The sequence below is a fragment of the Urocitellus parryii genome, unplaced genomic scaffold, assembly GCF_045843805.1.
Source record: "Urocitellus parryii isolate mUroPar1 unplaced genomic scaffold, mUroPar1.hap1 Scaffold_145, whole genome shotgun sequence".
In the NCBI taxonomy this organism is placed as follows: domain Eukaryota; kingdom Metazoa; phylum Chordata; class Mammalia; order Rodentia; family Sciuridae; genus Urocitellus; species Urocitellus parryii.
In genome coordinates, this window is record NW_027552032.1 from 214,094 (window position 1) to 286,182 (window position 72,089).

The 72,089-nt window shown below is 46.1% G+C and overlaps 1 protein-coding gene across 1 annotated transcript; it reads right to left on the bottom strand.

Annotated features, from left to right (window-relative positions):
* Positions 1–26,337: 26,337 nt before the first annotated feature.
* Positions 26,338–59,361, bottom strand: LOC144251651 (Fanconi anemia group A protein-like). The gene is made up of 11 exons (XM_077794461.1): positions 59,280–59,361; positions 58,963–59,072; positions 58,671–58,764; positions 56,660–56,793; positions 56,445–56,540; positions 55,111–55,184; positions 54,043–54,155; positions 53,318–53,400; positions 39,885–40,067; positions 28,030–28,177; positions 26,338–26,462 (listed from the first exon to the last, which is right to left on the bottom strand). The coding sequence occupies exons 1-11, from the start codon at positions 59,359–59,361 to the stop codon at positions 26,338–26,340; spliced, it is 1,242 nt and encodes a 413-aa protein (XP_077650587.1).
* Positions 59,362–72,089: the final 12,728 nt, after the last annotated feature.

Below are 72,089 nucleotides of genomic sequence, written 5' to 3' on the forward strand. Positions count from 1 at the left end.
GCCCAGACTGCCTGGGCAATGCTCAACTGAGCTGGTCATGCCAGCCTACCTGGTTGCTGGGAATGTCAACCAGGGAGGGGACAAGTACAGGTGCTTGCTCTTTGAAAGGAAAAAATTGAGTCGGAGAACATGTTTCCTCTTTGATACCTAAATCAGCCTTGACCGCGTTGTTCTGCACGCGTTTTTTTATTGTACAGAAGAAATGCTGAGGTGAGAGGAGGGGGAAAGATTCACTCCCCTCCTTATCACTCTTGCCAAGTTGAGACTTGAGGGAGGGCATATTCGAAGGAAGCTGTGTCCTCCTTGCTGTTAAGCCAGTCATCCAGGATCTACTGAGTATCTACTGAATGCACATCCTATGCTAAATCTCTGGAAGTTTACCTTGTTTACCAACAGGGAAAAGACAACATAGCCCACTCAGGCACATGGGAACTGAATCCTGCCTCAAATAATATTTACTAACAATATTATTTGAGACACTAACTTCAATGAGGATAATATTCCTACCTTGCAAATTTAATATGAGCACTAAAATAAAAACATATCTGTTTAGAACATAATAGGAGATGAATAAATGATGGTAGTAGTTGCAATTATTACTGTTATTATGTGATACAATTAGAGACTAGCTACAGGCTAAACTGTATAGGTAACTTCAGGTGGAGAAGTGATTAAGAGATACAAGATATAGGCATGGCATGTAGTAACTGGTGGGCAAATTCTTGGAACAACACATGATTTGCCCAGAGCCTTGAGATCTAGAGTGGATTTTTGGATTGGCAAAAGGGAGAAGGAAGCATTTTGCAAGAGTTAGAGGAACATGGAAGCAGAGATTCACAGAGCATGTGCAGAAAGCAGGAAGGATCCTGGAGCAGGGCCAGGGCAGAGACACTCTGGTGCTGACTCTGAATAGGGAAGAGGGACAAGAAGACAGGGAAAGGTTTGTGATCATGGCATTCTGGGTCAAAGCCACAAGCAACATCTGACAGCAGCGTGCAGGTGGATTGGGGTAAGAAAACATGGTGTATGGAGACCCATGAAGAGTCTGGTAATGCACTAGGCCAATGATGATAGAGTCACAGGCTACAGGAAGATGGCATAGCATGGGTCTATGTGACACCTGTAGCACAGCTTCTTCTCCCCATCACCTCTGCCAGACTGGGAGTCCATGCCACACCTTCTTTCTCTTCAGCTGCTAGTACTTGGACTAAGAAGGAATCACTATTACAATTTACATTTGAGGAAATGCACTGAGAAGTTGTATGACACAGCTAGGGAGGGATACAGAGGGACAGCAGGTAAGTGACAAAAGGAAGATCTGATTCCAAAGCCTGTGCCCTGACCCTTATCCTACACAACCTCAGGTTTTGCTTTGCCATCTGAGTATGAAATCACCTGAAGTCTTAGAAACCAACACTCGAATGGTCCCTGAAGAGTTCTCTGATAGAAGACGTTTAATCATTAGCTAGGATTTTATTCAAAATGCTTTGAGATGTTTGTTAATGAGTAGGCAAAGAGGTGCTGACTCGGGTAAACTGTAGATCTGAGTCATCCAGGGGGTTGACGATTGAGCCTGGCCTGGAGGCTAGATCTCTGCATCCTTCAGCCATCCTGTCACCAAAAGAGCAGTAGAGCATTTGCCTGTGAGTGCAGGCTGCCTGTGTGACTCCTGGCACCCAGAAATGGGTCCGTGTTCTTCCTTGGGCAGAGGGATAGTTATTATCATTAGACAAATCAGAAAAACAGTCAACATCAAGGTGAAAGCCCTTTAAATATACCTGGAAAACAAGAAGTTCTTTAGGTTGAAGTAATTTTGTTTTAATTATTTACAGGAACAGATTGGTGTTGGACATGTGGCCACCAGTCCCATGGCAGAAACTAGTTATTAGAGTAGAATTATGTCTTTCAAGGCACTTAATAGGTTTAGTTGTAGACTTTTGGCAGAAAGAAAGAAGGGAGGGAGGGAAGGAAGGAAGAAAGGAAGGAAGGAAGGAAGGAAGGAAGGAAGGAAGGGAGGGAGGGAGGGAGGGAGAAAGAGAGAGAGGGTGGAGGGGGAGAGAGAGAGACAGAAAGAAAGGGAAGAAAAGAAAGGGAGAGAGAGAGAAGGTGAAAGAGTACAGAGAATCCTTTGAAAAGTTTCTCCTTTGGAGGCCAGTGTGCTCTACCCAATAAATCCAGCACAGTTCCTTTAATCTCCAGTTTTGGAGTCAATGTGTAGATAATGCAACTGAACTATTTAAATACCTACAAGTTTGTAAACATGAGCATTTCCAAAGAAACAGAGCTACCTGGGCATGTATGGGCTGAGGTGATGCTTATCGAGTTTAAGAGGTACATAATTTAATTGCTTCTATTTCTCCTTCTCCATTTCTCTTCCATCCTGAATGGGAAACCTGGGTTCCCAGTTTTGGCAGGCCGCTGCCCATCACTGGAACCATTCTCTGTTTTATAACTTAAGGGCAGCATTTTGCCCTCTCTTCGTAGGAGTTCAAGACTTCACAAGTCTTCCTGTTCTGCTTCAATACTGTTTCCTCCTCTCCTGCCCGACTCTGGTGACCCTCAGCTCATTCCTCCTCTTAGTGACTCATCTTCATCCACCAGATGATGTTCAAGATCCTTTCAAGTCCTTCCAGTCCTTCAACCCATTTTCTTAGGTTACCATTAAAATGTGTCAAGAGAAAAATCAAAACTCCCCATGTCACACACATTTTATGAGAGGGGGATAAAAACCACGGCTGCTGTTCCTTTCCAATGTAAATGTTTACATGTTTAAATCCACGGAGTTTATATGAATAACTGAATTATGAGCCACATGTCCTTTTCTGTAAAGAAATGACACTTTCTTCCCCGAGAAGCTTTTCCTGTCTTCTTTCCTTCCCATGAGAATTAAGTGAAAAGAGAAAGACTGCTTCAAAATCAGGGTGGGATATCTTCTCAACCCTCTCCTCCAGACAGGAATGAGGTTTAAAATAAATATTACCAGACTGGAATGCAGGAATCCAACCATCAATTTGTCCATTCTTCTCCCTTCGAGTAGCACCACATTTATATTCCCTCGGACAGATGTGTCTGATGGCCTCCAGAGAAGGGCATGTCACCCGACTCACAGAGCACTTGGTCAATGGTTCCAGTGTCCTAGGAACTTGTCAGTTGTGAAATTCATTGTGTGCCTTGATCTCCTCTGCCATGTTATTAACCGACATCCCCTCGCTCGTTCCCCAGTGGACTTGAAGAACAGATGGCTATTATCTTCTCTAGGGTGGAGTTCTCAGAAGCATATGAATCTTAAGCAAAGCCAGTCAGTTATTTCCTTCCATCTGTCACCACTCCTCATAGTGCCCTCCCCCATCCCATCCCACATCCACACCACATAAATTCCCACTGAAATACTCAATAAAATACAGAATGGAAATGAAAAAGAGCCTGTTAAATCTCTTTAAATCCTGCTGCTGCCTCACATTTTGCCTGTGGTAAATGGTCCTTGATGATCATTGTTCCTAATCTAATAAATCTGATTGTCCTCAGAGGCAACAGGTAATGTGGAGAAGGAGCCAGCAATGTTCCAGATAAATAGCAGCAATTATGTGTGAGAAATCATAATTAAACTTGACATGGGAACCAAAAGTGACCCTGTGGAATAAGGCAGCTTCCCAAACCATGCACAGTGGATTCACCAACAGTTTCCTCTTGAGGTCACATGATCCTAAGAGCCTTGAGTCCTGAAATTTCAGGACACAAAAGACACACAGTGACATCACTCAGGGTAATCATTATGGTTGGAATATGAGGTGTCCTCCCAAAGCTCCTGTATTACTACAGGTGAAATGACTAGATTGGGAGAGCTGTGACCTAATCTGTAGGTTGGATAGGTTACAAACTGGTCTCCTGACCTCTCCTTGGTGAAGAATTGAAGGTCCCTCTTGACAGTAGCCTGTCCTCTATACCAGGAATGCATGAGGCAAGCCTGAGATCGATGTTCCTCTCTTAAAGTCCGAAGTGCCTGTGCAATGGTGCAAATGTGTAGGTTCCTCCTCTTGGCCTGGGTGTTCAGAGGTGGGACTGTATTACACTGTGGCTGCTGTTCTCCTCCATTATGTGGATTGCATTTGGAGACTCCAGATGAGAGGTGATGCAAGAAACAATGCCCAGAAAGTGGTAACTTGTGGAAAGAAAAGCATTATGAGCTTAGGTATATAACTCTATTTTCTTACCCCCGGTTGACTTTCATTCATTTTCTATGTAACACAGAGTCATTAAACACAAATGTGCTGGTACCAGACTGTGCTAGAAATTCCAAGGTGAGCACATAAGATCCCAGCCTTCAAAGGCCTCAGATTCTAGTCTTCCTTTTTGACCTTGGCCTTCCTCTCTAGCTCCTAGTCGTATCACAAATGCTTCAATGAACGTTGAAGAAAGAGAGAGAGTGCACCCTTTCCAGGGATTAAATGCTGTATTATGAGAGAATGCCCCCATAATGACAGTTCTTTATTATCCAGCTTTATATTCTGACCCATCAACCCAGAACTCTCAGGAGCCACTCTTGAACATACCCTCCACTGATACAGAGGATCGAGGTCCTTTAACAGTCCCAATAATTCCCCAGTTGGGTCTTGCTGAGATAGATCCCTGGTAATTGCTCCAGCAACCAGGAGAAAAGTTGGGAAAAGTCCTGAGAAAAACAGCATAGTTTTATAAAACATTTATTTTATTTGAGGCTTCTCCATATCTTTGAGTAAAGGGATTGAGGGATCCTATCGTCCAATAAAGGGGAAGACCCAGAAGTTTCAAGAAAATCTGTCAGTTCAAGGTTCTCATCATAAACCCTGGGGTATACTCTTCCTCTCAGGCCCTGACTTTGATTCAGTTTTTTAAAAGCTATACACTATAGAATGCATTCAAACACTATCAGAACTAATTATCATACTTACTGTCAGAAGATCAGCCAGCCGGCAGCTCAGTCTACATAGCTCCATGTGCAAAATTAACTTCTTCATTTGTTACACAGCCGTTGAGGTCTCCTGTTTCAGAGCTGGGTGGCTAACACCCCTATCCTTACAATTACCCAAGCTCAAGGCTCACATTTTTCTTCTGACTCCTCTTTCTCAATCACTAAACTCTCAGTGTTGCACTTCTATTTGTAATTCCTCACAGCTTCTTTGGCAATTTCTCATTGTCATTGTCACTTCTGTCACTCCAAGTTATGTTCTCTGTTATTGATTATAATCTCCTTAACTGGTCTTGCTACCCTCTATGCAAGTGTCATATCCATCTCGCGTGTGACTGTCAGATTAGTCTTTCTACCACCTATGTCATAAGATGAGATCTTTCAAAACCCGCCAAGTATAATAAGTCAAGACTCACCCTTTAGAAAGTGACTTGATTCCCTTTATGACCTGATTCTAGCCTAGTTTTATGTTAAAATTTTTCTTATTTACAATGTCTTCTCTTTGTATATCTCTCTTTCTAAATTGTGTGATCTGACACCCCATGTTCCCTTCATCTTTTCCTGCTACTATTTCTCTACTTGCTCTGCTAGTACTCATGTGCAAAATCCACTCCACTCATCCTCCAGGACACAGCCACTGAGGGTTACTACTGTGTGTTAAATGGCCAGACTCTAGAGCTGAACTGCAAACTATTTACTGGCAAGTTATTTAACTTCTCTATGCAGTGGTTTTTCTTAATGGTCAAATAGGAGGAGGGAAAGGGAGAGAATGATAGAAGCTATCTCACAGAGTTTTGCAAGAATCAATTTAGGCTTATGACAACACAAGCTTGGAATATGGTTAGCAATTAATGGAGATTGGCTATTCCTACTAACTATCCCTTTCTTCTTATAGTTTTCCCTGATGCTTCTAGGAGGAAATAGCCTCTTCCTTCTCTTATATTGTATAATAAAATCCTTTCTATCCCTTTCTATCACTTCCTGCCATAGAATATTTATGTTGATAGACAGCCTATTTCTCCATAGTGTGTGTGTATATATATTTCAGTTCATCATTGTATATCCCAACTCCATAATTTAATGTATTCACCATTACATTGAGTGAATGGATTTTCGGTTGTCAGATTAAATTTAACCAGGGTAAGATCGATCTCTCTCTGTCTCTCCCTCCCTCCCTCCCTCCCTCCCTCTCCCTCTCCACTATCACTACAAGGAGAAAGTATTAGCAAACTACAATAACTATCTGCATGCCCCATCCCTGCCTATATCCTCTTTTGCAATCTTGTTTCTCACCAAAACTTAGGCTAATTATTTAAAAAAATAGCAGTGAGAGTGAACCAATAAAATGTGGTCATCACCTTTCCTCTGCTCCCCATCCCTGTAAACACTATGGCAAACAAAACAAATATCAATGTCATGTGCATTTCTTAATAAATAAGTAATAAACAAAGGGTCCAGACATCACGGGTTATCTCCCTCCATCTCTCCATCTAGTCACCAGCCCATCTAACTTTACCTCTCCAGCTCTCCTGCTTCAACTTTAAACTGCAGCTAGACCCTCCCTATGCCCCAAGTCAGGGCTATTCTTGTTTTCAATCCTTTTTTACTTTCTTCACTAAAAGCCCTCACAACATTTTAGATCCAACTCAATTCTCTTTTGCTCCTGAAAAGTTTCCAAACTGGTCTTGAAAGAACATTCTTTTCTTCTTGTTCCATTACATGCAGTTGCTCAGCATTTAAGAACCCACAGCCTCTTCTTACCACCTGTTTTATGCTTATAATTAGCATAAAACCTACTCTTGAGCTCTCTGGAGGGAAGGGATAAAGCTTGTATGCACATCTAAATATACAGCACCTAGTGTCACCCCAAGCCCTTGAAAATGAGCAATTAATCCACTTTAAGTAGCTTATTATTTTCTTGCTCAGAAGATGGCTCAACAGGCTCATGGAGGTTGAAGTCAGTTTAGACCAACTAAGTTGAATCACAGGTGGGAGGCCATGAATTTTTCCTGTCTCAATGATGGCTTTCTGAAATTGATAGAAGGAGTGGGTCCTTCCTAAGGACACACACCCACACCCCCTTGCTCCTGCTATCCAGATGACCATATCAGACACTTGACAGCCACATGAGAGGAGTCATGGTGAGTGGTCCTTGCTAGATCAGAATGTGGGGGAAATGGAGCATCAGAAAACAACTGATAGGTGTGGGGATTGGATACCTTCTTCATAGGAGAGCGAGTTCTCACCACTGATATAGCATCTGCAATAACATTAGCAATATCTACAAAAATGTAAAGTATGGATAGTCTTTTATCCTTTATTTTATGTGTCCATCTCTGTTGTGAGATATATTCATACGAGTACAGAGGAAGCACCTGTCAATGTATTTATTACACCCCCTTTTACAAGAGTCAAAATTAGAAATTAACTAAAATGCATCAATAAAGTCAATGTGAAATAAAGTAATATCCATGTGATAGAGTACAATGAGCTTTTTTTTTTTAAATGAGACCGAGTTTTATAAAAACATAGAGGAACCTCAAAGACAAATTAAATAGAAACCAAACAACTTTCAGAGAAATACATATGTTATGGCATAATTAATTTAAAAATACAAATCCAGCTCCCTTACATGTTCTCTGTATACATTTTCATAAATGTAATATACAAAAATGTCTCTAGAAGAAATACACCTGTGGCTATGTCTAGAAAGAGTTATAGAAGGAGATGAGCTATGGAGAACTTTAGTTTTACCAGTTGACTTTTCATTTCTTGGAGGGAAATTCTCATGTTATCAGTGTGGATTAAAATTAAGTTATAAGAAATAACTTGAGCTGATACATGAGACTGGAGAGTGGGGACAAATGAAGTGATTTATGCCTGTGGCTTTCTGAGTCATACTCACCCTTCTTGATGGAGTCCATGACCAAAGTGCAGGGAGGTGGGGGTTAGGGGTAATAAAACCTAGTGGATCCAAGGTAATTTGTGACCCTTTCTCTGGGGAAAGACTCATGTTTTCCTGATTCAGGCTCAGCACCTGGAATAGAAGTGGGATCGTAGTGAGAGAGGAGAGGTGTTGGTCAGAATAGAAGACATCCCTATCAACCCCAGCCAGCTCCATATCACGTTGGAGGCAGTGGCCAAGGTCAAGACCAGAGGTCAGTGGCTCTGGAACGCAATGCACACAGAATCCCTTGGAGTTTTTATTGAAGCTTCAAGATCCTGGGCTCCACCTGTAGAGCCAGTTCTGGCAACAAAGACTAAAGGGTTCCTGACCTGGGAATTGTGTCTGTTGCTCTAAGAGCTCCTGAGACAAAGTGAGGGTGGCCATCTGTCCTCTGTGGTCTCTGCCCTTTACATTCACTCAGGAGGAGCCTTGCAGTGTGTCCCCTTCTACCTACTGATCCCTTCCCCACTCCCAGCTTTCCCATCTCTAAATATTCAAACAGCCATGAGAAAAACGCAGAGTGCTGGGGAGGAACTGAAGAGGTAGAAAGCGCAGGGAGAAAATGGTGTGGAGAAGGTGGCAGGGGAGAGGGATGGGGGGCATGGGTCTTTGGAAAAAAACCAGTTGATCTGGATCATTGGTTTGAAATGAGGAATTCGGATAAAAGGTGGCTATAGTCCAAGCTGTTGGATGAAAGTTGTTGAGTTAAATAGAAGAAACCTAACCCATTCCAAGGTTTTAGGCAGAAACTTGTGTTGCAAATTCAATAGTCCAGTTCCTGTCCACAAGAGGAACTGGTCTGGTCCTGAGGCAAATGAACAAAGAAGCAATGGAAGGAAGAGTGACTGAAATTCATTGAGCACTTACTGTATGCCAGACAGTGTTCTGAGCACTTACTCACTTCATTATCACAATAATTCCTGAGGCAGATATGAATTTTTTTCAATCCCTATTTTACAGGTCAATAAAGCAAAAAAACAGAGAAGTGGGTTATTCTCCCAAAATCTCATAGCTGAGGCAGGATTGAAACCCAGGCAGACTGAGCCAGAGCTCATGACCTATGCTTGATTAATAGGTCAAATCCAGGAGCTATTAACAGAGGTCAATACAAGGAACAGATAAAACGAGTGCAAAAGAAAAAACACAGAGAGGGGGCGACAGAATAGATGGCATCTCAATTGTGTTTTGAAGAATGAAGAGAAGCTTTATAGGAAGAAAAGGAAGATGCTGGGTGCTTAATGGCAAATTAGACAACCCACAGAGAGTGTGTTGAAGAAGCTATGGAAGACCCATAGAAGGGGCAGGAGTGACACATGGCCTTTGAAAGAGAGCAGGAGCTGAGGGCTGGGAAAGGGGCAGGGTGGAACCACCAGGGGCAGAGGTGGTGGGTGGGATGTCTCTGCTCTGAATAAGTGTCTGGGATTTGGGCTTATACAATGGAATCCTGACATAGATTTCAAGTAGAGAATTGAACAATCAAATTTTCCTTTAAAATGTATTATTTGCTTGATAAATTAGAGAAATGAATAGTTGAGAAAAACACTCAAGACAAGGAGGGTATTTGGTAGCCTGTGTTCTGAGTATGTGTCTTTGTGGGCTAGGGCAAGCAGATCTCTAGTGAATTTGGGGACCAAAATAACATGCTGACTTCATGTTCTCGTTTTTCGTGAATTAAACAGTTTTATGTCTTAAATGTTTCCTTCACATAGTCATTGTAGAAACAGCTTGTGTGGTGACCTGCAGTCACAATATGATCCCTCCCCTAGGGCATGCTGCTGTGAATGGAGACCCTGAGCTTCAGTGTTATAAAATAAGTACCTTTTGCATTTGTCTAATTGGGGTTTTATAAATAGCAAAGAGATTTCACATGCATGATCTCATCTGCAGAAATTTCAAAATAATAATCCTAAGCTGCTTGACAATGGAGGAACATTCTGAGAATTTCACTCTGAGGTGTTTTCTTCATTGTGCAAACATCCCAGAGTGTGCTTACATCAACCTAAATGGTATAGATGCACCACCTGACGTGACCTCTGAGGCTATCAAGAGACAAGATCGACCTGACCTGTATGAAGCTGCTGCCAGTGAACCATGGCACACCATTTCACAGTAAAATTGTTTTTTATGAAATCACTGAAATAATTATAGATACATAGTATCGTAAATATGCAAACTGGTAATAGAGTTGCTTATTGTCATTATTATTGTATTATTGTACATAACATGTGCTTTGCTTTTATATGACTGGCAGTGCTGTAGGTTTGTTCACACAAGGGTCACTACAGACACATGAGGAGTGCATTATGTTAAGACATTGTGATGGCATCAGGAATGTCTCAGATCCATTGTAGTCTGATGGGACCACCACTGTGCCCACGATCTAGTCCACTGTTAACTGAAACATTGTTATGGGCACAGGATTATATATAAACTCAATCATCAGAGAGGGCTCATGGAAGGCTTACTAGTCTCATGTTTAGTGATACTTAATACCCCTGTGGAAGCAGGTAACAAAGGGTGCTATGCAATATCATATCAGTCTTTGTGTCTTGAACTCTTACACTCAATTCATTCCAATAGAGATGGATCTAGAAAATGGAAATCTTATCCAAATGGGGCAAGGAGATCACCCACACTGGAGGTTCAGGAAGGGCACTGCAGGATCCCTCCCCCATGGCTGCTGTGCACGGGGGACACTGAGCTTCAGAGTTGTAAAATAAGTACCTTTTGCATTTGCCTAATCAGAGTTTTATAAATGGCAAAGAGATCTCACATGCATGATCTCATCTGAGTTGGGTGGAAGCTGCTGTTTGCGCTTCTATCATTGGGACCAAAATACCTCATGACTTCACTTTGCAGCAGGCAGAAGGGTGTGAGGAGCAAGCTGCACAGGTGACTGGGATGGTGGGGAGCAGACCCTAAAAGTTCCTCTATTCTGAGGGGGGAGGGGCAGCTACCTCTGGAGAGTGAGCAGGAAGATGAGTATTTTATTTGACCCATGAAAATGTCCTGTATGATACAAAAAGCACCAACCATTTTTATAAACATTCAGAAGCAGTAATAATTCCACGTGCAGCAAATTCTGCTACCCAGCATTGTATCTATGCACTGCTGTGACAGTGGCCTTTGACTCTATCCAATGAACATGTCTGAGATCAGCCGACAGACGGGAGGCACATAAAAGCAAGTGTAGAAGCAACAGCTTCCGACACACTCCAGCCATGCGCTGTCGTCTCCTCTAATGCGACTGAACACAGCACCAGTGTTGCCTTCTTGGCACAGGAGTATTTCATTTATTTCTCTCATGGTCCTGTAGTGGACAATTCCAGGTCCTTTGGGTGCCCGGGGGACCTCCTCAGATAGCTGCTCCTAACACAGTTGCAGGCCCCCAGGAACCTCTTATCAGCTCACTGACTTCACAGGCGTCTGTGAGTAACTTTCCCTGGGGGCGTCAGGAAGGAGCCCACATGGACAGTGGGTGAAGGACAGCTATAAGAGCTAAGGCCAGTAACAACTACTTAGCATCTGCCCTGCGGCAAGCAGAGGGACTAAAAGCTAAGAATCAAAGCCATTTCACTCTCCATACTCTGCAGAGACCAGACAAGAAGAAAAACAGATTCCCAAATGCCCTGGGCAAAGCTAAAGTACTTTCCTCTTTTGTAAAGATGAAAACTCATAATCCCTCGGAAAGTTCCATTTTAGTACTGAAAAGCTCAACTATGCAGCTTCATGTCCATCACACACTCTTACAAACCCATGTTGTTGGGGCAGAATTTTTTTTATTGGTTCTTTTTAGTTATACATGACAGTAGGATCCATTTTGACATAATTATGCAATCATGGAACACGTCTAATTCAGGCCCCGGGAAGGAGTACTGGGCAGAATGTTTTTTTAAAGTTCAATACCGAAAAGAACTTACTGAGAGCTGTATTCACGTGGCTGGGTTCACATCTTTTCCTAAAACACAGTGTGGACAGCAGGTAAAGAAGCTCGACCTCCATAGTTTTCTTTCTGAACTTCATCTCCCAAAATCTTTTGCTTAGCAATATGCATGCTTTTTTATTTAGAAACCTAATTGTCACGGGCGGCCCCCCTCTGGAGAGAATGGCCTTCATTGAGCAGCAGAGGATTCTCCCAGGGTGTGTTCATCTGGTTCTTCCTTCTGCAGTGGGGAGTGGCATGTGGGCACAGCGGGGGACCAGGGACACGGAATACATAGTTCTATGATAACACAAATTAACTCAGCTAACAAGAACTTCACAGGGCTCACACCGCCCTGCCTGCTGCACCCGCCCGCCAATCCTCCTACATCCTTTCCACACAGAAAAAAAGGCACTTCTGCTGGCATGCCATTACATTCCAGAAATCACTGTTCAGAACAAAGGCGAAAATATTTCCCTATGTTGATACATATCTGTCTAACCATGCAGGCCCCCCCCCGTGAAGGCCCAGAAACTGTGAACCCAGTTGTTCTGGGAAACTTACAGTCCTTGAATTTTGGCCGTGCACTGGGGGAAGATACTTTTCTTATTCCCTCCCTACAGCCCAACTGTTAAACTAAAATAGTGTTAATTAATACTGGCCAGTGGGGAGTTTTTTAAAAAGTCCTTTTAGCTGATTTCCATGTTTTAATCTTGAATCAAAGTCCACAGGACAGAAGAAATAAAAAGAAAACCTTGCAATAAAGTAAACTTCAAACATCCAAGTAGGATTACGGAGTGCTTGAAAAATGCACTGGATGAGAACAGACCAGAACCATTTTCAAAATACAAAGCTCCAATTTATTTCAATTTAACCCAGCTTAGGTGTCACTCAAATTTGCTATCCTAATGCTCCTGAAAAAATCCTAAATTAAATGTTCGACACTGATTATAACTGCACAGAAGTTAATGGTAACCTGAGTAATAACGCCACCTATTAAATGCTTTGTTTTTTAATAATGTTCTTTTCTCCAAGGACATTCTGAAAGTCTTGATTAAAGGAAGCACGACACAAGGCACAGATCACAACCTCCCCCACCCTCCCCCTACTCCATAAAACACAGAACTCTGATCCAGCAATTTTATTAAACTCCTATTCCTACATTTAGCTCTCCTCAGACAGGAACATCTACCTTGCTAACAGGTTTGTTCAAATGTCTCATGTACAACCACACACCCCGGTCCTTTGCTGGGGTCACAGAAAACAATCAACACAAGAGGCTTCCCCGGAGCGGGTGCCAGGGTGCCCAGGCAGGACTTACCCATCCAGGAGATTCATGGTGGTGGGGGTCACTTCAGCAAACAGAATTATTTTTCCAAGCTGCTTGGTCTGCAGATTTTGTCGACAGATCCTTAAGTTAAAATGCTCTGACGAGAAGACCTCTGCCTCGGTGATCACAGGTAGCGAAGAGGGGGTGATTCCTATTTCATATGTGTAAGATGAAACAAATTTGAGGGACAGCTTGCTGTATTTTATTACTCCTTCAGAATCAACATGTCTCCCAAGCCACTGCATAATCGGATCCCGGATTTCCTGTGTCATTAAAAAAAAAAAAAAAAAGGAATGAAAATGTTGTAATTTGGTATTTCATAAGATGATGGAGTTTTTCCTAAAAATGCCATTTGGGTAATATAAGTACTTCCTGATTCATGACTAATAAGAACTAGGTTAACATATTCTGTACATCTAAACTACTATACCATATGATAAAAATATACATTAAGTGCTGTGTTTGAATTTTCATCCCCCAGAATTCATATATTGGAAATTTAATACCCAAATTCATATATTAATGGCATTTGGATGTGAGACCTTTGGGAGGTGACTGGGTCATGGGAGCTCTGCCCTCATGAATGGATTAATCCATTAATAGGTGAGTTATTGAGGGAGAGGGTTAGTTACCACAGGAGTGGGTTTGTTATAAAAGCAGTATAGCCACCTTTTGCAAGTTCCCTCACCATGTGAAGCCCTGCACTGTCTCTAACTGCAGAGTACTCCCACCAGTGCAAAGGCCCCTAGATGTGGCCCCTCAAAAAGACTTCCCAGCCTCCAGAACTGTAAGAAATTAATTTCTTTTCCTTATAAATTACTCAGTCTTGGGTATTCAGTTATAGCAACAGAAAATAGACTAAGATACTAAGTATGATTACATTATAAAAATAAATTTCAGAAACCAGGATCCAAGGAAATAAGGACAGCATACTTCCCAACCTGTTACACTTCAGAAGTCACTTTCACGCCTAGCATTCACAAGTAACTCGCTAGTCTTCTATGCATCTATAAAATATGTGTATCTTTTGCCCCACAGGAAATTCATTATCCTGTTTGGAAGCAAACAAACAAACCCCTAGGTACAGGAAGTCACAGAATGCAAAGCACTAAGACACGAGACCACCAATCTCAGGCCCTGGAGGACCACTGCTTCCTCTTGTGAACCAGCGGAGCACTGGCCACCAACAGGTAAGAAACAAATTTCCACACAGAGAAAATAAGGGGACCAGGTGCAAATCCAAAGAGAGGGAGGAAGCCAGGACCCAGAAAAGACACCATCTAACCCAGACACAGGGCTCTCTATTCTATGTCCAAAATCATAATGGAGCTTGGAGGAGGCTCCCCTGCTCTACTCCAAACCTCAGAGGTCATCAGGAACTGGGGCTTCAGGGGAGTCTTCATCCTTAGAGGCTTGCACGAAACAGATGCAGGCTTTTATGGCATCCTCTCGCCAATACCAGGTATTTTAAAAGGAAAAAAAAGCAACCTTCCCATTAACATCAAGAGTGTGCCCCAGGGCTGGGGATGTGGCTCAAGCGGTAGCACACTCGTCTGAATTGTGTGCGGCCCGGGTTCGATCCTCAGCACCACATACAAACAACGATGTTGTGTCCGCCGAGAACTAAAAAATAAATATTAAAAAATTCTCTCTCTCTCTCTCTCCCTCTATCACTCTCTCTTTAAAAAAAAAAAAAAGAGTGTGCCCCAACTTCCACATGGTCATTGAGAAGCAGCTTCGAAGATAAAATTTAATTTAATCAAATTCAACTGATGTTTCCCCCTTCGGTGCTGGGATCAAATCCAGGATCACCAGCCCCCATTAATTAATGTTTAAAACTTATTTCCTATTTGCCAAAAATACAGAAGAGAGAGGGAACCGCAGAAATGATTTCAAAAGGAAGCAATCAGAAGAAACCCAGGAAGTGAGATAGTACAGGTCAGCTGGCTGGACTCATCAACAATGTCAGGAGGGAAAGGCCGTGTGGTGCAGAAGCACAGGGGGTGTCCCATCTAGATCAGAAGGGACAGGAAAGACAGGAGGAAATGCAAGGAGTGGTTCCTGATGGATTCTGGTTCCAATCAACTAGCTGGAAAAGGCTCCGTGAGACGATCTGGGGTCCTGAATATGGACAGAATTCACTCCTGTCCGTTTAACAGGTGTGATAAGGATACTACTGTGGCAAAAGAAGAAAACCCTTCATTTTTTTTTTTAAATGTGTGTATGTCATAATATCGATGATTGACTGCCAAACAGAAGAAGCCAGTGAGGCCAGTGTGAGTCACTGCTGAGCACAGGTGAAGGGCACGTGGCGTACCTGTCTCACCATTTCTCCCTCTCTCCGTGTTTGAGGATGGGCATAACTAAAAGGAGCTCTCAGAGTGGTGACATGAACACGAGCTACTGGCTTAGTGAGCTTTTCACCACTGTGATCAAAATACCTGACCAGGACATCTTAGAGAGGAAAAATTTATTTTGGCTCCCAGTTTCCAAGGTTCCATCCAGGACTGGCCAGCTCCCTCACTCTGGGATGGAGGTGAGGCAGAAAATCAAGGCAGAAGGGCAGCGGAGGACAGCTGCTCCACTCATGGCTCCCAGAAAGCAGTGAAACAGGCAAAGCCCAAGGACAAAGAATAAACCCAAAGGCACGCCACGGGGGACCTTCTTCCAGCAGCCACACCCCACCTGCCTATGGTTCCTTCCACCCAGTACAGGAGTCCTTTCAGATTGTTAAGCCAGCAAGTGGGTTCATCAGGTTACAGCTCTCACAATCTGAGGACTTCACCTCTGTTCATTCCTGCATCGGCTCCCACATGGCTTTGGGGGGCACCTCATATCCAAACCATAACAGCTACTGGAAAAACAGTGGGTCCAGCTAAAACATATTAGCAACCTATTCATTCTCTCCATAGGAGGAAGCAAGAGCATCAGCCAAGAGAGAAGAAGAGGAAGTAGGGGGTGGGGGTCCGAGCAGGGAGAAAACAATGTAGTGGGGGTACATGGCAGCAGCTGGAAGCACAGGGCCATCAAAGGCCAGAGCAGCTGGAAACACAGGGCAATCGAAGGCCAGGGAGCCTCGCAGCAGGGGCTTCTTTTTTTTTTTTTTTAGAACTTTTTAGTATTTATTTTTTTAGTTTTTGGCAGACACAACATCTTTGTTTGTATGTGGTGCTGAGGATCGAACCCGGGCAGCACACATGCCAGGCGAGCACGCTACTGCTTGAGCCACATCCCCAGCCCACACCGGGGGCTTCTGTCCCACCTCACGCAGCCGCACAGTCAGAGGGTGAGGCACAAAGGCAGAGCCAAGGGTGTAGGTGAAACAGCCACTGGAGACGGGGCTCTGCTGCAAGGAGAATCCACAGCAGAAGCAGCACGAACCATAAAAGGGAAAGAAATGATACTCTAGACCTCCAAGGAGAGTAAGATCAGTGATACTGTGCTCCCCAGAGATAGCGTCAAGGGGCTGGGGGCAGCTCCTCTGTACACTCCAACCCCAGCCCAGGCCTTGCCCAGCATGTGCAGGCCCTGGGTTCCGCTCCAGCACCATAGCAGAGAAAAAAAGAAGACGTAAAATCAAGAAAAACAAAAAGACATGCAACTAACTAGGGAAAATTATTTGCAATATATATGTCAGGAAAAGGACTTGCAGTCAGAATATTAAAACGAACTCTCCACATTTATCAAGCAGTACACAGAAATGGTACGTTCTCTTAAATGTGAATCATATCTAAATAGAGGTTTTTTTAAAAAAAGCAAACTGCAAAAAAGACTGTGCAACACCAAAAATAATAACCCCCATGAGATGACATTCACTGAGGTCCAGAACATGAACATGTGCCTCCAGAGACAGTGCACACAAGTACCTCCATGGGGGTGTGAACACTGTTCTGCCTGCGGCTAAGATGGGGCACACACGGCTCGTTGCCCCGTCACACTGCCCCGTCACACTGCCCCATCACTCCAGAGCTGTTCCAGCCATTGTGGTCTTATCCGCTCAGTTACTCACCTAAGTCACATTACATTCACAATATTTATTATAGAATCTGTTGTGTGTTGGAGCTCCTTTGCCAAGAAACAAAGAATAACCAACCTTAACCAATAAAGGCTTTCTATCTCAGACACATTTGGCCCCTTGTAAATAATTAGATTAATCCTGCCTCCGTCATAACATTGTAAGTTGCTAGGAAACCAGAAGCGATAAATCAGAAAATGAATCGTCATAGACACGGCATGCAAGCCTTTTATGGGTGTCTCATTCTTAAACACTTTCAAGGAAACAGGAGAAAATACATGTCTACTCTCATGGAATATGAGTACGTGAAATGATCCAACTCTTTTTTTTTTTTTTAATCTATTCAAAAAACTGTCATTTTTAAGATTTATTAATTTATTTTTGCAGTGCTGGGGATCAAACGCAGGGCCTCACATACAGCGACACACATGCTGTACCACTGAGCCACACCTCCAGTCCCAACAAGGTTTACTGAGCACTCAGATACCAAGCCCCATCTCCAAAAGAACTGGGTGTAGCTCAGAGGTAAAGTGCTTACTTAGCATGTGTAAGGCCCTGGGTTTGATCCCTGGTTCTACCAGAAGAAGGAAAAAAAAAAAAGAGGTGACCCTGCCCTGAAAAAAATCCTAATCTAATGAAAAGGCAAACATGAAATGTCCAGGTCCTATAAAGTCCACTGATTGTTCAAGTGTTGCAGAATAACATCTTCCTGAGGAAGCTACATTTTAATAGCAGCCTCCTTAAACCAAGTGTCCTGAAGACATTGAGGAATGCAGCACTAATGGGGGACAGCTGACAAAGAGGGGCAGCAAGGGCCCAGACCAGACGCCCTTGATGTGCAAACCCTTGTCACCCAGTGTCTCAGTCAACCTCTCCTCTCTAAGGAACCTTCTCTCCCCTCTCACATTAGGAGTGGATGGTGCACCGTCAAGGACATTTACAGCAAACCCAAAGCCAAAGCCAACATCATAACAAATGGAGAAAAACTAAAAGCACTTCCTGTAAAATCAGGAACAAGGCAAAGCCGTCCACCCTCCTCGCTCCCATTAAATAAAGTCCTCAAAAAATTAGCCGGAACAACCAGGTGAGAAAAGGAAACCAAAGGAGAACAAACAGGAAAAGTCGAATTCTCTGTTCTATGATATGATCCTATACCCCAATACCAAATCCTCCCCAGAAGACTTCCAGAGTTTACAAGTGAGCTTAGTGAAGTAACAGGATACAAGATCCAAACCCATAAGTAAAGAGTGTCCTACATGCCAACAGTGATTCAGAGGAGGAGGGAATCAGGAAAGCCACCCCATTCACAATAGCCTCAGATCAATCACATACCTGGGAACTAACCTGACCAAGGAGGAAAAGAGCTCTGTAATGAAAATTATAGAACACCGAAGAAGGAAGTTGAAGAAGACCAGACTTGGATGATGGAAAAACATCCCATTTTACGCTGATGATATTGACCCGCCTTGCCCAGCAGGGGTCAGTATCATCAGCGTACACTGCATCGCTTGGTATCTGAGTGCTCAGTAACCTTTGTTGGGACTGGAGGTGTGGCTCAGTGGTACAGCACGTGTGTCGCTGTATGTGAGGCACTGCGTTTGATCCCCAGCACTGCAAAAATAAATTAATAAATCAGAAGCAATATTGTCAAAATGGCCATACTAAAAAAAGCAATGTACAGATTCATTGCAATCCCCTTCAAAATACCAATGGCATTCTTCACAAAATTAGGGGAAAAATTTTTTAATTCATCTGGAAGAATAAAAAGCAATACTAAGCAAGAAAAGCAAAGCAGTAATTCAGTAATTCAGCAATCCCAGTAATTCAGGAGGCTGAGGCAGGAGATGGCAAGTTCAAAGCCAGCCTCAGCAACTTAGCAAGGCCCTAAGCAACTTAGTGAGAACCTGTCTCAAAATAAAAAGTAAATAAATAAAAAGGGCTGGGGATGTGGCTCAGTGGTTAAACTCCCCTGGGTTCAATCCCTAGAAATAAAAAAAATAAATAGCACAGAGGCAAATCCACATACCTACAGCCATTTGCTATTTGAGAGGTGCCAAAAATATATCTTAAAGAAAAGGCAGTCTTTTTATGGTATTGGGAAAACTGGTTCGTTATATGTAAAAAAAATGAAATTAGACCCCCCATCTCACCCTTCACAAAACTCAAATCAAAATGAGACTTAGGAAATAGACCAGAAACCTCACAACTGCTAGAAGGAAAGGTGGGTCAACAGTCCATCATAGTTGCTGGCACTGACTTCCTTAACAAGACCCTCAAAGTGTCAAAAAAAAAAAAAAAGCAAGAATCAAAAAACAGGATGCCACCAAACTAAGAAGCTACTGCAAAGCAAAGGAAACAAGAATGTGAAGAAAGCCTCCAATGGGAGATCTTGGCCAGCTACTCTTCCAGTAGGGGACTGGATATGTATCCAGAAGACACAAAGAAGTCAGAAACTAAATACCACAAAAATAAATAACCCAATCAATAAGCGAGCAAAGAAACTCAAAGAAACTTCTCAAAAGAAGAAACACAAATGGCCAACAAATACATTTTTAAAATGTTCAACATCTCTAGCAGTCATGGAAATGCAAATTGAGACTATACTAAGGGGGCAGGAGCTGTGGCTCAGTAGTAGAGCACTTGCTTAGCATGTGTGAGGCACTGGGTTCGATTCTCAGCATTGCATAGGAATAAAATAAGGGTCAAAATATCAGGATAACTTTCAAAAAACTACACTAAGATTCTGTCTCACTCCAATGAGAATGGCAATGGTCAAGAATACAGAAAACAATAAATGCTGGAGAGGTTGCAGGGGAAAAGATACGCTGGCAGTTTATTGATGGGACTGCAGACTAGTACAGGCACTCTGGAAAGCAGAATGGAAAGTCCTCAAAAAACTAGGGATGGAACCACCATACGACCCAGCTGTCACACTCCTGGGTATTTTCTAAGAAATCTAAAATCAGCATACTACAGAGACACAGTCACATCAATGTTTATAGCAGCACAATTCACAGTAGCTAAATTATGGAATCAACCCAGTTGCCTGTCAGTAGATGAAAGGATTAAGAAATTGTGGTGTATATACATACAATGGAGTTCTACACAGCCATTAAAAAGGAATGAAATTACGGCATTTGCTAGTAAACGAAGGAAATGGAGGCTATCGTGCTAAGTGAAAAAAGCCAACCTCAGAAACTCAAAGGCCATATGTTTTCTCTCCTATGTAGAAGCCAGAGTAAAATAACAGAAAAGGGGAGAGGATATCATAAAAAATCAATCAAATAAAAATTAATAGATAAGTGAAAGGAAGTCAAGTAGAGTAGAGGAAGGAGAACAGGAGAGGGGAGGGAGAGCAGGAAGAAGAGAGGAAAAGGGGAGGATCATGAACCAAAATTGATTCCAGGCATGTATGAGTTTGTTGGGAAGAAGCCAACTACTATGTAAAACTGTAAAGCTCTAATTTTAAAAATCAGGAAAAAATAATGAGGGAAAACAACTAATTGAAAGTCAAGGAAAAGCCACACAGATAGAAACACTGGCATGAGATGACAGGCCCACTTGGATTCTGCCCCTTACATGTTCCCACTCATCTACACAGTGTACACGTGTAATGTGACATTCATACATGCATTCTGCATGGCCTAATTGTTCAATGTTTCACTATGGAGGCCAGACACAGGGGGCACACTTGTCATCCCAGCAGCTCAAGAGGCTGAGGCAGGAGGATCACAAGTTCAAACCCAGCCTTGGCAACTTAGTAAGGCCCTAAGCAATTCAGCAAGACCCTGTCTCTAAATAAAAAGAAAATTTTAAAGGGCTGTCGGTCTGGTTAAATGGTTAAACGCCCCTGGCTTCAATCCTTGGTGCCCCAGAAAGAAAATATTTTAAATTACACTATTTGAAGAAATTAACAATTTGGTATAAAAATAAAATTGTTATAATTAAAAAAATGGATGGTACATGGGCTGGAGTTGTAACAGTAGTAGAGCACTTAACTCACATACGTGAGGCCCCAGGTTCCATCCTCAGTACCACAGTGCTGCAGTCTGGCTGGGCACAATTCAGGAGCCACTTGTCAAAAGAAACGAACTTTATTTTTAGAACACACACACCGAACCACACAGCTCTTCAGGAATTCCCTCAGAGCCCAACTGCCACCACCAGCTTCCCATAAGCCTCTCAACCTCCCCCCCCCCTCCTACTCTTGAGGCCGATTGGCTGGGTCGTGTGGGCAGAGCCAAAAAAAGTCCCCCAATTAGCACCTCCGTGGTCTGAAATGGCAGGGAAACAGCCCAGTGAGCATCACCGCAGAGGAGCCAATAAGCTGGCAGCTAGAAGTTTGCTGGGGCCGCTGTGAGCCAATCATCAGCTGGCAGCTGGAAGTTTGCTGGGGCCCCTTCGGCTGTGGCTCTCAACACCACAGAAAGATAAATTTAAAAAAATAAAGACATTGTGTCCATCTACAACTAAATTTTTTTTTTTAAAGTGGATGGTACATGGGGCTGGGGTTTTGGCTCAGTGGTAGAGCGCTCACCTAGCATGTGCGATGGGTTCGATCCTCAGCACCACATAAAAATAAGTAAATAAAGGTATTGTGTCCAACTACAACTAAAAAAAAATACATATTTAAATAAATAAACTAAAGTGGATGGTACAAGTAAGACACTGTACAACTCATTTTTTGGTAAAGGATGACAAAGTTTATGAATAGCAGAGATCCCAAAAGGTGGTATGCTAAAAACTGTTACTCAACTTATCTTTGAGGAAACACAAAACCTCAACATTTCCTCCCCAGCCACTTCCTTCTTTTAAAAGTGTTATAAAGCACTCATCCCATCTTCCTAACATGGTTCTTATTTTTTAAGAGAGAGTGAGAGAGAGAGAGAGAGAGAGAGAGAGAGAGAGAGAGAGAGAGAGAGAGAGAGAGAATTTTTAATATTTATTTTTTAGTTCTTGGCGGACACAACATCTTTGTTGGTATGTGGTGCTGAGGATCGAACCCGGGCCGCACGCATGCCAGGCGAGCGCGCTACCGCTTGAGCCACATCCCCAGCCCACCTAACATGGTTCTTGAAAAGAAGGTTTGATCTTAACGTGGATCTTTCTTCATCACATGCCTCAGATCTTCAAAAAAGTTGACCTTTAAATTCAATTTCTTCTACTTTTACCCTGCAACTAGATCTATGCTTGTAAGAAGATAAACTGGGTTTTCCTTTATTCAACAAGACTTTAGTGAGACCCTGCCCTGAGGAACCCCTGACCTAACAGGAGGCAGGCAAGCTCATGCGTGGTCACAGGATCCCGATGTGTCCTCGTGCCACAGGAGCCTGGTGAACTGGGAGAAGGGAGAGGAAGAACTTCCCAGGAACAGGAAAGCAGATTTTGTTTTGCCCCTTCCTAGAATCCAGCACATCCCAAATTCAGGAAACAAAAGGCGTTTCTATGGCAACCCCAGAAAAAGACAGAGAGGTAACCTGACCATGGTGAGGAGAGCGGGGCCCAGGAGGCAGGGCAGTGTGGGAAGTCCTACTGCCTGTCACTGTGCACCAAAGCTCCCTTCTTCCCTGCCCACCACCCAATCAGGGAGCACGACAGAAATGAATGGAGAGGGAAGAGCAGAGGGTACAAGGAAAGGCGGCATCAGGACGGGTGCCACACCAGGCGCTCAGAGTGGAGTCTGCAGACTCCCTCCTGCTGACCTGCAGGGACTCCATGTAAACGGGCAGCTGGAGTCAACAGCAAGTTCTGTTGGTTTTCTAGACTAGTCAACGTGAAGAAACAACCCAGCTCTTACCAGTGTATCTTACACACAAAATATTCGCAGGCACTGTCACACTCAGGGATGAAGGCACACAGCACAGGTGACTTCATCATCAGAAGATGGCGCTGTGGATACAGCAGTCCTGCTCTGGGTCCTGGCCTCGCTGAAGGCAGGGGTGCTCACTGGGCAGCTCTCAGGTGGACTGTGATTCCCAGCACCAGGATCCAGCCAAACAGGTTTCAGGCAGGGCGTGGGATGAAGGCCACAGGTGCACCTCCTGGCCTGACTGCCCCAAGCCAGGTGCTCCTGTCCCAGCCACACCAGCCCCTCTGTGGTCTGCTGCCCTTGCCTGGCTGGCCAGACTCCTGGTTGGATGGTGGCTTCCCAGCCTGGGTTCCCAAGGCTGGGCTCCTACTCCTCAAGTGCTCATCTGTTGACCCCAAGCACCATCATGCCACAGTGGATGGGCCCAGAGGGGCTTTTGACCTCAGTGACACTGTGCTGAAATCTGTCCCCTCACAGACTTCAGGGCAACCATCGACAAGAGACACCAGGAGCCAAGATGAACCTGGAGATGTGGTTTATTTGGTCCACCCATTTTGAACCAGGGCTAACATTTAGAATGGGGCTATTTCACACCGCCTCTTCTGCCTCTTCTGAAGACACAGCAACTCTTCCCACATGGCAGTCACTGGCTGGGGCCAAGTGGGACACACTCTCCAACTGGACCTGCATGTCCCCCAACTGGCCAGCTGCACTGTCTGCCCTTCCTCCTTCCTCCACAGGTATCTGGTGGAGGCCACTCATCTGGCCCCGATCCAGCAAATTCTCCCCTGGGGCCCTTGATGACACTTTTCTAGTTAGGTACATGCTAGTTCATCAGAGTGAGTCTAGCAACACAGACCCTCGAAACAGAAAGGGCCTATAATTTTTTCTTAAAAACTTAAACAGAGAATTAACATATGACCCAGCAGTTATGCTCCACCCAGTCACCCAAAAGAGCTCAAGCAGGGACTCAGATACTGTATGCCACTGCTCAGAGAAGCAGCGTCCACCAGCCAAGGAGGAAATGAACTGTGTCCATCAACAGATGACTGGATAAACAAGATGTAAAGGGGGCGGGACAGGCATTAGATATAATATTTAATTTAATATTATCCAGCTTAAAAAAAGAATGAAGTTTTGATACATATTACAACATGGACGCACCCTGAAAATATTATGCTAAGTAACATAAGTCAGTCACCAAAAGACAAATAACTGATTCCACTCCTATGAAATACCTAGAATAGACAAATTCATAGAGGCAGAAAGCAGAACAGAAGTTATCAAGAACTGGAAGTTGGAAGAGAAATAGGGAGTAATTGATTAATGGAGAGTTTCTATTTGGGGTGATAAAAAAAGTTTGGGAAACAGTACAGGTGGCTGAACAACACTGTGAATGGGATTCACACCACTGAATTGTACCCCTAGAGATGGCTGACGTGACAGTTTTACTTTACAGATACTTGATCAGGAGAGAGAAAGGGGGAGGAGGCCTCAATTCCTTTATTCCCAAGAAGCTCCCTGATCTCTGTGAGGTCACCTGCCACTCCTGGGCCAGCCGGCACCTTAGCCACTCAGGGACTTCTCAGAACAAAAGTCTCTTCCAGAGACTTTCCACTCCGACCGAGAAGCAACCAGCAGCCTCTCTTGCCAACAGTATGAATGCCACACCTGTTGCACACTCGCTCCCTGCCAAGCACTGTGCTGGGCGCCCTGGACCTGGGTCCCCACTCCTCCCAAAGCCACACTGCTGCATTACTGGCACCACCCACAGGTGACGAATGGAGCCTCAGGCAGCATTAATGGCATGCCCAAATCACACAGGCAGTTAAGTCACAGAGCTGGAATTTGAACCCGTGAAATAAAATCTGCCGGTCCCTAAATCCTTGGCCTAATTCTTCTCCCACAAGCCTCAGCCAGGAGACCCACGGGACCCAACACAAAGCAACGTAGGAAATTCCTATCTACTGCCACCAAAATACTGATGGCATCACAAAGAAACATACACTCACATGGTCTGCAAGCATGAGGCAGTGATAAACATGGGCAGGGCTTGGAGCTGGGCAGTGGGGTGGAGGGAGCTGGGCAGTGGGGTGGAGGGAATTTGAAGCTTGGATCCACCACCCACTAACTGCAGCTACTTAGACAAAGATCCAAGAGGACATTTTCACATTTTACCATGTGAGTGAGTTATGGCTGACCTCCCCACAATCCGGTTTTGGCAGAAGAGATGGCACTTTGAGAAGAGTTCAACAAAGGACTGCCTGCAGAGAAGCAAAGCATGAGGGGCGGAGAGGCACCAGGGCCAGCAGCAGACAGAGCCACTAACAGGAGCTGCTAGCCAGGAGGAGGAGAGGTAGGGACACGGCTCTGGACTCTGTCCATCAGTCCAGCCAGCGCATCCCAGTGATGGAATCAACCAGAACTAAGAGGAAGGGCACCCAGAGAAGAGCCAACAGCACAGAGAGCAGGGTGGACTGTGTGGCCAACACCCTCCAGGAGGGAACACCACATTGTTCAGGGCTGGCCATGGGATCCCTGGTTAACCACTTAACCCTAGCACTGGCCGGCCCCGGGGTGCTGTATGAGCTTCCGCACATCCAGATCTTTCCCTGGTGCCTAGACCAAATCTACCATGGCAATTCTGCGGCTCTGAAGGATCTCCCACGGAGGGTCCCACGATCCGAATCCTAGGAATTGCTCAACGGCTGAACCGGGCCTGGTCATTTCCAGATCCCACCAATGCCCGGTCCATGTGGGCATTCAATAAATGTCTGCTAAGCCATCTTCCTTTTATCATGTAAAGTGATAGCTCAGGCTCGGTGGCTGAAAGGCCCTGGATTTACTGCATTTTTCTGTTACGTGCCAACTAGCGAAGACCACAAAGGGCTTGAGGGGAACAGTAAAGGGGGGAATGAATAAGTCGTTTCTAACGAGGCCGTTTTACAGGCCTCACACCTCCTCTGGGCCAAGTGGGCTCATGTCAGAGGCGAGATCTCTTCTGCAACTGTGGAGACCAAAGAGGAAGCCACGGAGGGCACAGAGACAACGGGCCGATTTTCGAGGCTCCACCATGCTACTAGGAAGGAGGTGCACACTTCCACCCGGGGCTCGGTGGGGGCACCACATCCAGGGCCCTCATTAAGCCTGCCTACGCCAGCCATTTGTCTGAGTCCAACACAAACCGGCTTCTGACAGAGCAGGGAGAGTGGGGGTGCAGAGCCAAGAACACTGCACCCAGGGTGCTGGTGGGAAATGCCTGCCCACTGGCCGAGAGTGGACCAGCCTGGCAACATGCACTTGAAAGTGACTGTGAGCACTTCCTGCCACGGTCTGAGTGTGTCCCCTACAAGTTCACAGGCTGGGATCTCAATTCCTCTGTGCAGCAGTGCTGCCCGATGGGACCTCGTGGGAGACCTCGTGGGAGACCTTTGTGCAGGGCTCAAAGCCTCTCTCCAGGGACGAGTCTCGATCACTCTGTGAGTCTGCATTAGCTACCATAAGGGCAGCTGTCATAAAGCAAGCCCACCCTTGTGCTCCAGCTCTTCTACCATCACCTGCTTGCTCTTCTGCTTTCCACCATGAGCTGAGGCAGCACGGCCCCCCCACCACCCTCACTGGTGATGCTACTGCCCAGTCCTGAACTTCCCAGCCTCCGGCTGAACTTCCTGGTTCCGACTTTAAGTCACATTTTCCTTTATAAATTGACTGTCTTCCAGGTGCAGTGGTCCAGTGGGTCTATAATCCCAGAGAGAGGGTGAGGCAGGAAAACCACAAGAAAATCACAAGTTCAAGGCCAGCCTCTGCAACCAAGCAAGGCCCTAAGCAACTTAGTGAGAACCTGTCTCAAAATAATAATATGGTGGGGATGTAACACAATGGGGAAGTACCCCTGTGTTCAATCCCCAGTACCAAAAAAATTAAAAACAAACAAAAAAGTTATCCAGTCTACCAGGTGCAATGATGCACACCCGGAATCCCAGAGACACTGAAGGCAAAGGCAGGAAGGTTGAAAGTTCAAGGCCAGCCTCAGCAACTTAGTGAGACCCTGTCTCAAAATAAAAAAAAAAATAAAAAGGGCTGAGGATGTATCTCAGTTGGTAAAGCCCCCCACCCCGCCATGTTCAACACCTAGTATGAAAACATGAAAATTTAAAAATAAATAAATTATCTGGTCTCAGGAATTTTGTTCGAGCAATAAAAAACTAAGACACCTCATCTCTTCTCAAACCTGAGTGTGTCCCAGACCCTGGTACTACTGTCTGCTGTGTGCCTGTCACTGGTCGACTGGGCTGGACTCCTCTGGAGCACTGCTTGTGAGATAGGGCATGGGACCAGGCCAACAGCGCCACCACCAGCCAGCAGTGAGACCTGCAAGGCATTGCGGACCTCATCATCGTCATCTTTTTTTTTTTTTTTTTCTGGAGAGGGGTGGGATACTGGGGATTGAACCCAGGGGTGTATAGCCTCTGAGCCAATCTCTAACCCTTTTTATATTTTATTCTGAGACATGTTATCATTAAATTGCTTAGGACCTTGTTAAATTGCTGAGGCTGGCTTCTAAGTTGTAATCCTCCTGCCTCAGCCTCCCAAGTTACTGGGATTACAGACACATGCTACCATACCCAAACAGTTTCTTCATTTTTAAAAAGAGAAAACTAGAACACCCCTTTCTATCAAAATTGAGCTTCAAGTCTTGTCTCCATTGTTTGATTCTCCACTAAAATGTTAATATTGTTTCCAGGATTCCAGTATTAAAATATATGTCACCTAAAAGGAGAGAAGTAGCTAGGAAAGAGTGGCCGGGAGAAGGGCGAGCCCATCCTCCTCCAGGCTGTCTTAGCAGAGGTTCGTTTCTTCAGCTGGCTGTCCCTGTCACACTCTGGAAAATTCAGAGAATCCAGGCAACAACCCATGCAGGGCCTGGAGGGGAGAGCAGGAGTCCAACATGAGCAAACAGCGGGCAGCTCTACACGCAAGAACCTCTTCAGTTTTAAGAGGACGTGGTCTGAGACACCAGGCACTCTGGACAGGAAGGGGCAGCTTGCTGACGGTCAGTACCGGACATAAAGATGACTGGACGCATCTTTAGTAACAGGTAACATGCTCCCAGCTTCTTCCTGGCTCCATCTTGCCGGTTTTCCCCAACACATCCGTAGCCAACTCTGGCGAACTCTCCCACACAGCTGCTGCAAACGCTCTGCTCCATCTGAATACAGGGTGACAGAGCGACTGGGCCAGGCGGCCATCCCAGGCAGGGCGGGCTTTCCCTCCAGGCCTGTCCAGAGGTGGGTCAGTTGTGGGCTTGGAAGCCAAGAGGGTGTCCCATAATACGTTAGCAGGACACCCCGAAGTGCTTTGTGAGTCTCACACACGCGCTTGCTGAACACTCATAAAGCAACATTTAAATTACTTTGTGGCAAATATAAAGTTGCATCAAAGACAGTATCTTATGGTTTAACTGCACTATGGAGCAAGAGAATATGTGAGCTGACAGGGAAACCCAAGGGCCACATGGAGAGCGAGATTTTAAACAGACAATAGAGCACACACACTTGGAAAATGCAGCTTCTGTAAATGTGCGGCTCCTACACGCTGCAATCATGATTCTCAAACTGAAAGTAAAGTTAATCCGAGAAAGAGCCTGAAGTAAATAAAAGCAAGCAGAAAGCGAAATACTCTTTCATTGTACTCAACTGTGAAGCTGCACCTATCAACAATTCTAAGTTGTTCCAGTATAAAAATGAATATGGCAATCATCACAAATTCTTAGTAAAGGATACACTGATGTGAACCTTGTAAAAAGTCTTTTTAAAGTTTGTTTTTTAGTCTAATTGCTTTATCAAATTGTTTTGTAGTCTGACAGCTTTGCCAAGACCAGCGCGAACACCGCGAAGCCTGGAAAGGATCAGAAAGGCTGTCTTGTCCTCCTGCCTCCTGACAAAACTGTTTTGCAATGAGAATTTGGTGACCGGCCTTTAAAAGGCCATCTCCTCTGACGAGCTCATTTAGCCAATCTGAGATACCACACCCAACCCAACATCACGGAAGGAAAATACACCCAAATGGGAGAATTTGAAATTACAGACTTTTGACTTCCATTGCATTTTTATGGACCAAAAAGCTGCAGAAAAACAAACCATCAGTGTATCAGGGCCACCAGTGGAAAGTGATACTGCCAGGTAATAACCTGGGCATTCCAAAGAGCCAGGGTCTGGATGGGCCCGACTCTCCAAAAATGCTTGATGATTCTTTTAAAAGATAAACATCTTTATTAACAGAGATTTAAAATAGGAAGGGGTAATGGATTTAAACACTACACCATGTACATGTGTATCAAAGCATCATATTGTACCCCACAAATGTGTTTGATTTTTATACTTTTATGTTTCAGCTTTTAAAAATGGGAAGGGAAACTAATGAATGCCATCACTCAACTGCTCTCCAATAACAGCTGTGTGTAGGATTCACTTTTGTTCAAAGAGAAGAAAATCACTTGCCAGATGCTTTTCTAAGGCTCAGAAAAGCAGATCCTTGCATGCAGAATGCAAATTGGCTTTAAAGCACAAGTTTCTGCAGCTCAGTCCTCGGGAAAGACTGTGGTCTGTGACCCCAACAGTCAGAGGACGCAGGTGTCCTTGCAGACTGCTAACGGATAATGCCTTCCCACCTCCGCTCGGTCAGAATCTGAATTTCAGTCTTGAAGCAAAACTGTCCAGGGCTAAAGCAAGCCCTCTCTTCACCCTTAGCCCGAATCATGTAGCCACACACCTTCCACTGTGAATCTCCCCTCAGCAGAAATATCCAGACGTTCCAGCCCATGCCTTGGCATCCCCAGGGTCAACGGGGAAAAGACTGCAACCACAAGGTCAGGTTCTAGTTCAGTAATCTTATTTTCTCCTGCATCTTTAATTAAAGTGGACATATGGGGTTAAATACGTATTTACTTACATAAATGTGAGTTTAAATAAATGTACATATGTGTGTATTTCTACACATCCATCCACTAACATACATGCTTAAAATTGAGAAAGATGAAACACCACTAAGAAGAATCAAATAAAACAAATATTCTAAAGGCTAAGTTGTACTTATTTAAAATCATGTTCCTCAGCTGATGAAACGGAATTTAGGGCTGGGGTTACGGCTCAGGGGTAGAGCACTTGCCTAGCATGTGAGGGAGGAATTGGGTTCTATCCTTAGCACCACATAAAAAAATAGAATAAACTTAAAAAAAAAAAAAAACAAGATTTGGAGTTTAAACTGTACAACTTTTTATGAGGAATACTGTATCCCACTAAGAACTGAAATTATGATCAACTCCAACATTTCTCCTTTCTAAAATAAATCTATTTTAATTTGCAAAAATTGTATCTATTCATTGTGTGCAACATGTTTTGATAAATGTATTTGCTGACTCCAGCATTTCTTCCACAGATATTTTTACAACAAAGACCAAAAATATTTTAAGAAACAAAAATGCTCATGCTCCAAGTAACAGGAGTTCATGGACTGGTGCTAAAACACGCAGTCCTAGACACTGCGTGCGGCCCAGCTCAGCCCTGCGGTGCCTGGAAAGACACGCACACCTGCTCACAGGTGGCCGTGGGGCCAAGGCAGCAAACTGACCATGGAGAAGACAGCTGAGAAGAAATGAGCACTCTTCTATCTGCAGGAGAAAGAGCCCAATGGACAGACGGACAGATAGACAAACTAACCTTGGCTGTGTGTCCTGCTTTCCTAAAGAATCCAGAGAATTGTACTTGCATGCCCTGGTGTCCCCGCTGAGCTGCGCCCAGGACAGAGGTGCTCCAGCACCCTGAGATGGAGAGGCTGCCTCCACCATCCCACTCAGGCAGGAGAAAGGCCGGATTCAACACCGTTCCACCCACAAATTGCCTGTCAGGTCTGAACCCCCCAAAAACCCGCCAGCGCTTTCCAAGACGGTCAGCACCATACTTAGAGGAACATTCTCAAACTATTAGCATGACTGAAAACTCTGATTCACATCCCAAGAGCTGAAGGAGAACATTTATCAAACAGCACTCAGGTCTCAGACCCCAGCATTCCTGAACTGACACGCAGGCTCTACAGTTGGGGACAGCCTCCTCCAAGGGCCATTCCGATGCCACGCATGGGACACTGCGCACCCTCCCCCTCTAACCCAACCTTGCTTCTGCACCTGATCACAGGACCTTTGACCGTGCCCTCTAACCTGGTGCCAGTGTGGGCTTGTTCCCTGGAATGTGTTTTTTAGACCTGGGAGACAAAAATCTGCTGTTAAGAATGTTCCAAGATTTCCTAAAGACAGCTTCAATCGACTTCCCGGGTGGTAGGGCCATAATCCATACCCGCTCACACAAGGCAGCGATTAGGAGCTGGTGGAGAAGACAAAAAGCATTTGGTCTTGGAGAATTTTTTATTCCGAAAGAGCCTGTTTCCCATCCACGAATTTGTGACTGTATAAATGGTGGATATAAATAGTCTGAGGAAAGAAAGCCGCCCTTCCTAGACACGGTGCCACCCCGAGAAGGTAACGGCTAGGCAGCATGTCCCTCCAGCCCAGAGCCCACCTTCCCTTCCCAGACCCCACAGCAAAATCACAACCCAGAGAAAGCCAAACCACCCCAGAATTCAGGAAAAGTGGAAAACAACCAAGTGTGTTTCTCTGTCGCCCCAATTTGCGCTCTCGATTTTACCCTGGAGTAAGAACTCCGCAGGAGGCTAGAGACATGCCAGTGGAAACTAGATCCCAGCAAAGAGGTCACACAGGAGCTGGAAAGCCTTCTCACAAAAGCAGACTTCTGAGAATGAACTAAGGGGAACACGCCACCTACGATTTCTTCTGCCTTTTGACACCAAGTGGCATCAGGCCTTTTGCCCCAGGCACTACCTGTGACAACAGGAAGCCCGTCAAAAGGAACAGAAAATGTCCAGTTTCAGTGAAGAGCAAAGGAAGAAAGGAGAGAGGTACATGAAAGACCCTTAAAAACACTCCTGGCTATAAAAGCTCTAGAATGTTTGCCTTAATCCTCCAGCTGCCTCGGGTGCGGTACAGTAAAACAGCCGGCCACCCCCGGCCACCCGGCAGCCACGGCTGCAGCGATTCAGGCTGCACCTGGGATTCTGGCTTTTCTCTCCTATTTGTGTCTCCAAAAAAGGAGCATATCAGGTGCACTGCAGAGCAGTGCTGGCCGCCTCTGTGCCGGCCAGGTTCAGAACGAGGGCTAAAGGCAGCAGAGGCAGGATTCCAGGCAAAATTCTTCAAGTCAAAGTTGCAGGAAAAGTTTTTCATTCTTCATTTGAAAGGGGAATTCTAATTAATTCATTAGAAAACTACACCACGCTCTTCTGTGTTGAAACCCAGTCTCTGGGCTGAGGGTGAAGCTCAGTGGCAGAGCTTTTGCCTGACACGGGCAAGGACCTGGGCTCGATCCCCAGCACGGCCAAATATTAAACAAATAAACAAAACCTCGACTCCTAAGGCTGAGGAGCTCTGCTCAGCCTCACCCACCCGTCAGGGATTTCTGATACTGAGCCCGGGTGCCTGTGTAGCTCCAGAGCGTGCTGCGAAGATCAGAAATATGCTCTCACAGAAGCCCCCACGGCAAGGGGCTTACACTCGATAGGCACTCAAATGTTTGCTGAATAAAGTGGTCTATTAGAAGGGGAGGGGTGAGGACTGCGTGATGTGACTTAGTCTGAGCTTCTTCCCAAAGACACCATTAGCAAAGTCATTGCCACTTCACTACAGATGAGTAGATCAAAACACACGTTGGACACCTAAGCCCTGACAATAAAAGATATTTTTTTAAAGGAACTCTTTGGGTAGAAGGGGCTATAGTAGGAGTTTTTCAAGTTTTTTTATTTTGATAAATATCAAAATATTCTTGCCAACAATACCTGTTTTTTAAAGGGAGGGAGTTTCAGAGTAAATAATTTGGGGTTGAGTTAAAATGAAACTCATTTTTGTTCCTAAGCATGTGTTATCCCTTCCACAATCCCACACCACCAAAACAACACACATACACACCACGGTGATTTTGCCCAGTTACTTCAATAACAAACTCAGCTGTCACTTCTTGTTACGGTTACATCTTGATCCCAAGGGTGAAGTAACAGGACACCTTCACAGGACCCCTGCCGGCTTCCATTTCTCAGGTCACCTATGTTCCTAGCCACCATGAATGCCCAAAAGAAATTCCAAGAGTTTCCATTTTAGGGGGAAAAAATCTGTGTTCCCCAGTTGCTGAGCAGGAAGCTCAGGGAGCTCTGCAAACGGCCCCGAGCCACAGCCGCCACTGCCCACATTCTCCCCATCCTCTGCTGCATCCTCTAGCCTCAATGGGAGAGGGAAAGGGACTGGTCAGTGACGCTGCAGGAGTGGAGGGGGGGGGTCTGGCTCTGTCCCCATGCAAGGGTTCAGGGTCCCACAGGTCCCCGTCGCTTGGCCTTGCCACAGGAACCCCTCTGGCTGGGTAGAACTACCTCTTCCCCTTTGTCCTGACTCCAGCAGAGATTAACTGGAAATGGAACCAGAGACCAGAAACAAGACAGCTAGATTCTAAAATGGGGAAGAATTGTATTATCTATAAAATCAAATTTTATACAAAATAAATCTATTAAAATCATCCTATGACACATCAAAGAATTGTGGTTTTTTCTACAAAATCAGTGTTTCCCATAAACACGACCACGCTTCCTCACAGCAAAGTCCCCACCCACATGGAGGCCGCCACGCAAGGTCACTTCACAACACCCACATCAACAGCACAGCCTCAGTCTCCCAATCCTGCAGAAAGAAAGCCGCAGGCAGCATGTCATGTCCAGAGAGCCCTCCCAAGAAACGGGACAGCCAAGCAGGGCTAGCACTGAAACTGGGAGCTAACACCAGAAGCACCTTCCCTGAGGCACCGCACGCCAACTAGAGAGCTCCTGATCGGTCACACCACTTACCAGAGTTGAGTGATTTACTAGCAAAGCTGAGCCTTTTAAACAACTAAACAGATGCCAAATATCCACTAAGTATCAATATCTACGCAAGACACTTGACCTTTTAACATTCAAGTTTTATCCATATATGGGGCAACTCCCAAGTTCAATGACATACACTAATTTGTTTTTTTAGTTTTTAATAACTGGTTTGCTCATTATAAAAAGTAACATCCACCCATTGTACTAATTTGGAAAACAGAACGTTTTAAAAGACTATTAAAATCACTCACAAGCCCACCATCAGAATTTACTCCACACATATATACATGGACACACACACATACACACACACACACACACACACACGTAGACAGGGAAATACAGAGACAGATAGACATGAGTGTACTACATTTCCTTCCAGTCTTGATTCTGTGGACAGAGGTGTGGGCTTCATGGTTTAACATACTAGAACTCTGCTGAAGCCCAGATTTTGACCCTGCCCCTGGGAGGCTGAATTACAAATTACAAGAGGGGTTCTGGTCAAAGGGGAAGCCCAGCTGGCCACCCAGAGGCGCACCCGGCAAAGCCTTGCCTGCACTACATGGTGGAATGTTCCAGTAGGAGTCTCACACTTACTGTGGGGTCTGGGTGTCATAGAGCCTCAGAACACACCCCTATCACGTGGGTCAATGTCCGCCAGGTGGGCTTCTCCTGTGTGGAACTCTCCCATTCTTCTCCATTGAATCACAGTAACATAGAAGCACACAGGGGCTTCATAGATCTTCTGTGCCACTCGCTATCAAGAGCAGGGTTAGGGCACCAAACTGTATCAACTCGCTGGGGATCAGTAAAACTATTCAAGTAACTCATGCATGCATTTTGTTTTCATATTCTTTACTATAATAGGACCTAGTATACGGTAAATGCTAACTCAAAGTCATTATGAGCTATGACACTAAAATAATTTCTACAGGCCTAAAAGAAAGTGCCACTAAAATAATGCAAAACTTCTAAATTATACTAGGTGACATTGATAAAGAGGAAAAAAAAACAAATTTCTCAAGAACTACTTTGTGGTTCTAGGGGCCCATATGCAGGCAGCCTAGCTCAGCAGCGACACCTTGTGGTGGAAGCTTGGCTTACAGCATCAGAGTATTTTCCAGAAAGCAGGAAATAAAACCCTGAGACATCCAAGTTCTAGGACAGGTGATTCCAGCAGTTGGCAGTGCCAAGGTCCTTTTATGTAACGTAATCCCACAGGCGTCAATGTGATCTATTAAGGCCACAGGAAAGAAAGCTAAAGAACAACCCACTTGTATTCCCAACTCTTGGGTCTGTGTCTGTAAATATGAATCCAGCAGCACGATGACTAGGTACTCAGATGTGTCTGTCTCAGCCTCAGTGACATCAGGACAATCACAGCAAGAGCAACCATCTGGCCACCTCCAGAAAGGCCATCTCAGTTTATCTATTTTCAAATTCATTGGAAAATAATAATATTAAACTTCTGACAATGTCCTTCTTAGTAGATTCAAGGTCTTTTAAGAGGAGTTGATAAATATTAAGGAATGGATACAGTCTTGGGGCTTAGTTCAAGGGAAGAGCACTTGCCTAGCATGCATGAGGCCCTGGGTTCAATCCCAGTACAGCAAAAATAAAAATATGTACAAGTGTGTGCAGACATGTGTACACACACACACACACACAAGGAGTATAGCCAGAAATGAGCAAATAGAAAAAAGCAGTCCAACTGCTACATCGATGTTCATTGCAGCTGCTGCGCCCCTCCCATGACTCAGGCAATGGCAAGGCCGTACTGAGGTGGATGGCGCAAGGTGTCCATCCTCTGGAGGAGCGCAGTATGTTTCTGGGAATGGGCTGATTTGTTTTTGTATTCCTTTAATAAGTATAGTTGTGATTTCTCATATGACCATTAAGTATGAAGGAAAAAACATGACTTTCCCAATTAATGCAACTACTTCTAAAGCATAGATCTGTTGGCTCTAAATACAATGATTCAGCTGTGGAGCGTAAATTGTTAATGTCTAATGAAAAACTCCCTGTATTCCTGTCAAGGAAGTTTTTGAGAAATTAAATTAAAATCTAGAGAAGAAAAATTAATGTTAAGAAGATAGATTAGTGCTTAGTACTGGGCAACTTGTTTTTGTTCCTGTACACAATGGTTTGTGCTCTTACTCTTGTTTGATTAAAATTAATAACAAGTCAACCACTTGCTGTAACCATGACACCGGTTCCAGTCAGTAAGTCAAGAAAGAATAGTCAAGGTATAGGCCAATAGTTTGGGACATTTGTAACTATTATTAAAAGTTAACTAAGCAGAAACAGCTCAAAGCAAAACTCGAACTGAAAGTACAAATGTTTGCTTATGCATAAGCCAAGATACATTCTTCTATTCTAATTGTAACTACGTAATATTTTGTTTCTTTGAATAATGATTCCTGTTTTGTAACCACAAAGTACTGTAAGCCTGCCAAAATGAAAAGTATATATGATCAACTTCACAAGTAAAGATTGGGATCAACACCTTCACTTTGGTGTCTGTGTTGTTTCTCCACCCCCTCTTTCGCCAACTCCTCACCATCCGTTAGTCTCCTGAGACCCCCTGTTGGAGCTGGTCTCCGACATGCAGCACAATTCACAATAGCAAGACTGTGGAACCAACCTAGATGCCCTTCAATAGATGAATGGATAAAAAATATGTGGCATTTATACACAATGGAGTATTACTCTGCATTAAAAAATAACAAAATCATAGAATTTGGAGGGAAATGGATGGCATTAGAGCAGATTATGCTAAGTGAAGCCAGCCAATCCCTAAAAAACAAATGCCAAATATCTTCTTTGATATAAGGAGAGTAACTAAGAACAGAGTAGGGACAAAGAGCATGAGAAGAAGATTAACATTAAACAGGGATGAGAGGTGGGAGGGAAAATGAGAGAGAAGGGAAATTGCATGGAAATGGAAGGAGACCCTCAGGGTTATACAAAATTACATACAAGAGGAAGTGAGGGGAAAGGGGAAAATAATACAAGGGGGAGAAATGAATTACAGTAGAGGGGGTAGAGAGAGAAGAGGGGAGGGGAGGGGAGGGGGGATAGTAGAGGATAGGAAAGGCAGTAGAATACAACAGACACTAGTATGGCAATATGTAAATCAATGGAAGTGTAACTGATGTGATTCTGCAATCTGTATATGGGGTAAAAATGGGAGTTCATAACCCATTTGAATCAAAGTGTGAAATATGATATGTCAAGAACTATGTAATGTTTTGAACAACCAACAATAAAAAAAAATTTTAAAAAGCAGTCCACAGCAGAGACACCCAAGAAGACCAAACAGGACCCAACATTTCTGAGGCTGGTATGTAAGGTGGGGCTGGTAGGGAGCATTTGTGTGTCCACAGAGCAAACGCTTGCTTTAACCAGCCTCGCCTAGTTTATGAAGGGTGAATCAATATTCCCCCAATTGATCAATAATAGGGGAAAATTTTCTCCCACACCTGCTGCCCCAGACAGTTTAAATAACTGGAAGGACAAAAATATGTTTTAAGGTAAGTAGACGCATAACACAAAGTTTTAGCTTGGGTATTTCCGTTATGCCCACCCTAAAGAATATACCAGAATGGGCTGAGGTTGTGGCTCAAAGATAGAGCACTCGCCTAGCATGCGTGGGGCACTGGGTTTAATCCTCAGCACCACATAAAAATAAAATAAAGATATTGTGTCCACCTACAACTTAAAAAAAAAGAATATACCAAAAAAGACCAGTGTTCCAAATGTCTGCTCACAGGCCACTCTTTCTTCTCTGTTCTCAGTCCAAGAGTGCCAAGGTCCCAGTCCCGAGTCCACCATGGTCAGAGTTCCCAGGAAAGGTGAGGGAGCACTACCAAGGGCCAGTCTGGTCCACATGGGGGGAGCCCCGGAGCAGACAGGCACTCCCTCCCAGTCCAGTCCAGCTCAGGAAAGGAGAGAGAAGCTCCAGACCATGACGTCACACTCCCCCAGGACCCACAGTCCTCACCCACAGGGCCCCGCCCCTCCTACAAGGGGCTTATCTACAGGACCTGAAATGCTGCAGATGGCTTTATTGTGGTGTTTCTGTACCACAGAGTGGTGCTTTTCCTTCTAGTATCTGAATGCATGAAACAGATGAAAGACGGGGAATTCTGAGTTCCTGAGACGAAGGTACAAACAAAAGCCCCATCATAACTCCCCAGGCATGCATCAGGAGCAGGGCAAGCTGTCAAGAGCTGGGTGAGGAAAACACAGCAAGAGCATGTTTCTTAAACAAGAAACAATCCCTTGCTGCATTTTAAAAAATATTATTTTAGTTGTCAATGGACCCTTATTTATTTATATGCAGTACTGAGAACTGAACCCAGGGCCTCACATATGCAGACAAGTGCTCTTCACTGAGCCACAACCCCAGCCCTCATTGCTGTACTATTAATTTTTAAAATTAAACACATTACCTTTGGTTTTTCTAGACTAGGTGCCAGGCACTGGTCAAACACATTCTAAACTTTAACTCATTCAACCTCCCCAAAACCTATAATAATCATTGTTACACTGTTATTTAAATAATAATTCTTTGTATCATAATCTATATTATATATAATCATATAGTACATAATTATATTTTATTAAAATAAATTGTTATTATTATATTTTATTATTAGCTTATTTAATAAGCTGTTATTTAATAATAATTCACACAGAACTTCCACAGATATTATTTCACTCTGTCCTCAGGGAATCCTGCGAGGCAGCTCTCGGGTTTGACATCTGTCTTCTCCAAGGAGCAGATGGCATCCCTCTGTAAATTCAGCTTGCCAAGGACCCGAGCGGTCAGGAAGACAGTGCCCTCTCTAGCTCCTCTGTTGGGGCGAAGGATATGTTTTGTTCTTCTCAAGGGAGGGCAGGTGAACCCGGTGTGTACGTCACCTGGGCAGCAGGGTATTTTCTGAAGCTACATGGTCACATCACTAAACTCAGATCCCCCTGTTAAGGGGAGACAATGAAGAGACACCCCCAAGATAATCAGATTGTCACTAGGAATAAGAAACTGACAGGCAGGGCCACGTGAGGGGATTAGCAGGAACACACACCTGTAGAATTTGGTGGCCTGCCCGAAACCCGGTTTCAACAACAGGGAGCAAATGCAGACCCGAGGCCAGAGAATCCCCAAACACATCCCCAGCTCAGGGCATTTTCCTTCTAGACACAAGTGACAGGGATGGAGATCCAGAGCACTTCTGCCACAAGATGGCAGACGTCTGCACAACACAGGGAAGCTGGGACTTCCTCATCCAAAGATACGCTGAGGAAGGCCCAGAACAAAATAACTCGTTTTGATCCCAAACAATTATGGTTCCCAAATGTAGCCATCCCTTGGGATCCATGGGGGACTGGGCCCAGCACTGCCTTCCAATGCACACTGAGGTCCACAGGTGCCCAGGTCCCTCATAGAAAAGGACAGAGTATTTGCATTTAACCTACGCACATCCTCTGAATCCCCTAAATGAACTCCAGATGACCTGCACACCTCCCACAATGTGAGTGCTGTGTGAGTAGTATCACACTGTGTTGTCTAGGGAGTGAGGACAGGAGAGAAGCCTGCACGTGCTCAGTAGAGACAATTAATTTCTCCACTGTTTTTTGAAGTTGGCTGGCTACACCCTCAGATTTAGAGCCCACAGATGTGGAGGGGCACTGTTCACTCTCGACACACACAACAGGGATCCTCCCCCTAAAAAGGGTCATAACTTGCAGACCTGACACCTCCTGAATTCCAGTCTTCTCCACCTCCCTTACCTACGCACACCAAAACAAGTCAGAGACACCCGCACATCAGTAAGAGGGTTCCTAAACTCAAAGTCAACGCAGAAATGGAAAATCATGATAAAAATCAACACCAAAGCCAATGGGAACAGCCACAGAGCGGAGTATGAGGTGCTCACCTCCAAAGCCAACAGCAGGTACAGGGGCGTTAAGGCAGGAGCTTCTCGCAGGTCACAGCTGACACCCAGGGCCAAGAGGATCTCCCGGAGGACTTCGTATCTTCTCATGTTGCTGGATTTCAGCAGGTCGAAGTCTTCTTGGGTCTGCACCATGAAGGAGCTGGGAGGTAGTTCTAAGTGCACCTGGACAAAAAGACAACACTTGTTAAATCAAGGCACTTACAGTCTCAGAGAGCTTCTTCAACAGGTTTTCTAAAAGTGTGAATCCCTCTCCTCACCAACAGCAATATAAACTTTGGACCTGAATATCTGAAAAGTAATGGCAATAAAAACAAAAATATTCAAAAGGACCCTTTCATTGTTGTTGTTGTTGGTGGTGGTGTTACTAGGGACTGAACCCAGGGGTGCTCCACCACTGAGCTACTTCCCCAGGCATCTTCAATTTTTATTTTGGTGGCCATCCTGGGGGTTAACATCCTGAGTTGCCCAGGCTGGCCATGAACTTGTGATCCTCCTGCCTCAGCCTCCTGAGTTGCTGAGATCACAGGTGTGTGCTACCACACTGGGCCCTGGAGGGCCTCCTGCACTTTTTGCTACCAGGCTGAGACGTTGGGTAGAGTCAACCCTAAGGGGTTATCAAACTCTTTACAGGTTGATTTTTATCACCAGCTGTGTGACCTTGGGCAAGTCACTTTAAGTTGGTTGTAAGCCTAAGTCACCTGCAGTATCCTTGTGCTGAGAGCCTAAATGAGGTGCTACTGAGATCACACAGGGAGGCAGAGGGCCAAGCTGAGAACGTCCACCCTGTCCGTCAGTCCAAACTGGGAAGCAACTCCTGGAGGACAGCATGGGGAGCATCTGCAGGAACTGAAACACAGGGGACCTCCCCCACTGCCCTCCTCGACCTGGTACAATTCTAAGACTCAGAGCCTCACGTGCTTACCCAGACCTGCTGTTCAGAGAAAATCAAATCAGCTCTACCACCAGCCTCTGTCTCGCACACTGGAACTTCCAGCTAACCTGAGATCAGATTTTAGTTGTGTTTTAAAGCCTAGAGCTTCCAGGATACCAGCAAAGTGACCAGAACTAGTTTGCTTTACTTGGTTTTTGTCCACTGTATGGAGACCTTCTGACCTGAAGATTAGGAAAATAAAAAGCAAGGTGCCAGCCTTTGGGTACCTGCACAACTCTCGATTCCCACCTGAGCTCTGACCAAGCCAAAGACTCTGTCCCAATATATTGTCTACAATGGTCCAGATGCTAACATCGAGGCCACACCTAAAAGGTTTGGGAACACTGTCCAACATGGTCCCCACGCTCCAGTTAGGCATCAGTGGCTGGGGCTTCCCCACAGACTGAGCAGGCCTGTCAGTGGGCAGCAGGGTTCCACCTGTCCTCCAGACAGCCCCGGGCAGGGAGGAGGCAGAAAGCGGGAGCATGGGTGGGATCTGTGTACTCTTGTCTCCTTGCCCCAAGATGGGCCTCTGCTCTCAAGGGGACACAGCCAGGCTGGTGGACAAGCCACACCACAGTGGACACACTTCCTTCAAGTGAGCAGGTGGCCATCCTGGGGGTTAACATGCCAGGAGTTAAAATGAAGGAGAAATAAAACAAGCACAGTTCTGTTCCCGCCAGAGCTCAAAACAAAACACAAAAAAAGGAACTGAAAACCAAGGGAAGAAATTGGGACCAGAAAAGACTAAGAGATATTAACAAGCCCAACCAACCCATCAACCAGTAAATATTTACCATGGGCCAGCTCCTGTGCAAGGATTTGAAGGATAAAGAGAAACAAGTAAAGAGAATTAAGATCCAATATGACAAGCAGAGTGTTGTAGATTCACAACTGAGGGACTGTGAGTCAAATATCAGCCCACAGGTGATCAGGGAAGGCTTCCAAGAAGAAACTAACAACTAGTGTAAGAATTGGAGGACAAAAACATTAATTTAATCAGGTGCAGAAGAGGAAATTTCTCACATTTACAGGTTTAAAGCTATTCCAGACACACAGCAACATGTATAGAGGCAGGGGAAATGGAAATCAGAATTTGTTTCCTGAACTGGGAAGAACTCAGACAGAAGCTGTGGAAATACATAAAAGATGGGCTTGGACACTGAGATTGGTAACTGCTTAGATGAAAGAGGAAAAGTAGATCAAGGAATCAGCAATTCCTTGAGGCATGATAATGCTTTTCCCAGATACAGGATGTAAAGGAGAAGGAAAATGAGTTTGATAGTGAAGATAAGTAGGCAAGATATCAATATAGCTGGAAGGGGGAAACTGTTCTGGAGTAACAGCAGTAGCTATTGTCAGCCTTAGGGAGACCTGGGTGTAACCTGACTGATTAGCAGAATGGAATTGCACTCTTGAATTGGCATCTTCCCAAAATTAAGCCTAACTTCCATTGTGTATATATATTTCTCTGATCACTGACTATGTGAAATGCCCAAATATGCCTGAGAATGTCAGCCCCAAATGTACTTAGGAGTTTACTCAAAACTGAATTGGGAAATGGTCTTCCCCAAGAACACTGCTTCTAGTCATAGCAAATCCTACTTCATAGGAGAGATTGGCAGGAAAACATTGACAAAGTCCTAAAACTAAAAGTCCGTCTCCAGGACCCAATTAAAATATAGATTTTTATATAGACCTTCAGCAGTAGGAAAAAATGAATAAGAGCTACCAGTACTTTTAATCAGAACTTAAAATTACAAATATGTTTTTATTAATTAAAACTCACATGTAAAATTGCCTACCAAAGCAAACACAGGATAAAATAACTAACTCATTTGTTCTCATCTGTCCTCTCAGATCCAACAGTCTATTAAAACCCTCAGGGGTAGAAACTCTGGCTTATTTGCTAATCTTGCCCCAGTTTGTAGCATGTAGTATACAGAAGTGCTCAATAAATGTTAAATAAGAAATATATGTTTCTATATAAATAGGGAAGAAATGAAAATCTAAAAGAATATTTAGGAGTTTTGGAGAATCCCAGGCTGAGTCAGTTAAATGCTGTTAATATTGAAGTCAAGATCCTAGGGTAGGTATTAAGTATAAGTTTAGTTACCTCACATATCTGACTACATAACCTAGGAATCCAAAAATGTGTGGTGAGATGTTTGTGGAAGAAGGGATTAAAAGTGAAGATTTCTTTCTTTTAATAATGTCTTGCTATGTAGAAAAATGAGAAATTATACCCCAATGATTCAAATGTTTGAATTGCCAAGATCATTGTAATGTCATGTGTAGCTAATTAAAAAAATTAAATTGAAAAAAAAAGGGCTGGGGCTGGGGCTCAGCGGTAGTGCACTTGGCTAGCAAGTGTGAGGCACTAGGTTCGATCCTCAGTACCACATATAAATAAATAAACAAAGGTCTATCAACAACTTAAATTATATATATAAACTAAAGTGGAGAGCTGGGGTTGTGGCTCAGAGGTAAAGCGCTCGTGTAGCATGCATGAGGCGGCACTGGGTTCGATCCTCAGCTCCACATAAAGTAAAATAAAGACCTTGTGTCCACCTATAAGTAAAAAATAAATTTTAAAAAAATGAAAGTCGAGTACTACAATGCTCAAGTGTGAGCTCAGAATTTTATATCTACCTAAATTATCATTCCAGTACAAAGGACACAGTTTTAAAAATGCAAACAAACAAAAACCAAAAAGGCTAATGAACCATACAAACCCCAAGCCCCAAGACTATAAACATCCCTCTCCAGAAATTTGCTGGATAGTGAAGTACAACTATGGAGAAATGACCGGAAAAACAATGTCAAATAACCAATTTGAGGATTAACTCCATTTAATTGTAAGAATAATTGTTCACAGTAGAGGATTAATATATAATGGCTAATACAGAGTGAAATTACACATAAACAACAACAACAAAAGGGTCTACCATCCAAATCCAAGACAGGATGCAGGCAAACTTCAGGCACACAGGGTGAGAGGAGAGTCCAGCACAAATGAAGGGGACAGCCTGGGTGATCAGACATGGGTAGCAAGGGCTCAGCTGGAAGGCACCTTGGGCAGATCACCTGTACCACAGCAGCATCCAACAGGCTTGGGCTTCAGGCTCATCCGGAGGAGGACCCCATAGCGGGAGGCCAGGAGTGTTTAATGTTGGGGAGTCCTCCTGGGGTAGTAGCCGGAGAAGCAGAGAATGTTACTTTTCATTTGTTACTTCTTGGTATTACTTGAATTTTCTTAGCAATACATTGTATTCTTCCTTCTCTTTCTTCTTCAGTACTGGGATGAAACTTGGGGTCTCCTGCATGCTAGCTTTACCACCAAGCCACACCCCAGCCCTTATTTTTTTATTTACAAAACTACTTTAAAAATTTTTGAGAGATGTGAAACATATGGTCAGACTAACCTTTTTTAATGTACCTTTTTTAAATGAACAAAATTTTCACATTTCCCTGATTATTATTAAAGAAGGGAATTTCTGCCCTTTTACCCCTTACTTCAAGTGATGGGGCCTCTGCTCCTTTCCCAAAGATGATAATTTGGGTTCTAGGGTAACTGTCTGGAACAATACTTTGTGATGAAACAAAAAAAAGGGCCCTTTTTTATTTTGGCTGACATCATTCCTGGCATGTGAGTCAAACTGTTAAGTGTGAATAAGAACATCATCAAGGGGAGGAGAGGGGAGGTGGCATCGGAGGGTGCGGTGGACACAGCAGACTTGCCAGAGCACAGCTGGTGTGGCCTTGAAGTTACGTAGAGGCAAATTCTACCTGCACATCAATAACCAGGGTCAGGGCTGGGGATGTGGCTCAAGCGGTAGCGCGCTCGCCTGGCATGCGTGCGGCCCGGGTTCGATCCTCAGCACCACATACCAACAAAGATGTTGTGTCCGCCGAGAACTAAAAAAATAAATATTAAAAAAATTCTCTCTCTCTCTCTCTCTCTCTCTCTCTCTCTCTCTCTCTCTCTCTCTCCTCTCTCACTCTCTCTTTAAAAAAAAATAACCAGGGTCAGGACAGTTTGATGAAGTACAGATTCTAATTAAGAGCCAGAGGACCACAGCCTCACCACCTTCTCAGCCCAAGTTCAAACTTGAGTAAGGATTGCAACGAAGGTGGCTGGAGACTGCTCCCTCACACTGTGCACAGGCATGGACTCCAGTCAGGCAGTTACCAAGGAGAAAACTGGTAGAGACTACCCAAGGATGTCAATCAACTGGTGGTTTACATCCTCCAGTAAATAAAGTAAAAAGTCTTGTTCTGTGCTCTGTATTATTGCCTTGAACTTGGAAATTAATCCAACCTATAAATTCTGACGTGAGGCCAAATAAAATGGGTTGGAATGAAAAAAAAAAAACTTTAACCGTTCTAGTTGGTTCTGGCTGGTCATTATATCCTAGAACCAGAGCTTTTTTTTTTTTTTTTTTTTTTTTTGGTAGCACAGATGGAACCCAGGACACTCTACTGCTGAGCTAAACCCCAGTCCTTTTTTGAGATAGGGTCTCAATAAATTGTGAGGGTCTCACCAAGCTGTGGAGGCTGGCCTTGAAACTTCCAATCCTCTTGCCTCAGGCTCCCAGTCACTGGGATTAGAGGTGGACACCACCAGGTTCTAGCACAGATGGAACCCAGGACACTCTACTGCTGAGCTAAACCCCAGTCCTTTTTTGAGATAGGGTCTCAATAAATTGTGAGGGTCTCACCAAGCTGTGGAGGCTGGCCTTGAAACTTCCAATCCTCTTGCCTCAGCCTCCCAGTCACTGGGATTAAAGGTGGACACCACCAGGTCATACTGAACCTGTACTTTTCAAAGTGACCACTAGGCCAGAGGCCTAAGCAGGCATCTATGTGAATAGTCACTTTGGGATCTTGGAGTGCAGCAAGGGACTGGCTATCCTCACTTCAAACAGACCAGCTCTGGTTCATCAGTATGAGCTGTTTTGATGTGCATTATGTTCATAAAAATTGACATTAGAATTATTTGTAAGATTTCATTTTATGTTTCATTATTTCAATTTTTTTCTGCTCAACCTTTACCCTAAATAATATTCATTTTCTTGAGCTATTCAGGGAGAAACATTCATTTGTAATTTATAGGATGAAAATATATTTTCAATGGCCTTGAGAAAGAAGCCATTTCTCTTGAACTTGGAATTTTTTTCTGCATATAAGAGAATAAACAGTCTCCTCACTGCAGACAATAAGAAAGCAAGGCAGTCTCCCCAGAGTTGCTCACCATGAAAATGTGTCCAGAAAACCTTATGTGCATGGGAACCAGATGGCACCTGGAATGAGGACTCTTCCTTCCACACAAGTGTTTACAACAAACCATTGTTAACATCTTTGTATGAAAACATGACAGGACATACTAATGAGAAGCTTTTACTTGATGTTTTATTTGTAGAAAAGTTTCAGTTTTGCCATATTTATATTTTAAAATGCAAATATGAGAAGAAATGAGATTCTCCAAAATGTGGCCTGGGAACAGCTGATCTAGAAAGCTCTGGAGAGAAGGATCTGCATCCACAGGCCTGGCAGGCACTGCACTCTGTGTAGTGAAGGCTCTGAGCAGCCCTGCTACAACCGAAAGGACCCCAGGTATACCCCCACCAGAGAGAAGAGGGCCAGGCACAGTCATCCACCACCACCACAAGCAGAATCCAGACCTGGTCTGTGGCAGGTCCAGGCACTGACTGACCTCCCTAAGCCCTGGACACCCAAACAGGGCAAAGTTGATTTGAGCTTGGCCTGCTGCTGTCAGCTGCTGATTTGTTGATGCTCCTCTCAAACAGCCTGGCCTCGTGCACTCACTGGGAAGGGAAGCAGGTGACCCCATAGCTGCTGGCTACCATGGCAGTCTGCTTTCTGAACAGAGGCTGATGCCTACAAAAGTAACTAAGGGAAATGGGGGCTACAGCATGTCTAGGAAGAGGTGCATGCAGATAAAACAACTACCCGAGGAAAAGCAGGAAGAGGTGAAGAGCTACAAACCCTTCAGGTGTAGCTGAAATGAAAATGGAGAGGAAATGGAAACCCAGCTTCTCTGTCCAACTTTTGGGAACCTTCCTTGCTAAGAGGTCAGCCATTGAGTTTGGGGAGAAAACTTCAGAGACGGGAGCTGAGGTGTGACATTGAGTGATGGGTGTCAGAGGGACTACCTCAGCCTAGTAGGATTCATAATGGGAAGGGAGAAGGCAGCATTTGTTGGTGGGGGAAGGAGGGCAGCGGGAAAGTACAACAGCTATGAACTTGCTCAAATAGGCTGGGCAATGGGGCCACCTACAAGGAAAATCAGTGTTCACTGGAGTGGAAGATGAACATGGGCAGACCAACTGGGCCACCAAGTGGGGAAGGAGCCTGTGAGGGCGGGAGAACAGGACAAAAGAGGTGCCATCTCCCCAAACCTGCTGAACTGAGTGTCCAGCCTGTGAGTGGCCCAGTAGGGCCATCAGCACTGGAGAGAGACAGCGTGGGGTGGAAGATGAGGACAGAAGGATTCAGGCCACAGGGAGGGCCCGACTGGTGACACAGCAGAATCCAGGAGGACAGGGCAGAAAGAGCAGCCCACCAGGTCAGGAGCTTGTGGCATGCTGAGACTTGTCCAGCCGCTGTGTCTGGAAGCAGAAACACCCTGTTGTGGTGGAGCCAGCTCAGGCCAGCATGAGATCTGCTGCAATTAATGGAGAACTACAGGGACAGTTTTATTGCATCCCAGTTTCCAAGCAGGCTAGGATAATTCTGCAAATCCCCCGCATGCATTATATAAGGGTTAGATTATGATTTAGGAGACAAGCCTTTTCAGGAATATTAGTTTATCAGTGAAAAAAGACCCACTTATAATTCATTTACTGAGAACTCAGTAGGACAAATAAAATAATTAGGCTTTTTTTTTAAAAATAGCACTTCAGCTTTGCAATTGTTCTTCATAATAATGAGCTGTTATGTACAGAGTTTCCACTCTTTATTTTTTTAAATAAGAAATTACATGCAAGCCAAGTATGACAAAATGCAGATCTAGAGGTTTCTGTGGTTATAGTAATCGGCCCACAGTACATAAATCCCCTGTCACTGGAACCTGGCTGCACTAGGAATAAATCTCTTATTTATGGATTTCACAACCATAATATTTAACAGTGTCATTTTCATGAGTACATGTGCCAGATTTAAGAATGTAAAACATTCTGAATTTATAAAAACAAATGAATTATATTTACATTACAGAAAGATTTACTGCAGGGTTCTTGTAACCAATAAGCTCCTCTAGTGCATTGAAGATGTAATTTCTAATGCATCTTAGTCAAACTTTTTGATCAAGAACATATTATTATACCATGCAAAGTATATAGCAACACCGAAATCACACTCAGCTTTGGGGGTGAAAAATGCTACAATATCTGTGTTCACTGACTCTCCTTCCTCCAAGTCCATGGTGGACGAGTATCTGACAATATGCAAATTGTCTAACAAGTACTTACTATGCCATCTGTGGGGTATACGAATGTGATTAAGGCATGGCACCCAAGAACAGTTCTTGTAGGTCAAACTGTCTCTGTGAGGCATGAGAAATGGAATAATATAACCACCCACCAACTGAGCCACCATTATGAGTCAGAATCCATGACTCTTGAAACATTAATTGAATCCTTCAACCTTTGAGTAGGTGCCATTTCCATCCCATAGATAAGAATGAAGATCCAGAGAAGGCACATGACTCCTGGACTTGGAAATAAGAAGACACAGTTCAAATGTCTGCTCTTACCAGGGCCCAGGGCATGTCACTGAACACTCCTGGCTTCTATCTTCTCAACACATAGTAGGGCATCAGCACCTCCACAGAGCAATGGGAAGGATTAAAGCACTCAATGCATGGTCTCATAAGACAGTATTAGTTCAGTAACTTTTGCTAGAGATATGAAATTAGGGAATTTTTATCATATTCCTGACTGTCTCATCCCAAACATGGTGCTTTGGAAAGAGGTTAAGTTTTAGACTCAGTGGGAAGGACCTGAAGCAAAAAGGTGGCATGACAATAATGTTGGAAGTCTGAGGAAGGGTCTGTGTTCACCTTGGGCCCAAAGAGCTGGGAGGAAGACCCTGGGGAATCCAACTTTGGGAAACTATTATTTTCTATTCCTGAATGAGAAAACATATTTATAAGATTTCTGAAATCTCTCCTCCCATGTTTATTTTAATCATTCCCTTAAAAATGACTATTCTAGAGCAAATACAAGTAATGTGGGGCTCAATAGTTGCTTTGGGGCTAAGTCAAAATAGGAATAAGTCTTACCAACATCTGTCTAGAACTGACACCTAGAATATTATTTAGAATTACAAAGCAAACCCATAATGCACCTATAAGAAGAGTTCCCCCTCTCTGATTAATGCATTGGAAAAAAATATTAGTCTTAGAAATTTTGTTCAAATGCTTTAACTTCAAATCATCATTTAACAGTTTTTCAGCACTGAGACTGCCAGGCCTAGTAATACAAATATTAAAATATATATGCATTTTAATTGGGTAGACTCCGAAGAGACAGCAGAAGGCAATCAGTGCAATCGTGAAGGTATACACCATGGATGTTTGTAACTACTGGTTACAGTGAATTATGGTAAACAGTCCCATATTACTGTCTTTCCCTGGCCATTAGACTTGACATTCCTATTCTCCATCAAAATCTCATTTTCTTATTAGACCTACAGTTTCCATAATTCTCTCATAAGACTTTCTCAGGGCTGGGGTTGTGGCTCAGGGTTAGGGTTTAGGGTTTAGGGTTTAGGGTTTAGGGTTAGGGTTAGGATTAGGGTTACTCAGAGCATTAAGCTGCACCCTCAGGTCTCAGGGCCCAAGTTCCTGTAGAGGACAGAGCCATGAATCCATCAGGGCCCAGGGAGCTGCCCCAGAGTGCACAGGGGCCAAGGTGCTGGGCCCACCTTTCAGTCAGGGCTGTGAGTGAGAACCTGGGTCAGGGTGTGGCTGAGGAACCTCTTCAGCGCATCCGCAGAAACCCTACCACACGGGAGAGCCTGGAACACACCAAGCCTGAGCACAGCAGAGGGAGACTCTCAGGAGGAAAGGCTGCCCCTTCAGGCCCAGTCCTCGCACCATGGGTCTCGCAGGCATTCCTTTCTTTATTCTTAAAAGCGCTTTCTTGGTCAGGCCATGAAGCTGCAGGGGTTTTTGTTTTTTCTTTCTTCTTTTGATACAAGGAATAGAAACCAGGGGTGCTCTACCACTGACTACACCCCCCCCCAGTCCTTTTTATTTTTCATTTTATGACAGGATCTAAGTTGCCCAGGTTGGTCTTGAACTTGCATCCTCCTGCCTCAACCTCCCGAGTCCCTACAATCACAGGTATGGCCACTGCACCTGGCCAGCTCTAGGCTTTGAGTGGGATCCAAGGAAAATGGTCTTATCAAGACAGAAATGAAGCAGTGAGGAGCCGAGAGTGCAGAGGCAGGCTGGAGGCGAGACCAGATAAGGAGGATGGGCCATAACTGAGCAGAAATGGGCAGCCAGGAGGCCTCAGCCACCAGGAGCAGACCAGGGCATAGCACCCGGCATGTGCGGTGGCTGTGGCAGCTGTGCTCTTGTTAGAGCCAATGACTCCGAGAGAACAGGGAAGGAGCATGGGGCAGATGTCCCTAGGCTGGGGTCCGCCTGCCACTCTGCAAGACTCCCCAACATGGGTAAGGCACCCACAGCCATGGCAACGAGGGGGCAAGAACCAAGGGGCCAGCAGTTAAGTCCTACCCCTGCCAGCCTTCTCCACAGAGCACACTGCAGCCGGGCCAGCAGGAGCCTGGCCATTCCCATGAGAGAATGTCTGAACTTAAAGTACTACAGCCAAACACAGACATGAGAAGAAACAGCACAGCAAGCCACCCGACTCAGGAAGCTTGTCTCAGAGATCTGGCCCAACAGGCCGTCTGGGCCGGACCTGCCAGCCTAGCTCAGTGGGGAGCCTACCTGAGGTGCACAGACAGGGCCTCATTACAGGGTCACAGAGAGTGTCCTCACAAGAAGCCAGACCTGCTGGCCCTCAAACTCCAGCTTAGACCCAGAACTGTGAGAAAATGTCTGCTAAGCCACACAGTCCACTATATTTTGCTCTGGCAACTTGGGCAGACTAACACACACACATACGCACACACACATATACACACACACAAATAACGTGGTGCACTCCTAATTTTGTACCCAAAAGGACTTAACATCAGCGTATTATAGCAACATGGCCTCATCAATGTTCATAGCAACTCAATTCACAATGGCTAAGCTATGTCATCAACCTAGGTGCCCTTTATGAATGCATAAAGAAAATGTGGCACATATACACAATAGAATTACTCAGCCATAAAGAATGAGATTATGGCATTTGCCAGGAAATGGATGGAATGTATCATGTTAAGTGAAATAAGCCAAACCCAAAAATTAAAGGCAGAATGTTCTCTCTGATATGCAGATGCTGACTCACAATGGGGGTGGTGGAGGGGGTGGAGGTTCACTGGATTGGACAGGAGAGTGAGGGGAAGGGAAGGGGATGGGAAAGACAGTAGGATGAATTGAACATAACCTCCCAGTGTTCTTATGTGAGTACACATAGTATGTCAAAGTACACTCTACCATCACATGTAACTCAATAACAAAATGGTGTTTTAACCACTGCAACAGAAACACTGAGTCATTCAGCACATCAAGCCCCTTGTAAGAGATAAAAATCAAGAGGAAAACAATTAAAAGACTGAGAAGAGGGCTAGGGATGTGGCTCAAGTGGTAGCATGCTCGCCTGGCATGCATGTGGCCCGGGGTTCGATCCTCAGCACCACATACAAACAAAGATGTTGTGTCCACCAAAAACTAAACAATAAATATTAAAAAATTCTCTCTCTCTCTCTAAAAAAAAAAAAAAAGACTGAGAAGACCTGGAAATATGGGGGCCTCTACCTGTCCTCTTGGGATTCCACCCTCAAGGCCCTGACCCACTGTGCACTGAAGCACATCCTTACCCCCACCTCCCACGCTCAACTCTGTGAGTCTACAGAGCCCTGGAAAGAGAAGGCCACCCTGACCAAGCCTGACAACGGCAGATCTGAGCAGGACCCAGAGAGCAGTGTGGGGCTGGCCACACGGGAGGACCAACAGCAGCAGCATGTTCTGGGAAGCTCTGTGGTAGGGTCTGAGAGCAAAGAGAGGAGGAAGCCATGGGGCTCAGCTCACGTCAGGAGGCCCCATTTCCTGAGGGACTCCAGAAGCAGGAGTACGGGGTGTGTTTCCTACTGGCTCTCAGAAGATGAAGGAGAGAATGGTGCCCTGGACCAGGGGTTGCTACCCTAGAAGGGTTTCAATACCATGGGAAGGCCTCCACTCAAAGGCTTCTGCCCCTGGCCTCCCTATGAGCATGGACCCTTCCCCAAATTGCCCACATACCAGCAGCTCACCACCCTATGATCGGAGGACTCCTCCTGAAGGCCGGCAGCCAAAGTGTCAAGTGCCACTGACAACACAGGGCAGAAGCAGCACTCAGCAGGCACTAACAGTCTGTCAGCACACACCCTCAAGTGCTCTGGGAAAAGGGGTCAATTTCTGAGTCTCAGGCCTCTGCAGGCCCTTAAATCCCATGGCACTAGGTCCAGCCAGCCAGTTACCTACCCTGAGGACACCGAGGCCTGCCAGCTTTTTGTTTTCTTTTGTGGTTCTGGGGATGGAATCCAGGGCCTGGCACAAGCTAGAAGTGCTCTGCCACTGAACTGGGTCCCCAGATCCTCACAACAAGCAGGCTGCTGATGCTGCAGTGAGCTGCACCACTGTGCAGCCCTGGAGCTAACTGTGCAGCCACACTGAACGGGGCTCTGCAGCACCACGCCGGCCAGCTACTGCCAGGACAAGGCCGGAAAGCTGGGAAGGCTCCTGAGCAGCCAAGTGTTCCCAGCTGCAGGGGCCACTGACTTACATGAGAGCATGCTCTGCAGCACCTCAGCAGCCACCTGTCAGAACAGAGCACAGGGATGTCACTCGGCAGTGTCTGGGCAGTCACGCACTCGCATTAGACACACCTGTCACCTCTACAAAGAAGAGCACCTCCAAAATTCCTTCACAAACCTAGAAATCCCCCAATGCTGCCCACCATGACACCCAGGCATGTCCCCGCAAGGTCTAGGCCGGGACCCACAGCCCCCGCTCTGGCTGCACCCCCTCCCCTCCTGTGCTGCCAGGATAGACCTGTGCTGCTGTGAAGACCCCTGCCCTGGAGACCTCTGGAAACTCAGGACACCCTCAGTGGTCACTTCGCAGAAAATGATTTCCTTACGCAAAACTTACAAGTGTGGACACAGAACAAATGGCAGCCACTAGCCCAGGAGTTCCAAAAGGAGCCAAGACCTGGTGGGGCCTGCTCCTCAGGCCCCAGCCCACTGCTGCTAGGAGGCTGAGTCGGGCAGCTCCCTGCTCTGCTGTCCCTCCTACCTGGGACATTGTTCCAGTCTCCTCCACTCTTCTCAGATCCGAGTTTTCCTGAAATCCCTGTGAAACCAACAGCTCCACAAAATCTGGAAAACCACAAACCAAAGTATTTACACACATATGGTCTCCAAGCAGCTGTGACTCACACAGATCCCTAGGGCCACCCAGCCCCATTCCTATCAACATACACGCACTCACCAAGCCAGACTTACCCTCACTCTATTTTGGAAGTACTTAGCATACATCAAATTTATATTAAGGGCTTTTTCTCTTAATGCAAAGAAGTAGATCTCAAGGGATGGCTCATGGATGGTCCCCCCACAGCAAATACAGGACATGCAGCTCATCCCACCAGGAAGGAGCTTTTTGCAAGGGAGGATTCCAGGCAATGCAGGCAACCAAGGCTCACAGAGCAGACAGAGCTGGCCACTAATGGAAAATGCAGCCTCTGCCAACCCCCTCCAACTGCTGAGGCTAAAAGCAAATTCAGGACACCAGGAACTTGCTGGGCCCCACGCTCACAGGCATGGCGGATGCTCAGCTTCCCACTGGCAGTGGGAACTTTTTTTAAATATTTACTTTTTACTTTCAGTTGGACATTATATCTTTATTTTATTTTTATGTGGTGCTGAGGATCAAACCCACGGCCTCATGTATGTCAGGCACTCTACCACTGAGCCACAACCCCAGCGCCCCCAAGGTACTTTTCTCAGGAACTATGAACATACCAGAGAGCACAGCCCTAGCGATGTCCAGGTATGGGCAGGAGGTGTCTATCTGCTGGCACAGGAGGCGCAGGTTCCTGAAGAGCCACGCCACCACGGCCCGCATGTCAGGATGGCTGGGGATACAGCACACAGTGGATCTGGGTCTGCCTGACCCCATGGCTGCCTCCCCTTACTTGGCAATTTTCTGCAACCCTCACTCCACTGTGAAGCCTAGTCTTTCTGCTCCAAAAGTCCATGGACCAGCTACAGGGTTCTGCCTGGCTGCAAATGACCCAGAAACAATCAATTTCAAATGGTTCACTTATCTGCACTGAACACTGTAGGGATCAGGGATGGGACACATACGGGACATGTGCAGCTCCTTTGCACATACTCTCTGTATGTCTTTGTTTCCTACTTCACTGGTTTCTGCTATAACCCTTATTACTTTCTCCCTCCATCTGGCTTAACTTGCTCTTCTCTTTCTAGTCTCTGAGGTTAAGCCTAGATTGATAACATTCTTTTTTGAAATATAGGCTTTTACAAATATGGATTGCCCTCTAAACATTTCCTTAGCTGTGTTCCACAGATTCTGGAAGACTATTTTCATTTCCACTCATCTCAAGGTATATTAGGTGCACACTAAACTTCATGTAGTGAAGTTTACTACCCATGTATAGCTTCTGGCTCTGTCACGTTTAGGCTTCCCACTTCAAAATCACGAAAGTCCTCCCAGGGCTGGCTTTTATGTATTGACATTTTCCTCTTTAATTCATCTAGAGATTTTGTTTAGTTTTGCATACAGAACCCAGGAACTCACAGGTTCCAGGCAGCTCGAGGACACTGAGCCACCCCATAGCCCAGGCTTTTTTTGAAATAAGAAAAAGATATGACCTTTTTTAATCAGTGTGAGCCACTGTCACACCACCATTTGGATTCAGGTGGTGTGGAAAAAAATCACACATGATTTCAATAACAACTAATGTTCTCGTTAAACAATGAGGCAATTGCTTCTCCAGGTGCTTTTGGAAGTAAATAATTCATACTAAACAGCAATGTCAAAGCAACATGGATTCACTAGTGCACTACATTTCCAGTGGCTCTTGTAGGCTCACGACACTTTGCACATGAAGACACCATACAGCTTCAAGCAAGAGAGAGTTCTGAGGAAAATGAGTGCTATGAGTCTGTGCCTATGTCCCAGCGTAGGCCGACTTCATGCCCACTGAAACATGGCCCGATGCCTCACTTTGGGCTCACGTTCCTACCCCCCTTCAGGCTCTTCTGCTGTCCTGGGGCTTCTCTCCGTTCCCACAGTCTAACCTGCTGCCTGTCAGGCTCTCGCAAGCCACCCCAACCTGGCTCCATGCAGCCAACACAGCAACCCAGTGGTTAAATGCCCCTGGGTTCTAATCCCTAGTACTCCAACTCTTCTGTAGATGCCTTTACTGGCTCCTCATCGCTTTGGGGACAAAGTCAAACTCTTATGCATGGCATAGGCCTTTCCTCATGAGCCTCCCCCAGGGAAGCCCCCCTGGACTGGCCAGGCATTCACACCATTCCACTGGACCCTGCTCAGACCATGCTGATCTTGTCCCCCACCACCTGCTATCCCCTCCCCTCCCCCAACCTCCAGGCAACTTTCAGCTGCCAAGAAGCCTTTCCTCACACCTTCTCTGCACAATTGTGAAGATGACACAATGCAATTTTCATGTGCATGTCATTGCCTTGTCCTAAATTAGATGCAATGAGCACAGGGATCATAAGCAGGATAAAAGGATGGAAGTTACCACTTTTATACACTTGCTCAGGCAGTTAGCACAAAATGGTAACTGAGCACTTTCAAAACTTCAAAAAAAATCTGTAAACTGCCAGGTGCAGTGGTACACACCTGTAATCCTAGCGGTTAGGGAGGCTGAGGCAGCAGGGTCTGAAGCTTGAGGCCAGGCTCATCAACTTAGCAAGGCCCTCAGCAACTTAGCAAGACCCTGTCTCAAGATAAAAAATAAAAAGGACCATGGAGGTGACTCAGTAGTTAAATGTTCCTAGGTTCTAATCCCTGGTACCAAAAACCAAAACGAAAAATATCTGTAAACCTACAGAGTTTGAATTATTCAAAAAAATACTTTTAGTATATTTAAATACTCTACTACTACACTGAAAAAGACTTCATGATAATATACCCAAGAAGGCAGACCACCCTGTTTCTGGGATGCACTGTATTCTAATAAAGATTGCCAACAATGGGCAGACACTGGCAAAAGGACTGAGGCTCTTCCTTCCCAGCACAGGAGCATCTGATGAACTTTTATTTCATTATCATTAAACAACATATTCAACTGAATCCCCAAGAAAACCCAGGGTTCTGGCTCCAACCAAATCAACAGAGCACTGCTGGACAAGACCAGAGTTGGGGTTGTTACCTGTGCTTTCCATACTTCTTGGCAGAAGGAGAGGCGGGAGAACATGCTGTGTGCCAGAAGATACTGAGCAATCTCAAGCAAGAAAGACAGTTTCTTCTGAAAGGACAATAGATCTTTTTTGAAGACAGGCAGACTACCTAAACTACAGCAGTGTGCTATTTCCACACAAACTCATGAGCAACAACATGTGACATTTAGGGGAACTGGCATCTCACTCTTTGCTCGGTGATGAGCAGCACGGGATGGCTAGGCTCCTCACAAACCATCTTCATACTGCAGGCAACTGTCCTTGCCGACAGTTTCCCCACAGGAACCCCCACCTTCAAGGCCTGATCCTGAAAAGCAGAGCCTTAAAGACAAAACAAAAAACAAAACTTTTCCTGAAAACATCAGCAATTTGAGTTAAAATATCTTTTTAAGCCACAGCACACAGAAAACTGTCTTCAAAAGGGGGGAAAATGTAAAGGGAAAAACATGATACCCAAAATAAGACACTTTCATGGACCAAGCAGCTCTACTACAATGAGAGGTAATTTCTGAACCCAGAGCTGTGCACACGCACAGGCAAGCAGGATGAGCAGATATGCTGACAGCTACACAAAGAGCTCTATCTCCACCGTTCAGCCAGCACCACCGAATGAGAACCCCAGCAGGCTCTTTCAACTACTCTTCTCCTTTCCATGGCCGTCCATGCTAGGTAAGTGCCCAGCCACTAAGCGTTCATGGGTGCAGCAGTTTGTCTTCCTGATTACTTCAGCATCCAGATGACCTGTAGGATGGAAGCATCCCACCGCCTTTATAGGTAGGGGCTTCCCAATGCTCTGCCACACACACCTGGTGGAAGCAAGGGCCACAGGTGGAGTCAGTCTGCAGGGCTAACAGAAGGAACCCCAATGCTGACTCTCAGGCAGCCACCAGGCTACTCCTGAGCAACCAGTCTCTAGTCTACCTTCCTTGAAGTGAGAAACGCTGTGCACCCTGGAAATAGGTAACACCTACAAGCAGTCACTTCCTTAGCTTCAAAAACTAATTTATGAGAAGAAATAGAAAGTTCTAGTACATGATCATTATCTTCAAGATTCTGAAAGCACATATTTATGAAGTGAGCAAATGCGATGGTTTTAGAGGCTTCAGTAGAGTATTAGAAATCAACTATTTGTTGCCAGGGAAAAATTTATTTTTATTTAAAATGCATTTATCTTATTTACTTATTTAATTTTTAAAGCATGGTAGCCATCTCTTCAGCAAAAAAACAAATTTAGGGGCTGGGGTTGTAGCTCAGCAGTAGACCACTTGCCTAGCACGTGTGAGGCCCAGGGTTCGATCCTCAGCACCACATAAAAATAAATAAATAAAATAAAGATACTGTGTACACTAAAAAATAAATATTAAAAAAAAAGAAAAGAAAAAGAAATTTAAAAACTAATGGATGGGAGCTGGGGTTATGGCTCAACGGTAGAGTGCTCGCCTCGCATGTGCAAGGCCCTGGATTTGATCCTCAGCACCAGATAAATAAATAAATAAATAAGTAAATAAATAAATAAATAAAAATAAAGTTATAAAAAACAACAACTACTACTACTAATGGGTGGAGGGTCCATACTTCTGTGATTAAGGATAAACAGCACAAGATCTCATGCCTTATCCAAAGTCCTTACAAGAATGTACAACCATGCCTGGCCCCTGGACTTGTGACTCATCATCTGTGAGATTCAAAACCAGTTATGGCAGTGAAAATCAGGATCATTTCCCAATGGCACACAGCATCAGAGATTCTGCCAGACCTATTATCTAAGGTTACCTTTATACTTCTTAAGAACAAATTAGTGATTCAGTTAATTCCACTATTTGCAAAAATAGCTGTCATGTAAAAAACTATGAAGGACAAGAAGAAATCTAACACATTTTTTGTTATCTCCTCCAGAGCCTTCCCTATCTCACTATCCCAAATTGGGAGGAAAGTGGCCACCTAGAAACACACTTACCCTCCTCCTTCCTCCCTGACACACACCTAGAAACACACTGCCTTCCTGCCTGCTCCCGGCACAACAACCTCTGCTTGTGCACCTCTGTGGATGAGCAGCACACACTGCGGTCTTTCATAAATCAGCTTGGTTCCTACCCAAGTCAGTCAGTTTCTAAACACAGCAGCAAAACAAGCCCACACCAAATCATAAAATAACAAATCCTCTAACTCCATGAATTAAGAATCCAAGTGTAACTCACCTATGAAGGAACAAGAACCATCCGTGGAGGCCTTGTCACTGTCACAATCAATCAATATGTCGAAGCACAATTTTTCACAGAGTGGATCTTCCACCTAGAATCAAAGCAGGGTGTGCACCACTGTCAAAACCCAGAGACTCCTACCGGGCCGGCCTGAGACTTTTAAAGTGGAACTGACTGACCGCAGCCTGGGGAGAGTCGTTAACCCACTCCTCAACCGCGCTCTCCACCGAGACGCCCCGCTCTCCTCCCCAGGCAGCCGGGAGCCAAGGCCACACCGACTTCCTCTCACCTCAAGCAGAAGGTCACTCAGGCTCTGGTGGCGTCTCAGGAGTTGCACCGCCGAGTTCTTCAGTTTCTGTCCCCTTTCAGGATTATATTTTTGCCTCTTGACTCTTCCCGCTAAGGAAAAGGAGAAAATCAGTTTCCAGACGTCGACCCAGCGAGCTCCTGCCCCGGGCCCAGGGGACACGAGGCGTACCGCCCGCGGGGTGGCCGGGGGCCCAGCGGGCGGAGGGCCGGGCCGCCGGGACCCTTCAGGCCGGAGCCGGCCAGCCGCGGTGGGGAAGCGCCCAGGGAAGGGGCTCGGGCCGGCGGAGGTCCGCCCACCTACCAGCAGCTCGGCCCAGGACCTCCGGCGGCGCAGCGGATCGGAACCCGCGGCTGCTCCCGGAGGCGGCGAGCCCGCCATGGTGAGCGCCAGGACGTCGAGGCGCTAGCTCTCCGAGCCCGCGCTGCCTGCCTTCTCATTGGCTGCGGCCGGTTCGCGTGTTTCGGGGCTGAAGTCCCCAGGCCACACCCCACGAAGGCGGAAACCTGGGGCAGCGGCCATCTTGGCAGTGGCATCAGAAAAAAGGCGCTGGCGGCCATCTGGGTGGTGGCAGGAGCGTCGAGCGCTCACGCCACGAGAGAAAAGTTACCCGGGGTTGGAAGCTGGAAGGGGCAATGGGCGGTGCGGATTGATAGTGGCATCCTGCCAGGAAACAGCGACGTCCCTAATGCGTCTTTCCTGACGAAAAGGACCCAGAGCTGATCTGGAAAGGACGGGCACTACAAACCCAGAGCAAGAGATGCTGAAAACCTCCGGGCCCTCCCCTGCAAGGCGGGCCAGCTCCTGCAACACCAGGTTCTGCATTTCTCTTACCTGGGGTTGCTGTGCTGAGTTCTCATTTCTGGAAAAACAGGCCCAAGGGGCTTTTGTGCCACGGCGTGACTCTCCTAACTCGAACGTTAGGGGAGCAGAATAGAGCTCATAATGTCACCTAGGGAAAAAGGGCCCCATCGCTTATGCCAAAACTAACAATCATAGTCTTTTCCTATAATAGTGGCCCAGGCAACCTGAAGTGTGTATCCATCCTTTGTCTGTAAGGGAGAGTTACAGAATACACCAACTGCGCTTTCTGCATGCTAGAAAAAGATTAGCCAACTATCTCCATAGTGTGGTGGGGACAGATGAGACAAGACCTGAAGACAGCAGGAAAAAGATTTATTTGGCTGTAGGCAAGTTCAGAGGGCAAAGCTTTTGCTGTAATCCATCTGAAAGGACACTCGCAGTCTTCCACAGTCCAAAGAGCACACCACACACCTGAATCTTGTGCAAGAGATTCACTGTTGGTGACCTGGGGCAAACTGGCAAACCTGTCCCTTGGTGGAGAGCAGCCGTTGGCCAAAGAGATGGGGACTATCTCTAAATCCTTGGGGTGGGACAGTCCAAGTTAACTGGGTAGAGGTGTGAGTGTCTGAGTCTGTCCAGGTGAAGAGGAAAATGTCCTGGAATTGGCATCTTTTAAGTCCAAAACGGAAAGCTGCTTAGGAGTTGGGCCAGAAGCGGGGTAGGGTTGGGCCAGAAGCGGGGTAGCGTTGGTCACAAGCTGTTTAGGAGCTTAAGCTGGGGTGGGGTTGATTGTTTAGCAGACACATGTTCTTATGGGAAGTTAAGTATCATTGCTTCATAATCGAAACTTTGAAGCCTTTAGATAAAAATTCTCCCGACCTAAAATGGTGAATCTGATGCCAATATTCCTCCCTTTTTGTTTTTTAGATACCAGGGGTGGGGCTGATGGTCTTTCTTCTGTAGTTTCTTCCTGCTGCTTAGGGGTGAAGACGTTCATTCCTGTAAAGGGAATCAGGGAGGGTTTTAGGTGGGGGCAGAGTCTCTGGGAGAGAGGAGTTGATCAGGACTCATAGGTCTCCGTCTTGGGCATCAGGGGCTGTTAGTCCTTGTAGTAGCCTCCTCTCTCCAAGAAGAGTCTTCTTTAGGAATCAGTGGGGAGCTTTGGAGGGTTGAAAGTTGAGGTTTTGGAGATGCACAAAGTCAGAGGTCCTCTAGGGGTTGCCTTATAGTGAGACTGATCTGTAAAGAGGGGCTGCCAAGGAGGAGGTCATCTACATGTTGAATAAGTTTACATTGGGGGAGTGAGAGGGAAGACAGATCCCTAGAAAGAGCTTGGCCAAATAGATGGGGACTGTCTCTAAATCCTTGGGGTGGGACAGTCCAAGTTAACTGGGTAGAGGTGTGAGTGTCTGTGTCTGTCCAGGTGAAGAGGAAAATGTTCTGGAATTGGGGTGTAAGGGAATGGAGAGGAAGGCATCCAAAACCGAAAAATGAGTGATGTGTGAGGGAATAATGGAGAGGCGGGATGTGGGCTGGGAACTCCTGGGTGAATTGGGTGAAAAACCAGCCTCTACCTCAGAGAAAAGCCTGTCCAAGGAAAGGGACATGACCTTTGTCCTTGGAAAGACCAACAAAGCACTCCTAGGCACATTCCCACCCTGTTGAGTGGTTTATCTACAAATGAGATCTGCGCCAGGTGTCCCTGACTCAGTCAGGCTAGGTGGGGACCCATAGCAACCCCCTGGCAGCCACCGATCAGCATGAGACAGGGAAATACATGGGATGCCAGATGACCTCCCAGTAGTTTATGGTGTTGGGAAACCATGTGTAATTCAGCATGAACACCCCTCTTGGCTTAAACCAATCAGTTCAAATGAATACCCCTTTTGTAGTAACCAATCACCTCTACCCAACCTGTTCCCACCAGTGAATGTGCTAATCATGTTTTAGAGTTGTGATTTGATTTTCCCCATGGTGTGTGATGATTTGCTAAGAGATGTTATGACGTATGTGGGGATCCCTGCCTTCTCCAAAGAATGTATAAAACTGCTGCAAACCCTGGGCTCGGGGCCTCTCAGCATCACCAGTTGCTGTGTGTGCATGCGGAGGATGGAGCTAGCTCACCATCAACACCTCTTTGCTGGTGTTGATTGGTGGTCTTTTGGGAGTCCCGAATACGAGCATAACAGGGGATTACGGCTGTATTGTGAAGCAAGATCCTGTATGAGTCTGCAGTGTCTGGTTTCCTGACTGCTAGGTTGGGTGTGTTGAAAGGGGAGTTCGTTTGGCACAGAGGCCTTTCTGGAGAAGATCAAAGGTTTGAGACCCCTGAGGCTCTGGAGAGAAAGTGAGTATTGGGGTCCTACTGCGAAATAGGTGGGGTCCTTGAGATGTATTATCAAGGGAGAGTGGCGGATGGCTGTGGAGGGCTTTTGGAAGTCCCAGATAGAGGGATGAATCTCTAATGCAGACACGGGGTAAGAGGGATCCGTGGAATTTGTCTGGACTACTAGCAGGGGGGGTAATGGAGGCGAGCTGAGACTCAGGAGTGAAGGTAATGGAAGCCCAAACTTTGGAGATCCCTGCCTAAGAGGAACTGGGCAGTGGGAATCAGGAAGGAGTGGGAGAGGGCAATGCCCTGGAGCATGCAGAGAAGCCAAGGTCTTTGTAGGGGCTGGTCAACCGTCCTCTGTCGAGCTCCTCATGACAAAACCACTCAGGGTCACTCCAGGTGAACTGGGCTGCACAAAATAACCACACAAGAGACAGAGATGCCTTTTTTTTTTGGGGGGGGGGGTTCTTTGACAACTCCTCTGACCTTAAGAGTCTGCAGAAAAGAGAGAGGAGCACATGCTGACCCTTTTATTGAGGAGAAGCCATTCAAATGAGGCCAGGGGTCAGATTTCAGGGGGCTGAGTCTAGCTTGTAATGTCTGCTGCCAGCAGGTTGATTGACATCTAGGAAGGCCACGCCCAAAGGCAGAGCAAGAGAAGTGGGCACACAGCACACAAAGGGCATTTCCATGAAACCTTCCATCCCAAACAGGGCAAAGGGGTAATAGCACAACAGAACAGGTGAGCATAGTTGATCCATGGGACTGTAGGAAGGCACACCTAGCATGAAGACACATTCTGCTACTTTGAGGATTGGGGCAACATCTAAGGCCACTACGAAAATGACCAGATCACTACAAAAGTGACCGACAGAGCCTCTACCAATCATGGGAAGAAAATGCTAGTCATTCAGCGTGACAATAGAAGAACAAGAAAGAGAAGTATGTCACACTGCACGACTAAACACTCAGGATCACTCCAAGTGAACTGGGTGGCTGAAATAATCACACAGAGACAGAGAAATATCTTTTTATTTGGGTCTTGTGATGGTTCCTCTGAACTTAGGGTCTATGGGAAGAAGCCATTTAAATGAGGCAAGGGATAGGATTACAAAGGATTAGGAGAGTATAGCTCCACACCTCTGGGTGCTGCCTACTACAAGGGCCATGCCTTGTTATCCGACCAAGGGAAGAGTCACAAGTCAGGGCTCTACCGTGCCAGACTACAGGGTTTTTTCAGATCCCCATGGTGCATCAGTACTTAAAGGGGTGTGCATTTGGAGTGGCTCCCCACATAAGTAGGTCCCCAAAACTCCTTTAGGACTTATGTGGCGCCAGTGTCCAAAAGGAAAGAGACGGGACTACCTGCCCCCACCATGGTTACCCTGGGCTCCTGAGAAGTGGTGGTTGGATGAGGGGACCTGGGCCTCCTCAGTCATCCATTGCCAGACCTAGAAGATCCACTGGAAAGATATCAGAGCCGGGTGGCCTTGCACCTCTTGGTGCAAGTGGCCTTCCTGATGGCATTTGGAACATGCCCCAGGAGGCTTTCGGAGATCCGGACATACTCTGACCCCATGACCCATTTGACCACATTTGAAGGAGGGGTCAGGGGGTCCCCCTGGCTGCCTTTTAGGGAGTGGGGATGCCAAAGTGCCAGTGGTTGGGGCAGGTTGAAAGGCCTTGGCCAGCATCTGGTATTTCTTCTCATCTCTCCCATTATAGACCTTAAAAGCCACTTCCAGAAGCTCTGCTTGTGGAGTTAGGGTGCCCTCTCTAGGTGTTTGAGTTTATCCTTCATGTCGGGAAAGCTCTGGGAGAAGAAATGGGTCATTAGTAGTTGTCTCCTGTCTGGGGTTTCAGGGTTGGGTAGGTGAACTGTAAAAGGGCCTTTGTAATGCAGACCAAGAATACTGAGGGGTATTCATTTTTGTCCTGAATAACCTCTTGGAGTTCCTCATAGCTTTATGGGCTGATTTTCTTAGTCCTGCCATGAGGCAGGTAATGAATTGGTTCCTACCAGTGATCCCTCCAGCCAAATCATAGTCCCAGTTGGAGTCACGATCAGGAACTACCTCAGTGCCAATTGGGTGAGACGGGGAGGTTTGGTGGACTTTCCCGGCATAGTTTCTGGCCTGCTCCCGAATGTGCCTGTGTTCTTCAGGGAGGAGAATGTCGGATGGGATCCTAGGAACATCCTGGAAAGGAAAGCATGTGACTGGGTTAGGTCTTGGAATTCCTGAATGTACCCTGAAGGGTGAGAGGTGAAGGACCCTAGCCTTCTTTTGACTTGGGAGAGTTCACTAAGGGAGAATGGACGGGTACCTGAACAACTCCCTGTGACCCTGCTACTTCACAGAGGGGAAGCAGAGGGGTGAGCTGGGTAGAGGGGTCCGTGCCAGAGCCAGAGCAAGTAAAGGGTGACCGAAAGTAGGTGAGGGAGGCCGGGAGGGGTCGGAGATGGTGGAGGGTGGTAGGGAGGGGCTCGTCAGCGGGGTCAAAGTCTGGGGTTTCGGAAGGGTCCTGAGGTTGGGGGGGGTATCCAGAGTCAGCCGAACCTGGGCTGGAGAACAAGAGGAGCAGAGGGGGATTTCTTTTCATCTCCCAAGCCCTCACAAAAGTTAAAAAGGTCCCTCAAAATGTTGGGATCTAGAGTGCCTTAAGTGACCATTTGGAACCATTTTCTAAGGTCCAGAGGCCCAATCTGGTTGCAGAGTGAATTAGTTTTCACACCTTTAAGTCAGGGGTAAAGCGGAGTGAGTCTAAATTTGCTAAAAAGCAACCCAAGGGGTGTCCAAGGGGATGGCAGAGGAGGCTGTGCCCATGGCAAGAGAGAGTTGGTAGGGAGCAGCGCAGGCATCCCTCTGTGTCTTCTCACACTGAATGAGGAAGAGCTGACCACTCTTGGAGTCCTCACTGCCTCAGGGATGCAGCTGGGGCTAAGGCCCACGAGGTTCTCAGCACCAGGGCTTTGAGCCAAAGGAGGAACTTGTTGGTAAAGATGGCGCCCAGAGTGCTTCTCTTCCAGGAGCTCAGGTCTATGATGCACTGAAGGCGCGTGAACCATCACCTCCAATCCCTATGAATGGCGCTGCAAAGTTTGAATGGTGCACCTCCAATCCCTGAAGTGGTGTGAACTCTCAGCCAATGAAGAAGTAACAGCCCACTCGCCCTGCTCCTCCTCATCCTGTGTTAAGCCCATAAATATCAACACCGGGTTCGTGTTCGCTCTCTTACTCTTACAGTCTTACTCTCCCTCTCTCTCTTACTCTCCCCTCTCTCTCCCCCCTCCCCTCTCCTACCTCTCCCCTCTCTTCCCTCTCCCCTTTCCTCCCCCTCCCTTTCTCTCTCTCTCTCTCTCTCTCTCTCTCTCTCTCTCTCTCTCTCTCTCTCTCTCCTCCCTCTCTCTCTCCTTCCTCCTCTTCGGAGACTGACTGCTCTGGTCCTGCTAATAAAATCTCAGACAGGTAAATGGTTGTTTTGGCTTGTTGAGCTTTTTCATCATCCTTTACAGAACTGAGACCCAGAGAGAGATCTTTTGCTGGGGGTGGGGGGAGCCTTCTCGGCCCATAGACTCAATCAATGGTTGGGGGTGCCTGTGAATGGGAACCCTAGGAGTGCTGGATGTTCAACGGTCACTTCCTGAACTGGCAGGTCATTTGAGTTGATCAAAGGCAGGGGAACTTATCTGAATTAGCTGGTACTTAGTGAGATGGAAGGTGAGTTCAAGGTGAGGATGGTCTAGGATGGAGTATAGGATCCCAGAGCAGCTCAGATCCCCAAAGAGAGATCAAGGTCAATGGGAGAGCCTAATCTGAGTCACTGGCATCAGTGAAAGGACATTTAGAGAGTCCACGCAAAGTCCAAAAACCACGCCACGCCCTGAATCTCATGCAAGAGACTTATTGTCAGTAACATGAGGTAACTGACCAGGCTGTCCCCCCGTGGAGAGCAGTGGCTGTCCGCACTCACAGAGCAGCTTTCTAGTGCCCCTGAACCCCACGTTCCTGCAGTTCCAGAACTTGATACCCAGCATGTCAGGGGAGGGGCTCAGAAGCTCTCACTCTGAAGAAGTTCACACAAAAGCAGCTTCCTTTTTTTCCTTTCACTGTTCTGGGCAGGTTAGCCCTTAAGGACAGCACCTGAGAAGTGGAGAGCTGCTTCTCCCCTTCGCTCCTGGCCAGCTGTTACCAGGGAGCCCAGTTGGTAACCTCTTCTCTTTGAAATGTAAACACCTCTGTGGAGCTCAGCGCAGGGGAGGTCTTGTGAAAGGATCTGTCTTTCCTCTCAGACTTTGCATTTGCAATCACACTTCTACAAAGTATTATCTACATCATTACTACACTAGAGAGTCCATAATGTTGATGAAAAACTAGCAAAGGGGTTTTCAGCACTGGAGTGTCGATCTCTTTCAGGTCTAAGACCAAACAAGTCAGAGCAGCAGGAAACAGGAGGCTTAACCACTCTTAACTCCTTCGTAGAGGTTCTTTTGCTGATAGTCCAAAAATCGATTATGGCGAAGATTTCTGGAGAAGCTTAATTGTGGGGAGCCACATTGAGGTACCACGCCTTCCAGTCCTGATGCAACACGGGGATCTGAAAGACCACTGTAGTCTGACACGGAGTGCCAGGACTTGTGACTCAGTCCCCCACCCCACCCCACCCAGATAGCAAAGCCAGTCTTCTGATAGGCACACCCTGGGGTAGAGCTACACTCACCTGTTCCTTTGTAATCCCACCCCTTTGCTCTGTTTGGGATAGAATGTTCCATGGAAGCTCCCTTTGTGTGTCCCCTTCTCTTACTCTGGCTTTGGGTGTGGCCTTCCTAGATGTCAGTCAACCTGACAGCAGACATCACATGCTAGACTCAGCCCCTGAAACCTGACCCCTGGCCTCATTTGATGGCTTCTCTCCGGTAAAAAGGGTTCAGCATCTGCTCCTTTCTTCTTTCCCATGGACCACGAAGGTCAGAGGAGCCATCACCGGACCCAAAGAAAAAGGTATCTCTGTCTCTGGTTATTTCATGCAGCCCAGTCCCCCTGCAGTGACCCTGGGTGTTTTAGTCATGAGGAATGTGACAATCAAGTTTTTCTGTGGAGGAGGGGATGCCACTACAATAGCACAGAAAAAGCTGGACCTGGCCAGCTTCAGCAGCAAGAGCAGCCATGTTTGAAAGCAATGAAAGAGAATACAAAAAGAAATGGTGGCCACACCTGTAATTACAGCCGCTTGGGAGTCTGAGGCAGGAGGAGCACAAGTTCAAAGTCAACCTCAGCAAAAAGCAAGGCACGAAGCAACTTATCGAGACCCTGACTGTCTCTAAATAAAATACAAATCAGGGCTGGGATGTGGCTTAGTTTTCAGGTGATCCTGAGTTCAATCTCCAGCACCAAATAAAAGAAATGAAGACAGACTCGGCAGATCAGCAGTGCTTTATTAACAACTGAGGGGCCCATTTTCAAGGGGAAAATGGCAGCGGGCTTCATCAAGGTTTTATAGGTTTAGCACGGTGAGGTCATGGGAGGAAATTTGGAGGTGGCCTCATTTGGGGGGGCAGGAGGGTGGGTAGGGAACAGCTGTAGATAAGGGAAGCTCCTTGGGGCCACTGGACAGCGGGGAGGGGTTGCGTGTGCTGTGGGTGGGGCCAGGTTCCTTCCATGCTCTCCACATTTTCCCTTCCTGCCTTCCCTCTGGGCTGCAATAACAAATCTCCACCTGCACTGGGGACATCGTGGGTACCACCACATATGTCTCCATGCTCAGCACCGGGCAGGCCTGGACAGTGATGGGTGGGGAGGGGGGGATGGGTGGAGACAGTCGTGGATAAGGGAAGTTCCCTGAGGCCTACAGTCCAGGTCCTTCATTCCAGGCTCTGAAAGGGGTATAAAGAGCATTGACCTGCACTCACTTTTAGGCTGATTACAGCCTCCTGTCCTCTCCTGCTGTGACAGCTAACGTCACCAGGATGACCAAAAGAGACCATCAAAGGAGCTAAAAGAGCAGCCCACAAATTCTTAGAAACTTCACCTCTCCCTGGAAACCACGTGACCCTTCACCCCTCCCTCAGCTGCCCTCCACTACTCTGCTGACCTGTGTGTGCCCTTCTCAGCCTTGATGGAGAATGGAGAATCCAAGGAGCGGATCTGAGGGTCATGGGTCCCATGTCGCCTATTCTTTGGCCTAGAATAAAACCTCTTGGTTGCTTGACCAATGGTTGGTTTTGTTAATTGGTCCTGAGATTCTAAGAGGGAAAAAGGACAGCAGGTGGTGAGGGAAGTGGAGGCAGGTAAGAGAAGGCAGGGGTGGGGAGAGTCTGTGGGGAAACCTGTTGTAGCTGCCACTCACCCCCACTGGGGCACACAGTGCCCCCCCACAAACACACCATGTGCACACTTCAGACATGCACACACACCCCATGTGAATGGGCAGACATGGTGCATGTGTGCACACACAGCATTTCAGCTTAATTCTATAACTTTCTTCCTTCTCAGCAACACTATTCATCAATAGTAGGAAAGAGGATGGGGGTGGGGCGAAATGTCAGCCACCCAGTAACATAAAGTCAGTGGGTTCCCAGAATTGAGCCACCTGAGAGGCAGAGGTGTGGACAGTGTCTACAAGAGCAAGCCCTCAGGACAGGCTTGAGACAGCCATCGCTGCCTTGCTCTGCTAAAGCTCGCCTAAGAGGAAGCCAGTACACAGAGCCGCAGCTCAGAGTGCAGCAGCTGGGAGGAGGAGCCAGGAGGCGGCACTGCCAGGCAGAGGGCTGAAGCATAGCTTGCACCTCAAAAAGAACACTGGAAAGCCTGACCCCGAAGGGTCCCAGGGCAGCAGAAGAGAACATTCAATAAAAGCCAGCACTGTGGCCAGGCACCGTGTGTTGTGGGTTCAGTGGGGATGAAGGTCTCCGCTGCCCATCATCTCAAGTGCCACAGGAAACCCAGGTGACAGGAAAGTCTGGCCTCAGTCACTGCCTGGTTGGGACACTACCCACTCAACACAAGTCCACACCTCTATAAACTTTTCTGCTTTGTGTTCATCATCTCAGAATGAGAAGTGAAAACTTTTCCATTTTTTAAAATAACTTTATTTTATTTACTTATTTATTTATATATGGTGCTGAGGATTGAACCCAGTGCCTACCTCCTGTTAGGCGAGTGCTCTACCGCTGAGCCACAACCCTCTTTTCTTCCATTTTGAAAATGACTTTTCCTCCATTATGGAAGAGTTGATATATATTGGGTCTACAATCCCAGAGAATCCAGAGGCTAAGGCAGGAAGGTGCAGGTTCCAGCCCAGACTGGGCAACTTAGCAAAATAAAAAATAAAAAGGGCTGGGATACAGCTCAGTAGTAAAGTGTTAATATGTGTTTATTGACAAATTAATCTAAAGGTACACAAAATATTAATCCACTCAAAATCACAAAAGAAGCTGGGCACAGTGGCACATGTCTATGATCCAAGTGACTCTGGAGGCTGAGGCAGGAGATCACAAGCTCAGGGCCAGCCTCATCAACTTAGTGAGACCCTGTCTCTGAATAAAACAAATAAAACTAAAAAGGTCTGGGGATGTGGCCCAGTGGTAAAGCACCTCTGAGTTCAATCCCTAATGTAGGAACGGTGGAAAAGCTCCATAAACTCAAGGAGCCAAAACAACTGTTTACCTGTTGGAGATTTTATTGGCGGGACTGTAGCAGGCAGTCACAGAAGAGAAGAGGGGGAGGGGGAGGGGGAGGGGAGGGGGAGGGAGGGAGGAGAGCAAGAGAGTAAGAGAGTGAACTGGGTGTTCATATTTATGGGCTCAACACAGGATGAGGAGGAGCAGGGCCAGTGGGCTGTTACTTCTTCATTGGCTGAGAGATGGAGCCACTTCAGGGATTGGAGGTGCTGGTTCTTCGTGCCATTCAGTGCATCATGGACCTCAGCTCCCAGAAGAGAAGTGCCATCTTTACCAGCATTAATACCAAAAAATAAAATAAAATCACAACAGAGACTAATGTTTCATTGTGTGTCTCTCTTTCAGACTTTCTTTTTTTTTGTTTTTTCTTTCTTTCTTTTTTTTCTACTGGGAATTGAACTCTGAGGCACTTTGCCACTGAGCCACATCCCCAGACCTTTTTATTTTTTGAGACAGGGTCTTGCTAAGTTGATTAGGGCCTCATTAAGTTGCTGAGGCTGGCCTTGAACTTTTGATCCTCCTGCCTCAGCTTCCTGAGCTATTGGGATTACAGAAAGCACTCAGCCCAGGCTTTCTTTTTTACAAATACTTTTTTCTTTTTCTCCTTCCTTCCTTCCTTCCTTCCTTCCTTCCTTCCTTCCTTCCTTCCTTCCTTCTTTCTACAGTCTTGCTAGGTTGCCCAGCCAGGGTCCAGCTTGCAGTCCTCCTGATTTAGCCTCTGAGACTCTGGGATTACAGGGGTGCACCACCATCGCTAGCACAATTAGTTTTAATTGCAGCTTTATAATCTGCACTTTCACCAGGCCGTGGACCCAGCTCCTCAGGAGGCTGAGGCAGGAGAATTACTTGAGTCCAGGAGTTTGAGATCCTGCCTCAAATAAATAACCTGTGTGTTCTCCCCGCAAGCACTCATGCATGTAGATGCAGCCTTCCCTTGAGTTCACTCTGATGGCTCCTGGCCTATGCAGCATCCCCAGTTGTCTAACAACCCTCATCTCCTTTTAGCAAGGCAACCTTAAAGTGCACAAACTCCTGGAGGTCTGAAGGCTCTTCTCAGCAGGGGATGTGTTCCAAGTATCACATGCCTGGGTCAAGACCACACACACCCTCCTGGCCTTGACTGCTTGGCCATGCGCCTCTCCCTCTGTGGAAGTTCAGGGGCCTACCCTCCGGTGCTTGCAGCAGGATCCTGTCTCCTGCCAGGAGTGGTGGTGGCCATGACCGTCATCCCAGCTACTCATGAGGGAGAGGCAGGAGGACCACTAGTCTGAGGCCAGCCTGGACAGTTTGAGACCTTGTCTCTAAGGTTTTTTTTAAAGAGGCTTAGATCTTGTGCAGGAGGGCTCAGTCCCCAGTCCCCAAAAAATGCTAAAACAACAACAACAAAAACCAGCCAAGTCTAGTGACAATGTCCAAATAAAGGCCAGAATAAAAGGTGACACAGAGAAGAAGCAGTGAGAGGTGAAGACAGCCCCAGGCACAGAGCACCCCAGATCCCCCGAGGAGCTGGCTCTGCAGACGCTGGCCTCGGCCCCCAGAACTGCAGGAAGATGTGACGCTGCTGCTTGTCTGTGCTGGGAGCCCCAGGAACCCACATAACTCCCACTGTTTCTGCACCCTTGTTGTGTTAGCATGGTATGAAGGGGAGAATGCACCCTGTGTCACAATAGGAACCTTGACAGAGGGTACCTGGGACTTCTGAGCACCTGAGAAGCACTTTGGAGGTCCACTGCTGCCCGTACAGTCTGTGTACTCCCATGCAAAGGGCAGAGAGAGCGAGTACTTCAGCTCCAAGGCTCACAGTCTCCATCACAGCCTCTCAGCTCCAGCACAGCAGCATGACAGCAACCACAGATGACAAGTCACAGCTGGAGATGCCTTTGTGACCATCACACTTTATTTACCAAAACAGAATGGGCCAGTGTGGCCTGTGGGCATGGCCTCCAGAGAGATCCCTGTATTGAGAATGAGGAAAGCTGGCCTCGCCTGTGAACTCACAGGTAGCCAAAAGGTCAATCTACACGTCATTTCTCATCTGGGAAGAGAGATCATGGTGCCTTTTCTACCTCCCTGGTGGGATTCTGTGAGGATGAATGAAGTGAGAGCAGCAGAGTGCTCACCAGGCGGTCGAGGGGTGCGCACATGCACACGGGCAGGAGGCGCTCCCTCGGCTCCAGTCAGCACGCCCCTCCCTGGCATCCCATCCACAACTCCCTTGGGCCCTTCCCAGCACCAGCATGTTCCAGGCCTGAGGATGCTGCCACAATAAAAGCAAAACAGGACACAGCTCTGCCC

Coding starts and splice junctions, on each gene's coding strand:
- LOC144251651 (XM_077794461.1), bottom strand. CDS start 59,361: ATGGCGGGCTCGCCGCCTCCGGGAGCAGCCGCGGGTTCCGATCCGCTG. Junction 59,073..59,279: donor CTGGGCCGAGCTGCTGGTAG/GTGGGCGGACCT, acceptor CCTTTTCCTTAG/CGGGAAGAGTCAAGAGGCAA. Junction 54,156..55,110: donor CTACAAGAGCCACTGGAAAT/GTAGTGCACTAG, acceptor CTGTATCCCCAG/CCATCCTGACATGCGGGCCG.